This window comes from Meles meles, chromosome 2 (genome assembly GCF_922984935.1).
Source record: "Meles meles chromosome 2, mMelMel3.1 paternal haplotype, whole genome shotgun sequence".
NCBI classification, from domain to species: domain Eukaryota; kingdom Metazoa; phylum Chordata; class Mammalia; order Carnivora; family Mustelidae; genus Meles; species Meles meles.
In genome coordinates, this window is record NC_060067.1 from 191,459,418 (window position 1) to 191,530,628 (window position 71,211).

The 71,211-nt window shown below is 47.8% G+C and overlaps 1 protein-coding gene and 1 long non-coding RNA gene across 5 annotated transcripts; one reads left to right on the forward strand and one right to left on the reverse strand.

Annotated features, from left to right (window-relative positions):
- Positions 1–4,683: 4,683 nt before the first annotated feature.
- PRAG1 (PEAK1 related, kinase-activating pseudokinase 1) lies at positions 4,684–52,091 on the reverse strand. 4 transcript variants are annotated; one of them, XM_045997531.1, is made up of 6 exons: positions 51,805–52,091; positions 46,962–47,378; positions 43,102–44,954; positions 23,936–24,093; positions 12,242–12,999; positions 4,684–6,003 (listed from the first exon to the last, which is right to left on the reverse strand). In XM_045997531.1, exons 2-6 carry the CDS (start codon positions 47,289–47,291, stop codon positions 4,810–4,812), a joined length of 4,293 nt encoding a protein of 1,430 aa, XP_045853487.1. In that variant the 5' UTR covers positions 47,292–47,378; positions 51,805–52,091; the 3' UTR covers positions 4,684–4,809. The 4 variants fall into 4 exon arrangements, with proteins under 4 accessions (XP_045853487.1, XP_045853488.1, XP_045853486.1 ...); XM_045997532.1 differs by having other exon boundaries at positions 46,962–47,414; XM_045997530.1 differs by having other exon boundaries at positions 46,962–47,452.
- A 255-nt stretch (positions 52,092–52,346) lies between these two features.
- LOC123936708 lies at positions 52,347–56,884 on the forward strand. The gene is made up of 3 exons (XR_006817379.1): positions 52,347–53,136; positions 53,370–53,690; positions 55,523–56,884. It is a non-coding gene; the product is annotated as an uncharacterized LOC123936708 (long non-coding RNA).
- The last annotated feature ends 14,327 nt before the right edge of the window (positions 56,885–71,211 follow it).

The following is a 71,211-nucleotide window of genomic DNA, read 5'->3' on the forward strand; positions in this document are numbered from 1 at the left end:
GATTCCAGGAAAGGCCTGCTAAGAGTGCTACCCTAGACTGAATGTTCATTCCCCCAAAATTCATACATTGAAATCTAATTCTCAAGGGGATGGATTAGGTGGTGGGGCCTTTAGGGGGTGCTTAGGTCATGAGGGGGAAAACCTCACCAGTGGGATTAGAGCCCTTAAAAAAGAGACCGCTGAGAGCTCCTTTGCTCTTTCCACCAAGCCAGGACACAGCAAGAATATGGCCACCTATGACTGGGAAGTGGATCCTCACCAGACCCAGATCTATTGGCACCTTGATCTTGGTCTTCCCAGCTTCCAGAAGCATGACAAATAAATTTCTGTTGTTCAAAAGCCACCCAGTCTATGCTTTTTGTTTTGTTTTGATTTTTTGGTTTTTTTGTAGCAGTTTGAACAGACTAAGACTCATGAATCCCCTTCTGGGGTCGTGGGAAGTTATCTGGGCTGGTTCCGGGCAAATAGTAAAGCAGGTGGTTTGTCTCTGAATCTTGATTTCTCATTTCCTGTCTTCTCTTCCCTCCTTACACCTCCACGCTGCGTTCCGTCCATCTGTCTCCATGCCCGACTATCCCTGATGAGACAGTCAGAAGTCCGAAGAATAACCTTCAAGAAGTCCTAATACGGAAAATCTAAGTTTTCATGGTGTAAGAGCAGCCAGGTTCAGGAAAGTGGTTTTTATTGTTGCTTTTTGTTTGTTTGTTTGTTTGTTTTTGAAATAGCTATACTCATTTCTAGGAAAGGATCTACAAATATGTGAACCCAGCGTTTTATAACGTATGCTAACACTGTATGTTCAAATTCCCACTGGTATAATTCAATACCAAGCTGGTTTGTTGCCCTGCAGAAAGCTTCCAAGTAAACTCGACTTTGCCTTCCCGACTCCAGAAAGCTGGAACAGGTGTCGTCGAGCTCTGGGAGGAAAAGATATGGATCAGAGTAGACTGAGCAACCAGTTCTCAGGAAGGTTCCAAATGGATCATGGACGTTCTGGCCAGATCCCGGTTCTCTCTAAATAAATGATACCATTTTTAGGTTAATTTGGACTCCTTTCCTGAGGCCCCAGAACCCATCTGGCTACCTTCTAAGTAAACTTCCAGAGCGCAAGTCCTTCCAGAACATCTTTAGTCTGCAGTAGGTCTCCTTGGCTGTCCCTTAACCCGCATTAATCAGCACTGGAGAAGAGAAGAGTCATTGTTCTTAACAAATATTTGCCCCATGGAACTTTCCCCAGTCATTTTATTCTTGTCTTCTATTTTTAGCAATGACATCAGCCGGGTTAAATTTTGGTTTCTAATGAATCAATTCCATTCACATCGCCCTCTATTAAGTATGCCAAGCAGGTTTTATATGACAAATCTACTACTTTTAATGAGATTAATAAGCTTATCCTGAGATCTTCAAAGATTTATAGATAGTCAGCAGAGTGGGAAAGGCCTGTCTCATTTATTAGCCGTATATTTAAAGAAGGGATTTCAGAGAAGTCATTAAAGTAACATATGTCTTCCCTCTTCGAGATCATTTTAATTGTTTGTGTGCAAGTGCATATTGCAAAAGAGATCTCTCCAGCCCCGAGCTCTTGAAAACCAGGAAGTATCACACAGACTGGTAACGGCAGCTCCCCAGAGCCCTGCCTTATTAGATCTGAGCCACGTGTTATGATAAATAAGTAATCACCTGAAGTGCGTATCTTGCTTCTGGCAAAGATAGAATAATTCAGATGTACGGCTTCATGACGCCTACAGGAAAGAAGGGAGGAGAAGAAAAAAGATTCCACATCTTGGCATGAAAACGGGAAAGGCCCCATTAACAACCAAGATTACAAATGAGAACAGGATATGGGGGCGACCTGACTCAGAGCTGCAGAGAAAAAAAACAAAAATCTGGAGGTTTAAATACCAGTAGCTGGGTCTCAAGCCAAGCAAAAAGGAGGCGATGAATGTACAGATGCCAGGAGCGTGGAGGAGCCAAGGGTTAGGAGCCCGGCCTCATTCCGAAGTCCCTGTTTGTTTCTGAACCTCAGCCCTAGGGAACAAAATATTGTTTCTGGAATTCATCTACTTAACGCTCGAGCTTTCTGGGAGATAAAGTTGTGCATTGCAGGTGTATTTTGAGGCAAAAAATAAAAACAAAAAAGCAAAACTCCAAAACCCAATTGTGTTGAGCCCTGAATTTAGAGTGGCTAACGCTATTCGCCCAACTGAAAATATGTAGTCTCTATGGAAAGCCAACAACCCATGGAGATGAAGGGTGGCAAGTATCCCGTATAGTCCCCCCGATGGAAACAGGGGGGGACTATATTACCCAGTTGGATTTTGCCAATAGTGAATATAAGAAATTGCCCTGTCTAGGAAAATGTCTTTTAAAAAAACCAAAAAACAAAAAACAAACCCTGCCATCGGGGATATTATCCAATGTCTTTAAACAAGGAAATCCTTGACAAATTCCCTTCAGGACCACACACTGGGAAAAGGCCTGTTCCTCATGACGAACTAAACCGCCTCCTACCATCCCACAAAGAATTCTGCAAGCAGCTGTTTTCTGCTTTTTCTGCGTTGGCTGACAGCTCAGAAGTAGGTTTGATCTTTGTTACCATTCTTCTCAATCGGACTTTATCGCGATAATTACTTCTCACCTTTCTCTTTGGATTCACTTTGGTTTTAAAACCTTTCCCACAATGTCAGATTTTTTTCCTGAAGTGGGTGGCATATCCAAAAATGTATCATTCATTCAGAGATTCAAAATGTGCCTCCCGAGACATGCGTTTCCAAGAGGCACTGTCTTCCCTTGGCAGAATGTTTGCTTCTTCCCTCCCCATTGTTTATTTCCTTGAAGTGAGAAAAGACGAGAAAGCAAAGACAGCAAATCAAGGGTGGAGGGCGTGCCTGGAAAATTCCCAAGAATAAACCACTGACAAAATATTGCTCCCGAAACAGATAGGTCCTATGAATAATGATTTCCACATCCGAAGGCTCTTTTCTCTTGTCTAAATAGAGATGGGGGGCGCCTGGGTGGCTCAGTGGATTAAGCTGCTGCCTTCGGCTCAGGTCATGATCTCAGGGTCCTGGGATTGAGCCCCGCTTCGGGCTCTCTGCTCCGCAGGGAGCCTGCTTCCTCCTCTCTCTCTGCCTGCCTCTCTGCCTACTTGTGATTTCTCTCTCTGGCAAATAAATAAATAAAACCTTTAAAAAATAATAAAAATAAATAGAGTTGGAAGCTGGCCTATTCAGTTCTTTCCTCAATGTTCAGGCAACAGTTGACAAGTGTGCCCCACACAGGTCCTGTCTTCATGGCTGTCACAGGGAAATGGGGGCATATTTACCTGCAGTCCGAAAGGAGTGAAATTAACAGGCAGAAGAGGACCTGTGAGATTTCCCTGTCCTGGTTGCTAACCACATCCCCAGATTTCTAGGACATCCATTAAGATCTTTGCATTTGTTTTACAATTGTCCATAGTTATTAACAAGGTTTTAAGAAATTAATTAGCTCGCAAGGTGGAAGATTACCCTTTAGGTAGAAATCCGAGGGTCTTGGGGCTTTCTCCCTTCAAATGAGTAATTAGTAACATTTTGTGTGTCTAGTTTGTGGAGGAAAGATCCGGGGCTTCCTAATTTTCTCCATGTGCTTTAAAGGCACAGTGACAAATATTGACTATGGTAGGGAGTAGGGGCCAGTAAGCGTGTTGAATACAGGAGTTTTACAGATGGAAACTGAATGGAGCTTAGGACAGCAGGGAGACTACTGGTCTGGGAGCAGGGACACCTGTTTTATTCTGGCACCTCTGTTCTCTATCATAATTGAAGGAAAAGGCAGCATGTTGCCTATCCCGTCTCCCCCAGCCCATCCTTCCCCATTCCCTTCCTGGCGGAGGCCATTCCCACCAACTCCATCCCTGAGCCCCCCTTGGGCTTGACCTGGGGATGACAGGTCGGAAAGGGAGGGTGAATAGCTGGTTCTCCCACCTCAGCCCCTGCTTCTGCCTCATCTTTTTCTTTTTGCTCTTAACCATGCCCATGCCTCTCTAAGTGGCCCCGTTAGAGTTTCTTCACTTGAACCATGTGGGGTGGATTCCAATCCAGCCAGGACTCAGACCGATACAAAGGGCAACCCCTTTAGCACACTGGAAACGGACCTGGAGCAGTGGGGTTGAGTTCTGGATCTCTGCTGGGCTCATAGTTGAGTCCGGATTCTTTCCAAGAGACTGCTGGGTGAGGAGGGGAGCAGGGAAGGTTAAGTGGTGCTCACACGCCTGGGGGCATGTGGCCTGCCACAGCGGAGTGGCCTGCCTCTGTATCTCAGGAGAAGTGTGAGATATCTTGAAGTCACTGCTCAGAGGCTTAGATGCAATGTAACCCACCAAGATATTAACGCACCAGTGCACTTGGCAATAAAAGAGCTTTGCTAATGACTCCATCCCCCATTTTTTTTCAAAATGTTTTTTTGTTATATTTTTAAAATAGCCATTTGATCAGAGTGAATGGATCCCATGATGAAGCAGCCAAGCCAGAGTACAGGCTCTGCTCTGTTGGCAGAACGGTCCCCAGGCCCTGGTGCTGAGCCAGAAGTGGACATAATTGTAGGAGGAAACTTGGGGGAAATGGAGGAGAGGCCAGAGTTGGCAATGAATGACAGCCGCCGTCTTTCAGATTTAGATATTTTATATATATATTACATCCAAGTCTGACAGTCGTCTGTACCATTTCCCAGGGGGCAGGCAGGTGTGTCCAAGGCAAGGTGGGGCGTTGGGGGGCGGGGTTGGGTCAGGCAGGGAAGCGGGCAGCCCAAGGGCGGGGCCGGGGGCTGCGCTCACAGAAGCTGCAGGAGCTTCAGCGACTGTAGGAGGGCCCCGGGCTCGGCGGACGCCAGATACTGGCAGCACAGCCAGTCCTCCAGCTCCACGCCGCGCCTGCGGTCCACCGCCCTCTCGGCGAACTTCATCATCATCAGCGCGCGCTTCATGTCGATCCAGTTGTGCAGCGTGGCGCACAGCAGCTCCTCCGACACGCCGGGCGGCTCCACCAGCTCCCGCCGCGGCCCCCACAGCAGGCACTGCAGCACCCGCTTGGCCTCGCCGATGCGGATGCGCTTGATGGGGTCGGCCTCCAGCAGCAGGTGCGCGAGCTGCTGCAGGCCTGGAGAGTAGAGGGACAGGGAGGGCAGCGGGGGCAGGTCTTCCTGCCGGTAGTCCTGCTCCCGCAGCTGCGCACGCACCTCGAAGGGGTTGGGCTGGTGCAGCAGCTCATAAATGAGGATGCCCGTCTGGAACTCATCGAACTTGCGGTACTGGGAGGCAGACACGATCTCGGGCGCCAGCCGGGCCTGGCTCTTTTTCTGCTGCAGGTTGGCGCTGCCACCTGGCTTCTGCTTGGCCTTCAGGAAGTTGCTGATGATGAGGCGGGGCAGGCACTTCTCACGGGGCCCGTCCTGGCAGGCGGGGGCCGCTGAGAGGCTGGGAGTGCCACCGACTGGGGGAGCGGCAGCCGGGCAAGGGGAGGGAGCGGCAGCAGGGGAAGGGGTTGCGGCGGGGGTGGGGGCATTGGAGGTGGCCGTGGAGACAGGGGGCGTCGGGGTGGCCGCGGCGGGGCCAGGGGAGGCCTGCGGGGAGCAATGCACCAGCAGCAGGTTCTCTAGGCACAGGTCCCGGTGGATGATGCCGTGCTCCTTCAGATGCTCCAGCCCGTTGCAGAGCTGCAGAAGCAGGAAGCACACTCGCCGCTCGTAAGCCTCGGGTTCCGACTGATGGCTGGTGGCCGAGTCCCGCACAAAGTCAGAGGCGGTCTGGTGGGGCACCTCTGGGGTGATGACCACCACGCAGTCCTGCTCCTGGGCAGGGGGGTGTGAGGGCGGTGCAGGCAGAGGGTCCTTGGGTGCATCTGGACTGGTGAGCATGCTGGAGGGCACCGAGGCGACAAAGTGGCCACAGTCCTGCTGGATGTTGAAATGGACGGGCACAGAAGGGCTGCAGTAGGAGGCTGTCTTGGGCTCAGGGGTTTTGCAGATCTGCAGGGAAAAGGCAAAGTCAGGTCAGGAGGGGACTCCATCATCCTGTTCAACAAATGGTGTTGGGACATTTGGGGATCCATCTACAAAAAGGTGAACTGAAACCCTTATCTGTACATGCAATGGATCACGATGACTTAGGCATATGAGCTCAAAATGTGCATTTTCAAAGAAAACACAGGGATCTTTGAGACTCTGGGCTGGTCAAGGAGTCGTCAGATACCACACCAAAGGCATGGTCCACCAAAGAAAAAAAGTAGATAATGATAAAAATTCTGCTTTTGTGCTTCTAGAGATCCCATTAAGGAAAGGAAAAGAAGTCACAGGCTGGAGAAAACACTTACAAAATATATAGCTGATAAATGATTTCCTTGGTAAAACTGAACAAAAAACTCTGACAACTCAACAATTAGTTGATACGGTACCCAATCAAAAGGGAGCAAAAGATATTAATAGGCATTTTACCAAAGACATATATAAGTGGCCACGGGCATTTAGAAGATGCTCAGTATCAGGAGTCATTAGGGAGATGCAAATCAAAACCACAGTGAGCTTCTAGGTGACGCCCACTAGAACGTCTATAATAAGAACGACAGACAGTAACAAGTGTCTATAAGGATGTAGAAAAATGGGAGCCCTCATGGACTGCTCGTGGAGTGGAAAATGGTGCCATCACTTTGGAACACCGTTTGGCAATCTCTTTAGAAGTTAAACATAGGGGTGCCTGGGTGGCGCAATCCGTTAAGTAGATGACTCTTAATTTCAGCTCAGGACGTGATCTCAGGGTCCTGGGATCTAGCCCAAGTTGGGCTCCGTGCTCAGCAGGAAGTCTACTTGCAATGCTTTCTCTCCCCTCTGCCCCCCCCCCACACACCACAACCACTTTCCCCTCTTGTTCATTCTCTCTCTAAACTAAATAAATCTTTTGAAAAAAAAGTTAAACATGAAATTCATATACAACCCAGCAGGAGTGGGGTTCCTCAGTAGGAAGTCATCTGTCTGCTCATGGTGTGGCCTGGACAAGTTTTCAGGAAGCCAGACAGGATCATACGAGGCTGTCAGCCTGACTGCCCATCCCTCGCACCCGATGGCAGCTACCTGACATCGAGTATGTCTGACCATGGTGGTGCTCCCTTCTTAGGGAATCTCAGAGACAGAAGCAGTCCCCCCGAGGATGTGGCCCAGGTCCCTCGGGCTGCCCCGGTTTCTCTAGCCAGGTAAATATGCCAGGCCTGAGAGCTGCCACGGCCTGCGGGGCCAGCCGATTTTATTGGCACTGCTATACGGAAGCCGCACGCTATAGCCTCTGAGGCTGAGTCCCAGAGCCCAAAGAAAACAGAAAGCTCTCCAAGGTTAGGGATGCCAACGTGCCCAAGGCACCCTCGAAACTGAAGGTAGGAATAAACAAGCAGGTGATCTTGAGCTCCTCTGGGGAACCCCACGACCGCCTCTCCCCTGCCCCTCAAACATCGTCCAATACTAATGACAGCGCCAGCCACCAGAGCATCTTGAGCAACGCTCATTCTCCTCCGGCTGCCACAACCGGAGGGTCTCGAGCCAGACATCATGGCCCTCGGTCAGGCCCCAATTTCCCTGTAATGACAGGAAAGGGGCAGAAGATGGTCTGCGGTCCACTCTCTCCAAAGGATATGGTGCAGCCTCGGCCACGCTTTATGGCAAGGTGGCGATCGGTGTGCAGGCTTGCAGAGAGAGGCCCCTCGCCTCTACCTGTAACTTATCATCCTGCAGATGACCCAGGATAACCCCTTGGGCTGCTGTGTTGCCGCACACGAGGGATCACAGGTGTGTCTGTGAAGTGCCATCTGCTAAAGGGGGGAGGGACATCTTCAGGAGTCCTGCAGCCAGCGTCTTCTCCCAGAGACTTACTGGGACTGCGGCTGTACAAACCTCAGCGTAACAGAGTCCAGCCTCTGAGGAAACTTTTAAAAACGGTAATGGGCAGAGGGGAAGAAGGGAGGGGACACCCTCGTGTAGTCCTCTCTCTCTTACAGAAGTAAAACGGAAACCAAATGGCAGCACGTTTTTCTCCCAGACACTGCTCCCTGTTACACTAACAGAAATGATTCTGGAACACATACCTGAGGGGCTCTGTTGCAGACTCTTCATTCCAGCCCACCCAACTGTATTTGGTTTCTAAGTGGAAGTCTTCTGAAACATTATTAAGGGAAGGGAGGGGGCACCTGGGTGGCCCAGTTGCTGGAACATCATTTGTCGGCTCAGGTCATGATACCGGGATCCCGGGATCAAGCCCCTTGTCCCTCTCCCGCTGCCCCTCCCCACTGCTTGCTCTCTCTCAATCTCTTCCTCTCAAATAAATAAACTTTAAAAACTCTTCCCAAAAAAAGAAAAAAAAGAAAAGAAAGAAAGAAAGGGAATTTACAGTCCTTGAAAAGTGGTCTCACATCTCGATCCCAACTATGGTACACGGACCTGTCGAGGTCACTCTCCTGTGAGTGCTTCTCGGCCACCAGATAGCAGCCTCCTGCTAGCACGTGTGAGACCCTGTGCCCACCAAGCATTTTTCACACAGTGTCTCATTATATCTCAGACAACCCGAAGAGGAAAGATGAGGCAGATGCTGCTTCGGAAGAGGAAACAGAGGCTCCGAGGGGTTAAATGATTTGCCTAAGACTGTACAAGTGAGATGTGTTCCCGCGGCGGGAGTGGAAAAGACCTGGTCTCACCTCCGAGCTCTGCAAACACTAGCAGTGATTTGAGTAGCCACAAACACCATACAAATGAACACTGACCCAGTGCTCTGAAGCGAAACAGAAGGCAAAGTTCTGACAAGCGTCCGGTCATGGGATATTTGCCAACTCGCCAGTACAGAACCTCATTTTGTGGGTGTTTCTGTTTAAAGACTGTTTAGCAGCTGGTAGTGCTGATTCGTTAACCAAGAACTCAGGGTAGACAGCACCTAACTCAGGCCCAAACGAAGCTTATCGAACACTCTCCCAGGGCCACACCACAGCCCTCTAGCACCCGGGAACCCCACACAGGACTGCAGTGCCTAGCTTGGTCATTTTCAACAGTGAAATCATCAACACAAAACACAGACGTGGGAAGAACGAGGCCATCGAGAGACCACAGCAATGACCCTAGTTAACAGGTGAGCACTGAGACAGGAAGCCAGGGCCTTGCCTTGTCGAACCCCGGCGGGGAATTCGTCCATCGGGTGACTCAAATCTCCCCGAACTCTGTGCGTGCAGCGACCACAGAAAAGGGTTTGGGGTTACAAATAAATTATAGAGAGTGGATTCAAAAATACAGAATCCACAAGTAATGAGGACTGACCTGGTGTGTCTCAGTCTGGTTTCTCCTCTGCAGTCAGGACTGTGATAGGTCCCTTCTCCCCAGAGGCCCATGACACAAGGCAGGTGTGGCTCCTAGCACAGTGCCTGGCCCAGGGTGAGCAATCACTGGAAAAGGTTGCCATGGTGATTGCTCTACAGGTCTGGCTGGAGCCACGTGGTGACGCAACCTAGAGCTGACTGGGGGGTTACTGTACAAACCTGGAGGGTGCAGCTGGCCAGGGCCTGGGAACTGTTTCCAAGGAGCCCTTTTCTCAAGGCTATCAAAGGCCGGGGCCCAGCAAACACGCGGACAGCTTGCACAGACATGTAAATGAAGGAGCAGAGTAAATGGCAACAGGGCTGGATGCATTTCAAATTCAGCGAGCTAGTCCTCTGCTAGGACCCTCGGCTTCCTCGCTGCCCCCGCATGGGCGAGTCAGCACAGTGCGAAGGTCGGGCGGCTTGGACAGGCGCCCCCGAGATGGATTTCATAGCACTGCACGGTGGGGGTGGGTAGAGGAAGGGGTGCGGGGCAGGGAGGCTTCCTCTCCACCCCCCACCCCTCCACCTCATCTTCAGAGAGTTTGCGCTTGGGTTTTGGTGCAAGACCACACAAACCTTTGGTTCAGCTCCAATTTCAAACGTTCTGCTAAGCCAAGTCTCGCTTTTAACTTCGGAGCCACAGCCTCATTCGCAGTTAAAAATCTGGGCGAAGTCACGTTTGTTAAGTAAAGAAGGCCCAGCTGGCTTAACATGGGTCCCTAATTACCAAACTGGAGTCGGAGCTGACTGAGGAATAAAGCAGCTCCAGAAACTTGCACACAGCTGATGATTTTTTTTTTCTTTTTCCCCTACTGCCGCATACTCCCAGAGCAGGGCTCCGAGAGCTGGCTTTAATCTCCCGGCTGCTGCAGGGCACTGAGCCCATAAACAGGGGGCCCGGCATCTCGTGGGAGCAGGTGCGAGCCTGCTTTTGCTCTTGGGGACTCGGCACCAGGCTCCTGCTTCCCAGCCACAGATGAAGTGAGCTGCGGATGGGGAGGCAGCGGCACGGGAGGGGGCCCGCTCCGGCCCATGGTGTCCAGATGACTGAATTCCGTCTAGACTGCGGCGTTAATGAAGTGGAACAGCTGCACGTGGGAAAGGATGTTCCAAAAGCCCCCACCCCACAATTACCCGGCCCGGCGCGCTTGCAAATTGATGCCGTTGTTCCCTAGACTCTGAATATTTGAATCTGTTCTCCGAATTTCCTTCTCATACATGACTGAGATAGTCCTTGAGCTGCCAAGTCTCTGGCAAAGTCAAATCGGACACCCGGGGACTGCCTTCCTTAGAGGGCGGGAGCCTAGCTTCTGTCTCCTTATGGTTTACATTTCTAATGAAATAAGGAGGAAAGCTGGATGTTCTGCATTGTCCTTCAGAGAACGGGGCTAACTCTGCATTACCATAGGAGGGCCTAGATATCCAAGTACACATGACAAGCTCTCAGAAATATAAAAACCGGGCACCTGGGTTTTTAACACAGGTCCCTAATTAGTGGGTTAAGCCTCTGCCTTCAGCTCAGGTCATGATCTCAGGATCCTGGGATTGAGTCCCGCATCGGGCTCTCTGCTTGGCAGGGAGCCTGCTTCCCCTTCTCTCTCTCTGCCTGCCTCTCTGTCTGCTTGTGATCCCTGTCAAATAAATAAATACAATCTTAAAAGAAAGAAAGAATGAATGAATGAAAGAAAGAAAGAAATTTAAAAACCATGGGGCACCTGAATGGCACAGTCAGTGAAGCATCTGCCTTCGGCTAGGGTTGAACCCAGGATCCTGGGATCAAGTCCCACATTAGGCTTTCTGCTCAGCCGGGAGCCTGCTTTGCCCTCCCCCTTTCCTTGCTGCTCCCCCTGCTTGTGCTCTCTTTCTCCTTCGCAATAGCCCTGATCCGGTGGCAAAGATTCAAGAGCTGTGTTACCTTGGGCTAGTCTCTTAACTTCTCAGAACTTCCTTTTCTTAACTGACAGGATGGTAGCAGAGGTGTTGGAGGCAAAAACAAAGTACCGTTCGCAGCCATCTCAGCTGCTGGCTAGCTGTGGGCAGATTACTTAATCATTTTGTGCCTCCCATCCCCCATCTGTAAAGCCCATTTGCATTGTGACAGTGTGCGGTCATGGAGTGAATACACCCAAGAGGCTTGTTGCTGAGCAAATGCTTAATCGATACAATTACTCTTATTGCTCAAGTTGATGCTTAGGCCTGGCTCTCTCCAGCTCTAACACGTGCAGAACAGTATCTTCAGTGGCTGTCTCCCTTCCTAGATTACAAGCTCCAGAGGAACCTTATGTTCACCTCTGTCTACTCAGACCTTTACAAAACACCTGGCACACTACTGGCACTCTGTAAAAACCTGATGAATAAGTGAATGCAATGAACTCTCTGCTGCCTTAAAAAGACAACTTGTCGGGGTGCCTGGGTGGCTCAGTGGGTTAAAACCTCTGCCTTCGGCTCAGGTCATGATCCCAGGGTCCTGGGATCGAGCCCCGCGTCGGGCTCTCTGCTCAGCAGGGAGCCTGCTTCCTCCCCTCTCTCTGCCTGCCTCTCTGCCTACTTGTGATCTCTTTCTCTCTGTCAAATAAATAAATAAAATATTAAAAAAAAAAAAAGACAACTTGTCTCCCTAATCCAACTAGAACACATGGGCAGAGGAGGATACTCCCAAACGCAGAGGAGGAATGTCACGTTCACACTACAGATCTTCCCACACAGTGTCCTGGGCTGGGCTGAGCAAGAAATCGGTGAGCACTAAGTGTTAGCAAGAACTCTGGCTTTGAGCCTGCTCTGGCAGCCTGGGCTGTGAGAGAACTCGCTCGAGCTGCAGCCCTGTCGCAGCCGGGGCCAGATGGCTGTGCAGAATGGAAGGAGGGGGGTGGGTTGGTACCTACTTTCACAGCATAGGTGCTGCCGGGGTCCTCAGAGCAGGTGGCACAGTAGTAGATGGCATCCCCCGAGTCACAACAGGGCTTGTTACAGGTCAGTTTGAAGAGCGACCAGTTATTCTCGTTGAAGTGCAGCTCCTTTTTCTGGCCGCCCATGAAGAGGTCCTCACACTTGGCCGCGAGGCGGACCAGGGACTGCGCGTAGAGCCCCCCGAGCTTGGCATAGGTGCCCTCCTTGCTGCTGATGCTGCTCAGCAGGCTGTGGAACTGGAGCTGGGTGCTGCTGGCAGACGCCTGGCTGGACACGCTCAGCTGGGAGGATGAGGCCGAGGGCACCCCTCTGCACCGGAGGCTGGGGCTCCCGCAGCTGCTCTTGCTACCCGCCAGCCCTGGCGCTGGCACCCAGTGGCCGTTGCTTCTGAATGTTTTCTCCAGGGGCTCAGAAGAGGAGAAGATCGGATGATGGCGGCTCCCAGGGCTTGAGGAGTAGCTGAAGTGGGGATCTTCGTGGGTGCAGACATTGGTTTCTGAGTGGCTGAGGTTCAGCTTGGGACTTGCCGTTCTTGGCTTGGGGGACCCTTGGGTCCAGAAGAAGCCATCAGGGGAAGAGGCTGCCCGGCTCACTAACTTCTTCTGGGGGAGAGGCGGGGGCTGGAGCGGGCTGCTGGGGGACACATCCTCAGTGGAGCCTGAAGGGAAGGGAACAGGAGCAAAGAGCTTCTTCCCACTGCTGGTGGGTGAGTGCGCTGGCTCAGACGAAGGGCCTGAAACAGAGAAACAGCAACAATCAGGCTAGAGGCCAATGACACTCAGTTAGGGGACCCTGCAGTCAAAGCAATTTATTTTATTTGTATCTATTTCTTACAGACAACAGATGCACAATGAACAAAATTTACAATGCAAGAAAGGTATACAGTGCCAGTGAAGTCTTCCTCCTCCTCCTTCCTTCCGTCCCTTAGCACCCAGGCTCCCTCATCAGAGGAAACCACTGCTGGCAATTTCCAGGGATCCTTCCAGAGATTTGCCAAATGACCCAAACAAATGCACAGCACACGTTTACTCAAAGAAGGTATTTCACACCAGAGGTACAGATCTATTCTAATTCTTTTTAACAGTGATCCCATAATATATCATTCTATGCAAGTATCATAATTTAGCTAACTGATCCCCTCATGATGGACACTTAGGTTGTTTCCAATGTTTTGCAAGCAATGCCCAAATGACAACAGCAAACCTTAATGTTTGCTTTGAATGGATTTTTTTTTAAAAAGTCAGGTTAATAGAGGGCAAATTTACCTACAGCAGAATTCTCCCTTTTTGGTGTGTACTTCTATGAGTTTTGACAAATACCCTGGTGCCTTGGGGGGCAGGATGGACCCAGAAATCTCTTAGAAGGTGGAGGTATGTGACTTTTTAAATGAAGAAACAGATCTTAAGGAAAAGCGAGTCTTTCCTAGACACCCAGTTCCCAGAGTGGGGCACACAGGATGCCGACCCTGATGGGGGGCAGGGTGGTGGACTCCATCACAGCCTCAGCCCCCTCACCCACCCCAGAGCATGGGGATGTTCAGAAGCATCACAGACGGGGAGCTGGAGGGCAGTCTAGGCAGGACGAAAACTGGACTTCACTCTTCGTGTCAGTGTAGAAAATGGAGTTTTCCCAATGAAACAAGAGTTCAGGTAAAAACAGGCAGGAAAAAAGGCAGCAGCACTGGGCCCAGAAAGGGGCAAACGGAAATAGTCCTCATTTCCTTCACTCTCAGAGCCGACTGGAGGGTGTCCCCACTCTTGCGATAGCAGCTTTGAGGGCAGTAACATTAGCACTCACCGTATTCACAGGTCATAAAATGCCTCCTGGGATCCCGAAGGTTAAAATGTGGGAGCAATACGGGTCTTCCATTCAAGGACACAGCATGGGGACATGAGCCCCTGCTGGAGTTCCCCCAACCGTGTCATCCTAAGGGCAGGGCACGCAGTGTCCCTCTGCACCTCTCCCCACCTCAGCAGCATGACCGGATCGCAAGAGCTGTGACAAACACGTGGGGCCCGGGCGTGCAGGGAAAGGCCCCCAAGGAAGCAAACTAGGAGCTCTGCGTCGACGCGCACAATCCCTCCAGGGCTGCTCCCGCAGCGTCAACAACTTTCTGTGCCCACACTGAGTCCCCCTCTGCTTTCCCCATCCAAAGTGGGGCCAGAAGGGGCCCCCGAGGGACAAGCACGGGCGCCAGGCCCTTCCGATCAACACAGGGTCTCCTTACTCGGGACACTCCATAGGGAGAAGGGTCCCTCTCGGAAGCAAGGGGCACACACACATCCTCAGGGCTCCCCCGGCCCTGGGCAGCACAGGCACTGACATCGATTCCGCAGCTTCGCCAATGACAGCGGTCAGGGAGCCAGCAGTGGGGGCCTCCTGTCCAGGACAACCCCCGATGCAAAGCTCACTGCAGGGTAAGGGAGATGCAGGCAGCTTGATGAACACAGGAGCTGGGAACCAACAGGCTCGTGCGGAGAGAAGCCCACACAGCACAGTGAGGCCATCGGGCTCCACATCAGAACCTTCCCGGGCTCTGCTGTCTCTCCTCGCAGACCCCAGGGAAAGCACAGTGCTTCTCACGCTCCCGCGTCTGCACGAAGCAAGCACTCCTGCTGCCCAGTTGCTTATCAAGATCACCGTCAGTTTTCCTTCCCACATCACCCTGCGTTGCTAATGACAGGTGGGGCCCCGGCCAGCAAGCCTGCGTGACTGATTTATACCCTTGCAGGAGGCCAGGTTGGTGATAAACCAAGCAGCAGCGGCACACGGTCAGGCCAGTCAATTCTACACACCATGTACCTCCCCCCACAGTCAGAAGCAGAGCAAGCGAGAGCCAGGCAGCCAGAGGACCGGAGACCGTGAGCGCAGTTGATCTCAGCAGGTTCTGAATCCCTGGGTTCTATGTGTCCCCTACCCCACGCTCTCCAGGAAGGAACATTTCTCCTCTCAAGGGTGCAGCCAGCAGTGGGGGCAGCAGAAGGCCAGGGTGGTCCACTCACTTCCTCCCTCTAGCAGAGGCTGAGAGAGCCGGGGGAGGATCCCTCGCTAGCTCCTGGGCTGAAAAATGGAAAAGCGAGACCCCTTACATATGTGGCTCTCAAAGGACACTAAGCCTTAGCCATCAGGTTCCCAGGTGATGAGCAGGAGGGCAGCCAGGAGGAAAACGGTCCATCTTCTGGCCTTTCTGCTTTCTGGACAGCAGAATGGGTCTAAGTGCCAGGTTCTCCGTTTGTTATCAACAGACGCGGGGTAGGGGGATATGGGGAGGCAGGGAGCGTGTGATCAGAGTCTCTGGTCAATGCTTGAATCAGTGTCTCCAGGGACAGGGACAGCCTGCCTATGGAGAGGACTCCTTCTGGTCCCCAGCCCTGCTGGCTGGGATGTGTCTGACAAATCAATTTCTGGGCTCACTGCCGCATTAAGCCCTGTACTATTTCCCCATCCTTGCCTCCTTGCCTCCCTGTATAGCTCTCCGTGACGCCCTCTTCACCGCCTTTTCTGCCTCAACTGTGGTCTGAGGGTGGACAGCAGGACCAGCCCCGGACTTGCTGTTGCCCTCACCCGACTGAGTTCCCTCATTTAAAAACTGACCGAATGGTATCACGGTGGAGGTCCCTTCCAGCAGGGAATAGTCTATAATTTTGACCACTTCCTCCATTTTCAACCCCTCCCAACAAGCGTTTTGTCTCAAAGCTGCCCTGGAAATAAAATACCACTAGACAGAGGGCTCTCTCCCTTCCACGGTTTCTTTGATCTCTACCTCCCTCAGCTGCCTCAATCTGTGGGGATAGCAGGAATCTTAAAAAAAATAAAATAAAATAAAATCTGTAACACTTTATTCCCTAGATTACCAAAGAGAATCGAGAGGTTCTGCTTCTGCACCGAAAATAACTTGAGTGTTCAGGCAGGGGGAAGGAAGCGATTTTCTCCCTTACCCCCAGGGTGTTCCCTTGCTTTCCTGTGTGGCTTTGATCAGATCTATAGGTAAATCTGGAAGGAGGACCGGGTATTAGGTGGAGAACGGTTCATTTTTCTTTGTTTCTTAGATGCTATATGTCTGTCACCGAACAAAGTGCGTACTAGCAGATGGCACTGACTGCAAGTGACCCCCGGCCACACACGTCCCCAGCAGGGCAGGGTGCCGTCACCCAAACCTCATCCAGGGAAGTGAGGCTTACCCGAAATGTGCACCTCACCCATATAATTGGGGATTTTGTACACATACGGTGATTTTGAGGTTAAAAAAAAAAAATTGCCTAATTCTATAACAGGCACAACCACCTTCCAACAAGAGGCATCCTTAAGGTCTTTTCTTTTTTCTTTTCTTTTCTTTCTTTCTCTTTCTTCTTTCTTTTCCTTCTTTCTTTCTTCTTTTCTTTTCCTCCCTCCTCCCTCTCTTTCTTCCTTCCTTCCTTCCTTCCTTCCTTTCTTCTTCTTTCCCTTTCCTTCCTTCCGGTTTCTTGAAGTTCTCCTGCAGATTTGGAACCACAACTACTGAGAAGCCCATCCTTCACTCTGAGAGCCCCGGGCACCCAGGTCCACATAATAGCTCAGCTGGTAGCATTCCTAGGGCTCCTCCGAAAGAGATGTCAACGTGCGGCCCTTCTCGACGAAACTGCAATTCCTCCATCATGAAACAAGCAGCACCTATTTGCTACGGGACCAGAGGGCACCCCATAGACCCACTCTGATTCCATCGGTTTCCTCAGTGTCTCACGGGGGACCCTCCTCATGAACGTGGCTCTAGGCAACATAGCAGCTACATTCTTACTGCAGCTGACCCTTGAGCAACATGGGGTCAGAATGAATGGGTCCACTTATAAGTGTTTTCTTTTTTAAAATAAATACAGTACTGTACTGTACATGTATTTTCTTTTCCTTATGATTTTCCTTTCTCCAGCTTCCTGTACTGTAAGAATGCCGTATATAATACCTACAACATACAACATATGTGTGAGTTGATTCTTCACATTATCAGGCTTCTGGTCAACAGCAGGCTATTCGTAGTTAACATTTCTGGGGAGGCAGAAGTTATATGTGGATTTTTGACTGTGCGGGTGTTGGTGTTATAACCCCTATGTTTTGCCAGGATCCATCCACTCTATTTGCAACAGCTGCCACACTCTGCATTCAGGAGAGCCAGAAAAAAGAGGGGACAGTTATGCCTTGACACCTAAAATAGCTACAGAAATCACAGGCAAAACATTGGTTCAGGAAAATGTGACTAAAAAAACAAAACAAAACAAAACAAAAAAACCCTAAACTCCTGAAAAAACTTTGGCCAAAGCCCATATTCTCAGGACTCAGCTTCAACGGCAATGAGAAGAATTCAAATATATCCTGGTTTTATGCTGGTGCTAGATCACCCCGTTTCCAAATTCTGGCTTACAGCGAAGAGTGTAAAAAAAGGTGAAAATGGAAAATACTTTTCTGGGAAGTTTGCCTTCATCATAGTTACATCACCGGTAGGTTTTAAAGTGACTTTTCATACTAATTGGGCCAGAGAGCTCCAAAAGTTCTTGTTCCCATTTCCAACTCTGCGTATAAAGCCAGTAGCCAACTATAGAGTAGAACACGTCCGTATTTCTATAGGGTGCGCATTTCAGGGAAGAAAAAGTGTTTCTGGTGGAAAAGCTACGTATCATATACAGGACACTGGGTGGGATCCTAAAAAGACCAAGGGGAAGGAATACGAGTTTGGTGCCACTCTATTTAGAAAGCAGAGAAGAAATCAGGATTTCAGTAGTTGGGATAAACAGCTTAAAGCCAAGGCAGAAAGGCAGGCCAGAAGTTCAAACGTAGTACTGGGATGTTTTCTTTTATTATAGAGTCCTCTCTTCTTGCTGGGTTTTAATAGGTACCCTCATTGTTCTCTACAGCCAAAATGAGAGGCAGGCTTAAGGAGGAAGTGGTCAGTCCAGTTTCGAGCCGTGTGAATGAGCCCGTCTGTCTCCCTCGGTGCACAGCTCTGCCTTCTGACAGCAGCTGCCCAGGACAAATGTGGAAGCCGAGGACAGAGTCAGGGCCAGGAGCACCCAAGCTCCAAATTCTTAGCTTTTGGGTCTGGCTCTCCTTCAACTGCAGGTAAGGTAAAGCAAACGGAATTTTCTTTTATTTGAAAAACTTGGGAGTGTTCCATGGATCATTTTTTTTTTTTTTTTAATGAGGATATGGACTGTTCAGCTGGAAATGGCTGTAGAGATTTACCCATTCATTCAGTGTTTCCTGAGCACCTACTAAATGCAAGGCACAGGGCAAAAAGCAGATGGATCCAATCTCTCCTTCGGCCTGTGGCCTCATTCAGAGAAAGCCATCTATGCGGGCCCCTTGCCCATGGCACACAGAAATGGCCCTCTTGATGGTTTCTACCAAACCCTCTCTTCCCAGCCCTTGATACATGAAGTGGGTGGCAGAGGGCATGGTCTAGCCTCACATGTAGCTTTTCCTCCAGGGAAAAATTGTGCAAACTCTTCAGTCACACAATCAGAAAGGCTCAACTCTAAATGTTTAAAAAAAAAAAAAGCAGCCAAGTATCCCTTCAAAAAGAACGCTTGCTTTCTCAAGAAGGTAAACGTGGTCTGAAAATGGAAGCATGTTATTAACATTTTACAACTGGCAGGGAGATGTGGCATTTGTGAGGAGTCTTTCCAGAACACTTAATCATCCCAAGAAACAATAATCAAGATGGGAATGCAATTTACATGCAAAAGAGGAGGTCTCAGTTTTGGAAACTGGCTCATGGCAAACATTCCATGCCCACCGTCCCAGGGTGGCCCTGGACTCCTGCGCTCCCCATCTCCTGTGAGAACACAGTATCATTCAGGGGTCTTCTTCCAAATTAACAGTAAAATGAACAATTAGTTCGAAGCACTTTCCCATGCTGTAGATGGAAGTGTAAATTGACATTTTACAGGATAATTTGGGAACGTCTATTTAAAATGCGTCTGTTTTGACATATCGATTCCACTTTTTCTAAGAATTTATCTTACAGATCTGCTCACCAAATGATCTTAAGGTGTGTCATAGGATCTTACCGGAGACTAGTAATGAAGATCACCTAACCATGCATTGTTTAAGAGAGGGGGTTAACTACTTTGTCCAATGACAAAATACCCAGCATTAACAAAAATGAGATTCTGATTCAAATGAGATTTACATCAGAGGTTCTGATTTGAAAGACTTCAAGATATATTAAGTGTAAGAATGTGTCCCATTGAGGTTTATGACATTTTAAATACGATGAAAGGGGAGACTGCATGGCTCAGTCAGTTAAGCGTCTGCCTTTGGCTCAGCTCGTGATCCCAGGATCCTGGGATGGAGCCCCATATCAGGCTCTGTGCTCGGCAGGCAGCCTGCTTCTCCCTCTGCCTCTGCCTGCCACTCCCCCTGCTTGTGCTCGCTCTCTGTGAATAAATAAAATAAAATAAAATAAATATGGATAAAAATTTCTGAGACGATATAGAAAAACATCCTCAAAATGTCAAAGGTGGGAGCTCATTTAGAGGGTATCTGATGACTCTGACTTTTCCTGTCATATCTTTCCTCATCAAGTGAATTGTTATTCAGAGACACATACTGACTTTACTGAAGTGATAAAATATATTTTAAAATTCAGTTTAAAGGGAATGTTTAAGCTAAGGTAAAGCTTCACTTTGGTGATATTGTCAGGGCTCAGGCCACAGACATTCTTAAAAATGGCTATCTTTTCCTTTGGGATAGCTTCTTCCTCCTTCACTAATCAATCTCCCAGAACAGATCCCATGACTCAGTGTGTCTCCACAGTGGTGGGGGATGAAGTGGGCCTCACCATGTTAGAGCAAAACACCAAATGGAATCTATTAGACCGAACCCGCCAATTTAGGATCAAGCGCTCTGAGAGCCTGTTTGACAGTCAGAACACACTACTTTCAGCTAGGGAGTTTGAGAGGCCTTTTTCAGGGCCGCCTTTTCTTCTTACGGACTCTCAGGTAACAGCTCGAGCAGAGGAGCAAATGCTCAGTGAAGGTCAGGCTGTCACTCCCGACTGATGTCTGATCTGTGTGGACTGACTGTCACTCCTCTTGACAGATCGGCCCACCTCTTCCCGCCCTCTTCCTGGCTTGATTCTCCCCCACAGCATTCACTGCCATCTGACACACGGGCTATTTTACTTTAGCCCTTTATCTTTCTCCTTGTCCACCTCTCCCCACTGGAATCAGAGAGAAGGAACTGGGCCTTTTTCGTCACTGCTCTACGTTCAACATCTAAAATCGTACCCAGCACGAGGTCTGGGTTTGACAAATATCTACCGAGTCAATGACTGAACTAATGCATATATTTAAAAAATCCTCTTGGAGGGAGGGTGCCTGGGTGGCTCAGTAGGTTCAACGGCTGCCTTCAGTTCAGGTCATGATCCCAGGGTCCTGGGATCGAGCCCTGCGTTGGGCTCCCTGCTCAGCGGGGAGCGGGCTTGTCCCTTTCCCTCTGCCCCTCCACCCTGCTCATGTGCGCTCTCTCTCTTAAATAAATAAATAAAATCTTAAAAAACAAAAACCAAAAAACCCTTGGCGATTACTGAGGAAAACAAGCTGACTACCATGAGGATATTTCATTAACCTGGCTGTATTTCTGGTCTGCTAGCTATAAAAATACGAACACTGACCTTCATGTGAATTCACACCTAAATTCACCGTGTGGCCAGACCTCTTACCCATTGCTGGTGCCAACAGCTTCAGTTCGACAGAGCTCTTTCTAATCTGCCAGACTGTGGGAACCTGGCGTCGGGGATGTGTGTTAAACTATGGCACCGAATTTTAACGTTACCCTAAATCGAAGAGGAAAATGATCTCCCTGGGGTATTAGGTTCACCTATTGAAAAGGAACCATTTACCGCATGAGAGTCTTCTGATGACCATTTGTGGTGATCATTTAATCACCATTTAATAGCGGGGGTGACTCCCCGCTATTCCCCACAGGTCACCTCTTGGCGGCATGCACAGATCTGTCCTGACACGTGCGGTCTGTCCCTCTAAGCCAAGCACCAACCAAACAACTGCTTTCATGGATTTTTTTTCCTTCCACTGAGTAGACTCACTATTCAGCTGAATTGCCCGCATGGACAGATGGGATAACAGATGTGCTCTGAGGGGTGTGACATGGGGTACAAGCCTGAAGAAGTGAAGTGAACACTTCACTTAGATGACATTTTGTAAACCTAAAATTTAGACACACCAGTTTTTAAAATTCAACAAAGTAATATATTTCAATTATGTTTGTTTTTCTTATAAAATTTTTTAGAAAGATGTATTTATTTAAGAAAGAAGGAGAGGGGCGCCTGGATGGCTCAGTGGATTGGGCCGCTGCCTTCGGCTCAGGTCATGATCTCAGGGTCCTGGGATCGAGCCCCGCATCGGGCTCTCTGCTCCGCGGGGAGCCTGCTTCCTCCTCTCTCTCTCTGCCTGCCTCTCTGCCTACTTGTGATCTCTCTCTCTGTCAAATAAATAAATAAAATCTTTAAAAAAAAAAAAAAAGAAAGAAGGAGAGCATGCACTCAGGCATGTGAAAAGTGGGGGAGGGGCAGAGGGAAGGGGAAAGAGAGAACCTCAAGCAGACTCCCCGCTGAGCACAGAGCCCAACGCGGGGCTCCGTCTCATGACCCTGAGGTTAGGACCTGAGCCGAAACCAAGAGTTGGACACTTAACCGACTACACCACCCAGGTGCCCCCCTCCCCTTTTAAATAAAATTTAAAACTTTTTTTTTTTGGCCACAAAACCCAAATAGTAGAAAACTATTTTTAACCACTAACCCTGACAAGCTTCCAAGAAATTTACACAATCTATTATAATACACTCTGGAGTGACTTTGTCCTCAACTCACTCAGGTCCATCTTTACTGCAGATACAAAAATTTTGGAAAATGTGCCTTTTTTCACTAGTGAATTCTTACTGACGAAACAAATAGTCTAATGATATCTTTTGATTTAATATTAAAGAAGACACTACATTCTGGTCTCTAGGAACTTTAGCTTGAACTGACTCTACCTCCCTTCAGATCCACTCTCTCAGCTTCAGGGCTAGATATAGTCACAAAAGGTGTGATGGATAAATGCTTCAATATGCTTTCTATAAGGTAAAAGCGAGTAAGAATTCATGGGATTGAGGGGTGCCTGGGTGGCTCAGTGGGTTAAAGCCTCTGCCTTCGGCTCAGGTCATGATCTCAGGGTCCTGGGATCGAGCCCCGCATCGGGCTCTCTGCTCGCAGCCGGGAGCCTGCTTCCTCCTCTTTCTCTCTGCCTGCCTCTCTGTCTACTTGTGACCTCTGTCTGTCAAATAAATAAATAAAATCTTTAAAAAAAAAAAGAATTCAAGGGATTGAAAGATAACTGTTTAGGAACAGACCGGAAGCAAGCCACCTTGATTAACGATGAGAAGCAGACTGAAGGCTTCTTCACATTTCATGACCAGTGTGGTTCTAGACGGTCTCTAGACTGATGTTTATGACAAAGGGAGGGTGGGGAAATGAAGCATGGTATGGGGAATAGAGCCATAAGCAGGAGAAAGCATAAGCATTCATAAGCAGAATAAAATCGTTCATTCTAAGGACCCAAAGTCCAGTAACGAGGTATACGCTTTTTGTTGATCTATGAATCCCAATTTTGAAGTGCATTCCCATTGAATAACTGGCACGTGATAAAGACAGAACCATGAAAAGCGGAAAATCTGCAGAGAAAGAAAGCCCTCTTTCGCTACATCCCACCCCAATCACGACTAAGCGATTTCCCGTTTTAAAGTCTGAGCCATCAGAAGTTTCCCATAAGAACACACCACGGACTGACACAACATATGCTCTAGACTTTGCAGTACTCATCTGTCCAACAGAAATATGTTGGTGACTGCGACTTTACGATGGAAGTCTCGACTCCAAATTTGCCTACTGGGAAGAAATATTTCCACTGGAGTGAGAGAGGTCGTCATGTTAGCACATGTTGAAAACTAACATGCTAAAGCGAGTTTAAGAGAAAAGCTGAAGAAACACACACACACACACACACACACACGCAAAGAATGTTGAAATGGTGAGAGGTTTTAACACTACCCATTACGACTACAGAAACACAAAAGTTCCTTCTCAGGAATGTGCCCAATCAGGACATACCCACATAGTACAGCTTAGAGCTTTCTCCACAGAGTGGGATGGCTGGTAGTCTCATGAAGCCTCCATGCTTTAATTCAACAAACATATACGTAAGCACCTGCCGTTTCCAAGTGAGTGTGTGCACGTGTGCACGGGGGTGTACCCTCATGCACATGAAGGAGTGAACAAGATGGCGGAGAGGGAGAGAGAGAGAAACGTGGAGGGTAAAACTTGTGGTTGGTGGTACTAATCCCCCGAGAACACATCCTGAGGACAGAAATGGAAGACAGATCTATACATAGATGGCTCATCACCCCAGGAGCCAGTGGACGCACTGTGTGTCGGTGGAAAAGGCAGGGTGGCATGAGGTGCCTCATCATGTATCCGACAGGGAATTAATGGCAACTGCCCCTCGGTGGAGTCTACGTCAGGGGCAAAGCAGGACCAAGACGGCAGGTCTAGCTCAGCTATTCCAAATCCTACCAGTGAGCCCAAGGCCAGCCTTCCAGACTCGGGAGAATCTAAGCCTCCCTGTCAAGGTCAAGTCTGTTACCTCCATCGCTGCAGGTCCTGGAGTCTGAGGCCAGGCTGTCCGTGGAGCCCGTGTTGAAGCTGACGTGGACGCCCCTGCAGGGAGGACTGAGGCTCTCTGCAGAGCCCTGGCTCACTTTTTCCAAATCAGAGCTGCTCTTGTTCATTTTTAAAAGGTGCCTGGAAAATGCAAGAACAAACAAGAAAAGCGATTAATTTGGGTTCAGTTCAAAAGCCAGGCAATGGGTCATGAACCTACTATGCTCTGGAAACCTGAAGCACCAGCAAGTTTCAAAAATAAATGATCCTGGGAAGAGAAAACAGGCACACTTTTGGAACCTTATGCAAGTGAATGGTAGGAGATTTGTCAAGCATGGTTAGGACGGGTGACTCTGTGAAATTTAGACAACAGCCAAAATCATGATTTGGGAGGAACTGCCTTCATTTCTAACCCTATTGGCCAAAACATTTATGTCCCCTATTGTAGACTGTATAACATCTCTATGAAGAAAAACGCGAACGTTATCATACGAGTCAATTACAGAGATATACGGAGATTGGGTAGCTTCTGCAAGATCACAGGGCAAATGAATTGCAAATTAGGGCTAAAAAGGTGGGATTTCCTTTTGTCTGTACTCTCTTTTTTTTTTTTTTTTTTTTTTTTTTAAAGATTTTATTTATTTATTTGACAGCGAGAGAGAGAGATCACAAGCAGGCAGAGACGCAGGCAGAGAGAGAGAGAGAGGGAAGCAGGTTCCCCGCCGAGCAGAGAGCCGGATGCGGGGCTCGATCCCAGGACCCTGAGACCATGACCCGAGCCGAAGGCAGCGGCTTAACCCACTGAGCCACCCAGGCGCCCCTGTCTGTACTCTCTTAACAGAGCTTCAAAGGGTCTAGGTTATTCCTTGGAATTAACGAAAACTTTCTATCAATTTAACCAGACTTCTAGTACAATGCTCAGAAACACGCTAACATAACCCTTCTTCCTGAAGCACAGAATCTGCCCTTAGGCTTTCTATGAAATCTTTTGTTGCATCTCTAAGACACCATTACCAACATATCACAGGCTGGAATACCAAGTTCAAGAGAAAAATAACTTGCCTTGGAGAAAACACGGCCCGTTATCAGGCAAAGCGTTAGCTTATTGATTTCTCCTTCCCTTTTTCCAAGGACTACATGAATATTCACTCTGACCTGACATTTTTGCCAGCAAGTGAGGCAGACCACAATCAATCTAGCTCTCTCCCTGTTGGTGGTAACCCAGATTTGTCCGAACTGATATTTCCTGATGACAGTCCTGTTCCCACTACAGCAGATCTATATCTCAATATCGGCTGTAGGAAATATACAATGCAGTATTGATCTGGCATCAGAGCTGCCTTATTTAATGCACATGACCTTACAGTCAAGAATGTATCGATTGTTCTTTGTGTTCAACATTGCCAGGCCCTCCATTGGTCTTTGAGATCCCGGGGACGCTGTACTGATCACCAGAAAAGTTTAGAGAAAGTGTGTTAGCTCCCATGAAAATACTCTTCAGGGACACGTCCTTCTCCTCACCCCCAATTCTTAGAACCACATTGAGAAACAGCTTACAGCGGTCAAGTGTAAGCTGTGACAATGACGGCCAGGTCACGACCAATACTATGCCTTACGTTTTAATGCCGCTGTAGGGCTCTGGGAAATATCAGATCCTCAGGAAGTGCTCTGGCAGTAGATTATCTTTATTTTACCCTCTGGCAAAATAAAATCATGGAAAGTTTTGTAAAATATTTTTATTCTCATCTGATCTATCAATCATGGCTTTTGCAGATAAAGCCTAGATATGCAGCTGTGAGTAATGACAACTCCTGGGTCTAGGAGAGCAGCCAGCTCTGTGGCAATGTGACAACCCAGCCCCCTCCAGAGTGGCCTTTGGAGTCTCTTGCTCCTCAGGCCGAGAAAATTGCCAAGGGAGAAATTCCGGCGCCAGAGCTGCTGAGCTGGCAAAGCTCCCCATTCCATAAACCTAGAAAAACACTGAATGAAATGTATACAAACAGAAAAAACTAAAAAAATATGTAAATGTGTGTGTGTGTGTGAGAAGACACACACACACACACACACACACACACACACCACCCCCCTTGGATAGATGTCCTTGAGAAATGTTATTCAAATCACTAGTAGTGAACGTGCGGCCCAGTCAATTTAGTGAGTCATGGCAATTTACCAGCAGTTTAACAAAATACGCTGCTATGGGACCAGAAAACACGAAAATATTTTAGTAAGGATTTTTGAAACATTGTTTTGTGAAACTTTTGTTTCAGGTGTGTGCCTACTGGGTCATGATAGTCAATAAATTTCTTATTGTGGGTCATTGTTAAAAAATGGCTAAAAATCACTGCTCTAGAATAGGGGTCAACAAGCATTCCTTAAAAGGCCAGATGGGTGATATTTTAGGATTATGGATCCTATGGTCTCTATTACAACTACTCAACTCTGCTATGGCAACAGGAAAGCAGTCATCAACTCTATGATATCTTTTATTTAAACAAAATATGTAAAAATACTGTCAACTTAATAGGCAATGAGTATAAAAATCAATGAGATATTTTACTTTTTTTTTTTCATTCTAAGTCTTCAAAGTCTGGTGTGTATTTTATACATACAGCACAATGCAATTTAGAGTAGCCGCATTTTAAACTACTGACTATTGTACCAATCAGTGCAGACCTGAAGAAAATCTCATACATGGACAAGGTTCTTCATGGTGTTACTAATAGCAAAAACAATCATAAACAATCCAGTGTCTATCAATAAAATAATGGATACATGCAGTATAATCTTATAATGCAATATGACATATAACTAAAAAATAAATGAACTTGATTTCATGTACTAATACTGAAATGATTCTTAAATGTTGAATGTTAAAAGCAGCTTGGGGAAAATCAAAACTGCAATGAGATAATTACCTCACACCAGTCTGAATAGCTAGTATGAAAAACATAAAAACCAATGTTCGCGAGCATGTGGAGAAAAGGGAACCTCATGCATTGTTGGGGGGAATGCCAACTGGTACAGCCTCTATGGAAAACAGTGTGGAGGTTCCTCAAAATATTAAAAATAGAAATACCACATGATCCAGTAACTTTACATCTGGGTATTTATTTACCTGAAAAAAAAAAAAGAAAACCCACTAATTTGAAAAGATCGATGCACCCCTATGTTTACTGCAGTGTGATTTACAATGGCCAAGATACGGAAGCAACCAAAGTGTCCACTGATGGATGAACAGATAAAGAAGTCGTAGCTATATACAATGGAATATCGCTCAGTCATAAAAAAGAACGCTTGCCATTTCTAACAACATGGATGCATCTAGAAGGCATCAGGCTAAGTGAAATCAGAAAAAGACAAAAATACCCTATGACCCCACATACATGTGGAATCTAAAAAACAAAATGAGCAAATGAACAAAAAAACAGAAAAAGAGACTCATAAAAAAAAAGAACAAACTAGCGGTGGCCAGAGGGGAAGAAATTGGGGAACGGTTGAAATAGGGGAACGGGATTAAGAGGTACAAACTTCCAGTTATAAAATGAGTAAGTCACAAGGATGAAAAGTACAGCACAGGGATTATAGTCAACCATATTATAATAACTGCATAGGCTGACAATGGTAACTAGGTGTCATGGTGAACATTTCATAATGTACGGAACTGTCGCATCACCATGTATACCCGAAACTCATACGATATTGTATGCCAACTATATAGTTCAATTAAAAAAAAAAGTAACTTGCAAAAGGTCTCAAGTACAGTGTGATGCCATTTAAATATATTTTAAAAATACATAATGACGCTACGATTTTTTTTGTTTATCATATATATGCAGTCAAATGGAAATAATACTCATCAACTTCAAGATAGCAAACACTCTGGGTAACAGTGGGAAATGGAAACAGAAGCTAGATACAAAGTCCTTTCCCCCTGAACCTGTAATGTTTTAGTTTTCAAAATCTAAATTGGCTAAGGGTTAATAACACTTGAAAAATCTTTGGAGGACACATGACAGCTAAATTATTCTTTGAACTTCCCTGTATGCTTGACATCTTTGATAAATGGAAAATGAACATTTCTAGGAGGACAGAAAGTCAGTAGGGCCTGCATGAACCTAGGGGTGGCCATTCTCATTGACCTGCTGCTGAGCCTCAGAAAGGCGAGGGACAGAAAGGAGGACCCAGCAGGGTTTCCACCAGACCCCATGGTGGGACGGGCAGATTCAGTGGAAGTTAGTAATACCACAGAAGAGCGTTATAGATAGAAAAAGTTATTTTTCGGACCGAACCACTCTTCTGAGACTTCAGAAATCAGTTCTTCTGCATCTAGTCACTAGAAGGGAGAAGTCACGGTTTTGAACTCACCAAGTGAATGCGGACAAAGTTATTCTCAGGGTTGCAGGATACATCTTTGGCAGCATGTGTATATGTGTAGGGTCATGGGGAACGTCAAAAGTAGACTTGGTAAATCTCAGTATCTAAGTACAGGGGGAGTTTTCATAGCTTCTGGGAAGACTATCATTTCTCTACTAAAAAGGCTTGAGAAGCCCATGCACCCACCAGGTAACAAAAGCCCAGTCGGCATCCAGAATGCTCTGGTGTATATGGGGGAAGCAAGGGATAACCCTTTCTCACAACACCGAGATCTTGGGAGTGATGACTCTTTTATATGAATTGCATCAAAAACCTTCTTTCTTGGAAGCCCGTGGAATCTGTGCTCTTAATGCATTGCCATTTTAAGTAGGGAAAGAGCCAAACTAGCTCAGATTTCAGAGAGAAAGGGGAAGCTGACCGTCAGAGCGCACACCTACAATCAAGTTGCTTCTGTGTACTCCATCCGTGTAAGTAAGAGATTGCTTAAGAATCCCCGGAAAAGGCTCACTATTCCAAAGGTGACTTTTCTGAGCCCTGTTGGGGTGTTCTGTTGGACCCAAGGCCAGATGACCATCCAAGTGCGCACACGAGGCACAGCCAAGAGTCTACCAATTGTTTCTAAAGGCGCTTTCCCCTCATGAACGATAATTTGATCTGCTCCTCATAAAACTGGTGCCAACCATCTAGAAGTTGCAATCTGATGTCATGCCATTTAAGGAAGTGGCTTCAACCAGCCGAAACCACAGACTCTGGTCTTTCCTCTCTGGGTGGTGAATAACATTCTTATCAGCGGCAGGGAGAGCAGGCCTGCACAGATGTCTTTGCTCACGCAGGGTGATAAACGACTTGTTCTTACTCAGACTTCCTTCCCCACCTCCCATTGATGAGCTAGAGTCACAGGAGAGGAGGAAGAAATAAACGGCCTGCGGCCTGGTGTCCTTAGAGACTGAACCCTGCAGCTGCCACCCGGTGTTTTCAGAATGGCTTTTCCCACCATTGTCCTTCAAGAAAGAAGCCCTGCCAGTGTTTTCTCTGAACTGTATTGGTAGAAAGCTGGGGCGGGGAGGGGGGGGGGGGGAATCCAGGCACAAGAGCCATCTGCCGGACTTCCTCATTCATAGGAACAAGGCTCATCTAAAAATACCCACCGAGCTTCCAGAATGTCCAAAATTCTTAGCAGATGCCCAGCCCCAGCTTGCGGCGGGGACCGCAGCTCAAGCTGCGCATGGCCACCAGGCTCTCATCGGACAGCACGGTTTGTAAAGTGTGACGGAGGCCAAGTTTCCTTCTCACTGTCCTGAACTGTGTTCAGTTCACATACACTCGGTTGAGAACTTTTTGCCTCCAGAGCAGAAGCTTATGAAACCCCAAAGGACGCTAGCACATGATTTCAGACCCGGGACTCCAGACCCGGCTGCACCTGCACACCAAGCCTTTGGGCTGGTCAAATTCGCTGCTAAGTTTGGTGATGACTCAGAGAAACCCTCTGAACTAGATCTGAAAGCACACACGGGTTAGAAGACGCTACACCCATTTTTTAAATTGCCCAGAAGAAGTGAAAACAGGCTAGTTTCAAATGTAAATAAGTCATGCCTAAATCAAAGAAGGAGAACCTCTTACCATCCTAAACTCGGGCGCATCGTGTCATCCTCATCGGCAAGGCCCCCCAGAGCCCAGGGACGGGCTGGGCCAGGGGCTACAGGGTCCCATGGAGCAGCCCCGAAGAGGAGGGCCAGCTTCGGTGGCAGAGCCGGGAGTGTGGTCAGCTGGCTGGGAACTCACCGCTCAGAGCTCTCCTTTCCCCTTAGTTCCTCTCTGACTTTTCTATAAAATGCACTTCCTGCAAAAGCACAGGAAAACAGGGACGGCACTGCCTCTGACCTGCAGCTCTCAATCTCCAATTGTCTTGTTGGGCTCCAATGTTAGCGGCAATTCAAATACGCTCTGAAACACAGTCAGCCTCACCCCACTCACTCTCTACTATGTAGCCACATCCGAAGGTCAAGATCATTAAATGATTCAAGCTGAGCTTGCTCGGTGAATAAATGCACCTCTTTTTTTTACTTATCTTATGCCTCTATTAACTGCAGCATGTCCCCTGTCCTGTCTGTCCTGAAAAGCATTCCCAGGTCTTTCAAGAAATAAATTTTGACTGTCTACTCTGTGCCGAGCACTGTGTTAAGTACTGGGGATACAACAGTGAGTAGAGACAATGCCATCCTTGCTTCAACAGACCTATGACCTGGGAGATAAATACTTATCCAGCTCCCCTAAAAAAGTATATAGAGGGTTCAGTCTATACCTTCAGAATACATTTGCAGTCTTGGGAGTTGAGCATCCTGACACCAAATCTTTCTAAAACACTGCTCTCATAATGATGGCTGACGCTGATGAGCCCTATACAGAGCTCTTGCTAAGTATGCTTAACCTCAGCCATCATTTTGGATCTTGGGTGCTCTGTGGTGACTGAAATGCATACTCCAGATATTCTTCACTAATCTCAATTTAAAACATTTTCCCCCACTGTTTATATATTGGAATATATAGCTAGACTTCTTGTTTGGGAAAAAAAAAATTATTACCATCTTGTTTATATACTACTACTTCTCCTCCTTAATTTAATCCTTTACTCCAACTAGGCTAATCGCTCATTGTCCCCAAAGCACTCTGCATTACTGTCCCCTGCCTATCCTAGCTCTGAAGAAACAACTGTCTCTCCCTTTCAAAGCCTTTTATACCCTCAAAACCCAGGGTCAATATCACTTACCTACAAATCCCTCCCAACCACTGCAGTCTTTTCTGACTGGCCCATCTCCTCTGGAAGGCACTCCGAGATGAGTCTGATTCACATCACTGGGCATTAGGTTATAATTCTGGTTAGATTATTCTAATTGTTTCATGTGAAATAGGCTTGTTACCACGACCAGATTATAAATTGTTCGAGGAGCTGTGTCATACTCAGAATATACTGGAACACACAGTAATTACTAAATACTTCTTGACTAAGTTTATCTGTCTCTGTTTCAATAACTCAGTGGCATCTGGGAGCATAAATGTTTCCTTTTGGTGAAGAATTACACTTGCCCGGCAAAACTTGCAAAAGGCAGGAACACGGAGCAAACACCCCCAGTAAGGCTGGATTCAATAGCTGGACCTTTCTCATATTTACAAAATACAACAGTCCCAAAATATCCTGAACTTCTACAAATCTTCTAGTTAAAAAAAAATTAAAAAAAAAAATTTTTTAGGAGATGGGTTGAAAAAGGCAGGTAACTACACTGAAAGGTTTTTATTGTTTTTATTTTTGGCTCTCTTTGATGAAAATGCTAGGGGAATTATTTTCCAAGTATCTCAGTGTCACAGGAAAGGGCTAATAAAGTCCAGTCTACTCTGGGGGCATGCTTCCCCCTGATTTATTAGCATGTATAAAGATAGGAGATCAGTTTCATTTTCGGTCAGATGACCTCAATGTTCCCCACAGTGCAAATTAATAAATTTGCATTTGTAGTTAATGCACTAGTGACTTCCATAGCTCTGCAAGCTGAAAAGCCCTTTGGTTCAACCTGATGATGAAAGCAGTTTGCATTCAATGCAAACCACTTAAAAACAGGAATAAACCCATACTTATTTTTAAAGATAGGGATGCGCACATGCATACATTTAGGTCAGTCATTAGTTTTAGAGAAGAATAAAAATGCTTGTATTGGTCAAATGGAAATTTGCCCTGATGATATACAGATCTACTTTGGCACTGAGAGATATGTAGGTTTTTAAAAGATCACCTTTCAGGTCCCAAAAAATTAAAATTCCTTAAGCCGTGGCCCCAGGTGGCGGTGTTCTTTTGTGTACTTTCCTAGAGAAGGTCCGGGCTGCCTGATGCTGGAGGAAGGCAGGCAGAGGTTTGGCGTTACCTGGTCTGGGGAGCTTTGAGCTGAGGCTGAGGACAGGCCAGGAGCTGTCAGGGAGCAGGTAAGAGAGACCCTCCCCAGTGTACCACCCTTTATCTCCAATAGAGGTAAAGAGGCCCCGAGTCCTGGCCTGGAAAGTCAAGGAGGATGCTCTTACAGGTGTTCATTCACACGCAAGCAGAGAGGAAGAGAAGAGAAAAGGAGACGGGGAACAAATGGACCACCAAGCAGCTGCAATCCCGAGGGTTACCCTGACTGCTGGGCTGCCTATGGGACAGCGCGGTGTGCAAGCACCTGCGGGAGCCTTTGGGAGGAACAGCCGTGCAGGCATTTGCGAAACTTCCCAGAAGGATTTCAGAGTCATCTAGGAAGGCTTCTTATGGGGAGGTTATGTGAACCCCGGGGGGCTCTGCTGCCTGGCTTGGATGCTGGCTCTACCGCTTACTGGCTGGGCACCTGAGAAAAGGCACTTCAGCTCTCTGTGCCTTAGCTGCCTGTCCAGCCCATTTCTCCTAATGCGGTAACAATCATACTTATCTCACCGGACTGTTACGCAAGAGGCAATGACTTAATATTTGCTACGTGCCAAAAAACAGTACCAGGTGCACAGAAAGATGGATGGTTGGATGGAGACAGACAGAGACAGAGGGAGGACTTCAGCAGCCTCCAGCAAACCGAGTAATTCTGCTACCTGGATAGAAACAGAAAAGAGCACATGGGTCACAGATTTCACTCTGACATCTCTACTTTTTTATGGTCCTTGAAGAGACTCAAAGGGGGCACCTGAAGGTTCAGTTGGTTGGGTGTCTGACTTCGGCTCCGGTTATGATCTTGGGGTCCTGGGAGGAAGCCCCAGGTCTTGGGCTTTGTGCTCAGCGGGGAGTCCCTTCTCCCTTCCCCTCTCCATATGCCCCTCCCCCCACTTGTGTGCTCTCCCACGTACACAAATACACACACTCTCTCTCTCTAATTAATAAATAAAATCTTAAAAAAAGAGAGAGAGAGCAAAGAAGAAAATTCATCAGGATGATGCTTTGAAGATAGGCATTATTCTAAAGCAATGAGGAAGAACCAATCTGTCCATCAACCAGACCTCAGTATGAATCTATGATTCGAGATGTCACTAAATTGTAGTATGGCCCCAGGCTCAGGGCTAAGGTACTGCACAGATGACCAGGTTGCTAAGCTCCATTACACACAAATTAAGAAACAGAAGAACCTCTTTTCTTGTATTAGCCTGTCTCTACTCTGCAAAAAAGAACCTCGCATGATTCCTTCCCTGTTCACACCACCTCTCCACCCTCTCACCAGGACTCTGGTGATTGAGTAAACCAAAGCAGCAGCAAATTCTTACTCATCAACTTGGGAATTACTGTTCTTCCACTCTGACCTATCCCTCTTGGAACCCATCCACCAATACAATCTGTGGCTGACCAGAATCTTTCTGTTTCTAGACTACTGGTTTTAGCAACGACACTTTCAGAATTATCCTTCCCTCTTTCTCTTGATTCAGCAAATGCTCCAAGTCCACTCTGTTGACCCAATTTCTGAGCCCAACTATTGGCTTAAGAAATCCATGCGTATTTATGTTAGACTTTGTTCTTATCCTCCTGGCTTAGGAGAGTGAGGCTATTTGTAACAAAGCCACTAGATGATCTTTTCCACTCCCTACTCTGACCCAGTCTGTTGCCCAAAAAGGATGAGGTTTCTTTCCCACTCTCGGGTCACCCCCTCAGCCCTCTGTTCGCTGCTCTCTCCCATCTCCCATCTCCTGCAGCCCTGGCTGAAACCTTCCCCAACCCAGGTAAGGGCTCTGGTCACCCAATTCCAATATAGCGGTGGTGGGAGGAGGGGTTCCCTACACCACCAATTCTCACCAGCTGGGTATCCTACCATTGAACTCAGTTCTGACACTGACCATCCAGAGACAGCATCAGATTCTACAGGGTAAGGGCTCAGTCCCCACTAAACTGCTCTCTGTGGCAGATGACAATCCCAGGTCCACGTCATCACCTGTGCTCTGACCGACCAGCTACAGATCGGAGGTTCCAATGACCTCTTCCCTGGGTCCAATTCATTTGCTCGAGCAGCTCACGGAACTCACAGAAGCACTTGGCTAACAGAATATAATCCATGAGCAGCCAAACCTACACACAGGGCAAGGTGTAGGGAAAGGGCATGGAACCACCCATGACCCTGGCAGGTCCACACCACTCCACCCGCATCTCCGAGGGTGCACCAACCTTGTAGCTCTCCAAACGCCATCCTTTGGGTGGTTTTATGGATGCTTCGTTCCAGAGGCACAGCTGATTAAAGCACTGGCCACAGAAGACGGATTCAACCTCCAGCCCCTCACTGCTCCCCAGAGGCTTGGGGGCGGGGCTGAAAGTTCCAACCCTCTAATCGCAGGGCTGATTTCCTGGCAACCAGCCCCCTTACTTAGGCGGGTTCAAAAGTCACCTCATTAACATAATAAAACACACCTTTATGGCTCCTAGGAAATTCATCACCTAGCAAACTCCAGGGGTTTTAGAAGCTCTGTGCCAGAAACAGGGATGGAGACCAAATGTTTACTCCTTACAAATCACAATATTGCACCAGGTAAGTTCAAACACTTTCCATCTTCACTCCTGCACCAGGCAGCCCACTGCTGCTCTAGGAAAGTGCATAACCAAACAGCTGGGGACCTCAATTAATACATGCTTCCTGCCTTCATCGAGCTTTTGGGGCTCCCTGGCAATCCTTGCACTTGACCTTTCACGCAACAAAGCAGCTCTTTCAAACATTCAACAGTTTTCTTGATAATCTCAGTTGCCATCCTTATTTCTTGCAAGTAAGTCCTCGTTCTCCATGACTCAGTCTTTCTTTATGTTCTTATTCACTTCCAGGGCAGAGAGGTGAGATCTGGATTATGCCATACACCTTCACACGGATCTGCCTTGTTTTAGCTTTTCCCTCCTCCCCATCTCTACATTAACCCTCCACTTCAATTTCCCACTTGCACGTACTCACTGTGTTTCCTTGGATGTATACCCTTGGACTGATCTTTTAAAAAGACACATTGTTACTTTATGTGTTTTCAATTTATAGAATTACATTGTGTTACAGATCCTGTTCTGTTTCTTAGTTACTTCTCTCAAGGCTAGTTTAAATTTCTTCCATGTTTCTGCATATATATCCAGCCCATAATGTCTGACTGCCATTAAGTATTTCATTTCATACTCATGATGTTTTACTTTTCTGTTTTCCTAGATCCTTTACTTTTCTCTTTTCCTAGATAGGAACACCTGGGCTTGCCCCGCCTACCCTCTACCGGGAACAATGTGATGATCTCCGTCGTGTGTGTTCCCCTATGGACCCAAGTGTTTCTCTGAGCAATACACGGAAGAATGGATTTTTTTTTTGTATTTTTTATTACTTTCTTTTTAAAAATTTTTAAATTTTTTAATAAACCTATAATGTATTTTTATCCCCAAGGGTACAAGTCTGTGAATCGCCAGGTTTACACATTTCACAGCACTCACCATAGCACATACCCTCCCCAATAGGACGTAATGTATTCTTATACTGAATTTTACTCAATAACTCATATAAGCTCTACGTACTCTGAGGCCTCAATATTAGTGACTGATCAACTGTTCAGACCAAGAAAACTTCAGACTCTGAACTGTAAGAAGAGCCTCTTTCATTATGGTTCTCTGCTTTTATAAGAGGCACCGGCAAGCATCGGAAGTAGGATAAGAAGTAGGACCAAGGGGCTGGATTTAGGATTCACTGGTAGAGACAATTTCTGCTTCAAGTTTTGGAGAGGACATGAATATAGAGAAGGCATTTTGAGAGACTAGAAGGGAGGTCACAAAGTAAATATAACAGATCAGTGAATGTTCTTGTCCTGGCTTTCTTGTACTTGCTCCTCGGGAGACACGCTCCGTCCCCAAGTTGAACATCTCTGAAACAGACAACCTAGCTCATCACCAGCCCGGAAGATGCAGAAAAATTATATCTACTATGCATTATGAAAACATGTATTTATATTATAATATTTATGTTACATTTATATGATAAATCTATAATATTTACATTTATAACATGGGATTTTCATTTTCAAACTATCTGGACTTTGGGGTTATAATCAAAGAAAGAACCATAGTCCGCCAAAGTCTGCTTAGGACGGCCTGAGCGGGACAGAACATAGATCCTTTCCCAGGTGTAAAACCCTTGAATTAGTGTAGGGAATAGTTATTAGACCTAAATTAACAAATGCCTGGCACACATGTCTACACCCTGCGCTGGCATAACATGCTGAGAGTACTGACTGACCATGGGGAACTTTCCTGCAGGGAGGGCCCAGGGTCTCCGTCTTGTCCACGTGGGGCTCAGGCTATCACTCCCATTGATGGGGACTGGTGTGGAGAGTGCAACCGCACTGCCCTCACGGTTCAAGAATATGCCGTCACAGAATCTTCCTTTTGAGCTACACATATTAATAAGCTTTAAGTGATATCCCCACTGTGACCAGTTCTAAAATTCCAAAGACTTCCTCCCTTTTCCCCTGATCTTCAAGGTCTTATTACTTACTAATATGTCAAGTTATCCCAACTATTCTTGGGTTTATCCAATGTCATTGTATTTTTTCATTCATTTTGACTACCACCCAGAGCTCCCCAAAGAGCGGAAGCCACTCTGAAGGGCGTTCTACAACCCGGGAACATACATAGTAACACTGCCCATTATTTGCCTAGGTTTCCAACTTCACACAAGTTTTTATAGCACAAGCATACATGAGCGCGAAGTGGCCAAAAACCAAACTACTGGGAAGTCAGGGGATCATCTGACAGTCATAGGTACTGGACAGTAAGATGAGTAAAAAGGGAAGGATTTCTTACAGCCGTCTTCAGTCTGGAAGTTCCCTCCCCGCCCCGCCCCGCGCCCCCCCCCCCCCCCCCCCCCCCCCCCCCCCCCCCCCGGCAAAGAACAGTTGTTTCCGGGAGTCAGCCCATTAGAGAAGCACAGAGAGTCAAGCCATCCAAGCCATCAGACAAAAGTTCATGGAAGCGGGGAGTTTTACAAACTTGTATGGCTAGAGCATGAACACCCTTAACGACCGACAGCTTTAGGGATGTGCCCAAGAGTCATTATAAAAAAACAGTGAGCAATTCTAGTGCAGGGGATGAAGACGGGTCTCAAACTCTGAAGGTTATCAGCTTCAGAAAGGGCCACTGAGTATCCTCTGCAGCTGGTCTATCAACGCTGATAAGAGGAAATCCTTTCCTGAGCACGCCCACGATCCTAAGGCAGTGTAACAAACGACTCACACCACAAATAGATAATTTCTCACCAACTGGTGAGACCTACACCCAAAAAGTAGGCTGGCTATTTCAGGAAAAAGTCCCTCGGATCACTTAATGGACAACGGGGGCTTGAGCATACGGCCCACCCATGTGTTTTCCAACCCACCTCAGGAAGCATGAAGAATCTCTTCCCAAGAGCAGTGAAACCACACCCAGACTTCCTTGCAACTCACTGGTGGGGAGAAAGGTGCTTAGGTGATGACTACCTGAAAGGAACATTCTTATGGCAAGAGAGAGGGCTGGATCCACACACCTGCTCAGCTTGAAAAAAAAAAAAAAAAAGAAAAAGAGCAGAGTGAGCCCAGTTGCAAAACCGAAATGTATAAGCATTGGAGAGAAATTAATCCATGAAAGGATGCATTGTGCCTAAAGGGTGTTTGCCCACCCTGAAGCATTAATAATTATTAACTTCAGCTTCTTTCACTCAAGGAGACAATGTTCTGTTGAGCAAGGCTAGGCACAGAATTATAAAAGGATATCTAGTGAAGAATCAGGCCAAGTTTTGTAGTTCTCTCTGGCCTTTTACCCCCCAGAAAACATTCAGAACATGGTTCCTGCACTTCCAGGAATTTACAATTTCTTGACAAGATACAAATAGGGATCCAACTGAACATGGCGTAAGATATTCTGTGTTAACCGCCTAAACAGAGTACTGGGGCAATCCAGAAACCTGGGTTTCAGAAAAATACTTAGATATAAGAATTCAAGGCTACTTCTTCCTTTCTCAACATTTCCTGATGTCAAAGCATAGTGCGTTTGCAGAAAGTGAGATAAGCCGAGCATGTTTCTCTGCCTACAATTCAACAAGTATTTCTTGAGCATCTATTATGTACCAGGCACCAAACAGGTTACTGTGCTTTTACAGATGGCTAAGCATGCACTTGACCTTCAAGGAGCATCTGCCTCCCCACCCCTTCTTGCCTTTTAAAAAATAAATGGTTATCTATAAACCTGTACTAACCTTGATCTTGAATGGGGTCAAAAGGCACTGAAAGGAAGGACTATTCTTTTGCTCCTCTGGGACACTGAGCTGCGCTTACCTCTGTGTTACCCAACAGAACGAGGAAAACATAATGGGAAGTAGACACCTGATGAATTACAGAAAGAATCTAATCCCTACCTAGCCTTAGCCATGGATGTATGCTCCATAATGGAGAGAAGTTCCAAAACTCTTGATATAGACTACTGTTCAACCCGGTGATTTTTCTAAATTTCAGAATAGAAATAAAGGATCAGTTTGAATCCTCCCTGGTCCAGACAGCATCATTAGATGTCCAGTGTTTTCAGTTTCTATCCATAAACTCCGGGGAAGAAGCCAACTATTAATTTGCCCCTGGCAGGGAGCAGAATATAAACGTGCCTGGCTGGTGTGCTTTGTTCTGTTTGCCAAACTCCGAGTGTATGCGCGGGAGCAGTCTCTCTCCCTGAACTATCCCCAGTATTCACTCTTCCCCGGATCGATTCGACCTCCAGCCAACTTATTTCAGCTTTGTCAAAAAGGCTAAACACAGCCAGAGAAGATTCTCAGAGCACACATAGTGCTTTCTAATACAAACTGTGATTCTTAAAATGCCACACAGAAAAGCCCATTACACATCAAGACTATGAGATTTCCTAGTAAATTGTTGCCATTCTACGGTAATCCACTGTAGCAGAAAATGCCTCAGGAATAAAGCATCTGGAGCTAACTCAGATTGGATATGGAGTCTGGAGATAAATACCGATCTCCATCATTCCATTTCCATCCTTGGGGCTCATGCTGAGAGACCATGTTACTAGGAGACCACATAATGAAGTCACTTTGATTTTTATTCCAATGGCCCCGTGGCCACTTCTGGGGACAGAAAAGTGCCCCATCTGTGACACTGTCACCACCTGTCTGCTGAGCAGTGACAGGCGAGGGAGAGCAGGGATTCAAAAATGAGCAGAAGCCCAAAGATAGACTAGGTCTCTGCTCCCCAGAATCCCCGCAGGGGGCAGAGAATGTAGTTAAGCAGTGGGTTAAAATTACAATGAGCATGAGTGACAACATCAAAAGTAAATGCCTGTCACTTTCTTGGGGGAAACTCTTTTCTTTTGATTAGTCTTATCTGGGGCCAGACCTTTGGCCACTAAAACCATGTAAGCCTGTCTTCGTTCTTATTCACCTGCTGTGCTCTCACTCCTCCTCGGAGTTCAGGCCTCTCATCCTAATTTGGGGTTTCTCTATGAAATTTCTGTCTGTGCTAATCAGCGGACTCTCCCTCAACTGCCCTTGTCACTCAAAAGCCATGAGTCTTTTAAAACCAGGTTTGCATCTGCAAAGAAATAAAAGGCAGAAATAAATTTGATTCTTCTGCATCTTAATTATTTCCCCAGGCGCTGCAGCTCTTATGAAACTGCCTTAAGTCTTGAACGTGACATTGAAACTAAGAAGTCCATGCTTGTTTCCCTCGGTGAGGTCCATTGGTCTAAGTCAGTGAGCCAGAACATGTAGGTGGCCACCTTGGTGGACCCAGACCGTGCCTCATCTGCTGGGAGGAACACTGGGTGTGCTTAAAGACCTCTAAAGGGTATGAAATGGGCATCGAGAGCTTCTACCCAACAAGGCATGGCAGGAGTCTTCTCCAGAACCCTAATGGGAGCTTACAGAGGACAGCATCTCAGACAAACAGAAAAGCTACTGCCAAACATCCAAAACAAGATCCCAGGAAAGCTAGGTCAAACCCCCCCCACTTTTTTTGAACTCCAAGCCATAAAATAATTCTTCATTCTTCCATAATAGTCCAAGAAAGCAGAAGGATCCAAGTGAAGGTTAAGTGAAAAGTAACACTGTCTTACATGAAACAACCCCTTTCTCGAGAGTGTTGAGTCCTATGAGATGGGCTATTTTTGTTCATGGGTGAGACCCATTAATAGATGGGCCGTGAGAAGAAACTGAGTTAACCTTCAATGTCATTCACAGACCTTCCGACATTTTCCATCTTGGAAAATTGACATCAGCCTGCCGTAGTTACCAGTGTAGTACTGCTATTGGTCCTGGACCCGCCATGGGCTCTGTTCTCGTAGAACCTTCACCCTGACCTGCTAGATTCAAAGACTGTGGGTTTCTGGCACCTTTCTCAGAGGGATTCAGTAAGCATTGAGTTCCAGAATTAAAAGTCAGCTGATGGTCCCAAGACCACCCTCTTATCTCCTCACGAGGGAGATGTGATAATTCAAGAGATATCAGTAATGCTTAAAACATCTTCCCTAAATGAAAAAATATATATGTATATGAATTTGTTTTAAATAGTACCAGGCACTCTTTGCTCTTTTCTAAGTTCCCTTAAGCTATATATATTTTTTTGGTTCCCTTAAGCTATTTTTATTTCCTAGATTTTTTTCCCCAAAAGTCCTGAAAATAACTTTTTTGGTTTACTTGCTTTTTGTTTGCCTGTTTGTTCTTGTTTTTAAGAGCTGGAACCCAGAACCTCTGAGATTCCCATCTGGTTTGAGCTGTATATAACCCAGTGGTTTTATCATAACAAACTGGGCCAAAAAAGTCTCATCTCAACCCAGACGCTAACACAAACCCTACCCGAGTCACGTTGCTGTGGCGACTGGGTTTCACCAAGTCCCTAATTCTTCCATGAGAAAGGTTTAGTTTCTTCTCCAAGGAACCAGGTGGTGTTCAGGCAATATGCCTAGGAGTGGGTCAGGAGGTTCCCATACGGTATGGGTGTTTCTGCACCGCCAGTAGCCCTATGTGGCTCTTGCCTACATAATAACTAACCTCTTGGGATGCCTGGGTGGCTCAGTTGGTTAAGTATCTCCGTTTGGCTCAGGTCAGGATCCCAGGGTCCTGAGATCGTCAGGATCCTTGCTCAGCAGGGAGTCTGCTTCTCCCTCTGCCTGCTGCTCTCCCTGCTTATGCTCTCTCTGACAAATGAATAAATAAATCTTTAAAAAAGTAATAATAATAGTAACTAACCTCTCTACTGGAATCTGTTCATCACATAGTCTTTCAGCAATAGGGTGTTATAAAAGCATTGTTATTCCCATCCAATTTTAGGGAGGCTCAGTCACCCCCAGGTGGCTTGCTCAAGATCATTCAGCCCATAGATAAGACAGATGCCGTCTAAACTCGACTTTCTGATCAAGTTCAAAGCACGCGCATCCCACTAACCTAACGAGGCCTGAGGCAGACAGATCCAATGCCCATGTTTTACTCTCATGCCTCGTTCGCTTCCTACACCTGCTGAAGTGCCCTATGTGTTAGGAGCAGAACTGGCCAGGGACAGCTGTGTAACCTTGGCAGGTGACTTCAGCTCCTTTTATGTCTGCCTTGTCGTCTATAAATTGGGGGTGGTAATTCCTACTTCCTGGGGCTGTTCTGAGGATCAGATGAGTTAATAGGTCTAATTCCTTTAGCTCTACGCCGGGTCCATAGTGAGCACCATATAAACGGGAGCTATTCTTAGCAGCTGGCTCCCTCATTCACTCAGGAAGTTAAAACTGTGGCCAAAAGGAGTCTGCAACCACCTGAGGACCTGGAGGACGTCTACGCCGCACGGCAGGTGGCCAGTGTATACCAGAACAAAGCAGTGGTCACGGAAAAAGCCCATGTTAGAGAGCATCACAGCCTGAGATGCCTTGATGTTCAAAGTCAAGTGTCCCAGCTGCATCTCTCTGTGGACAGCTCCCTGCTTCCGACAGCTGCCCAGAGGCACATGGGCTGAAACAGGATCACTGGAAAGGACACAACTAGTAAAGGTCTGTTTGGAAAGGCTGTCATTTTAAAAACAAAACAAAACAATAAAAACAACAATGAAAAAACACAGCAAGCTTTCTCCTTTCCCTGGTAGAAATCCATTTTGCTGGAATAAGAGGGAAATTATGTTTGTTCCATGCACAACTCAATATCTTTAAAAAGGCACTTATTTTTTCTTAGGCCTTTGAAAGGTACTTTAAACTGGCAGGAGACTGCAGAGAAGCGGTAGAAAAGCTGTAAGTTTCAGCGTGCTCAAATGAACTCCTTTTTTTTCCTCCCCGTAAAAACCCACATCTGAAGGTTTACTAACCACATGCAGAGCCTCCTAGGATTCTGCTCTTGGCTCCAAGGCCTGTTTCTGGAACACATTTGGGAGCACCCATGGGCCTCCCCATCTCTTTGCCTCTCCAAATGCTGCCTCGTCGTCTCCCCTGGCCTTCTGCATGTCTAAAGAAATGGGGAATCTGGGCGTTTCCCCAGAAAAGCCTGCTAGAGAGACTTCAGAGCACCAGCTTCCACAGCTCTGAGCACGGGGAGTGAGGAGGACCAGCTTGGCAGTGCTTCTTGGAAAGAGTCGTTTCAAAAACACCGGGCAGGGCCCTCCTGGTAGGCTTGTTTGCTGAGCACAAACATGAACAACTCAGAAGCTTATATAAAGGCACAAGGGTCTTTGGGCACCCAGAGCGTGGGACTCAGAGCTTGGGCCTGAGGGCTTCCGGTCTAGGACAAGAGCAGAGGTTTCTGGAAGGGCCCCGAGGGACACACAGACCATGGTACTCACCTTGACTTTGGGGGCGGTGGCGGCGGTGAGAATACCTCAATCCCACTTCTGTCCTTGGGGAACTCGAAGGCAAAAGAGGCCGATTTGCTCATCCCAGTCCCAACTTTGCTGCTCTGCCCAGAGGAGCTGTCCGTGGGGCGGAGACGGTGCCAGGTGGAGGAGCTCGAGGGCTCCGCAGTGCCATTTTCCATCTCTCTGCCCCAGCTTTGACTCAACAGCTCGTGCTCTACCTCCTCCTCTTCCTCTATCCGGCACTGGCGGCTCCAGGCTCCCGTCTGGAACCGGGGCCTCCTCTGGTCCAAGGTGGAGGCAGCGGGGGCGGCAGGCAGGTGGCACCGGGCAGAGTCACCGGTGGCGGCGACGCTGTTGGCCCGGCAAGAAGCAGCAGAGTCTGTGGGGGCCCTGGAGGAAGTCTGGGGCCCGGGACCACCGGTGGAGCTCCCCTCGCTGAGGTCCGAGAATGGGGAGGTAGACGGCGACACCGGGGACCCTCCAGGGCTACTCTTGGACAGCTTGGGGGGAATGGCGGGCTTCCCCTTGGGCGTGTTCTCACTGGCGTCGGGACGGGCGCCTTCCCTGGAGCTCGTCCCCTGTCCAGCTGAAGCCTCCTCTTCCCCTGCCTCAGAGTCCTGGCTCATGGGCCTGCGTGGCCACTGTACCCCCACGGCGGAGTCAGGGCTGCTCAGGTAGATTGTCCGGTGGTCCTCTTCTGGGTGGGCTGCCATGACTGTGATGGTGGCTGCCACGTGGGGAGCCATGTCTGGGCCTTCCCGGTCCCGACCCCAGCCAGATGCTGCTTTTTGAGCCCAGGCATTACCTGTCCGTACCTGGCCCTGGCCTTGGCCCTGGCCCTGGCCCCGAGCAGCTGCTGCCTGTTCTGCTGCGGCCTGTGGCTTGGAAGGTGCTGGAACCACCTTCTTCCTCTTGGTGCTCTCGGCATAGATGGGTTCAGGCTGTACTGCCTCTCGGGGGTGGGCTGGAGGCTGGGGTTCTCCCATTAGTCCAAGGCCTCTGTTAGAGGTTGCCAAGTGGCCGCCTGAGTCCTGCGGCTTCCCTGGCACGGGCTCCTTGGTGAGGGAGCAGTAGTCACTGTCCAGATGAGGTGCCAAGGGGCTGCTGGCCCCGCTGCTGGCGCTCCCACAGGAGAGGCCGTCAGAAGAGGTGGCAGCCTCGGAGGTCAGAGACAGCTTCTTGGGGGCCAGGCGGGGCGGGTTCTCTGTGGGGCCCTGGCTGCTGCACTCCCTCTGGAAGCCGGGATCCCGCTTCTCCTCCTCGGGGGGCCCCACACACACTCCCTGCTCCCAGCACGGCGGGGAGCGGTCCCCTCTGCCAGGTCTGCACCGAGAACTCTCGGCCTGTGACGTGTCCGTGGCAATGGGGCTCCCGGGGCAACAGTCCAGGATGGAGCAATACTCGCCCCCTTCGCTGTCCCCCGAAGGTGAGCACCTCTGCTCGCTGTCATCCTCCAAGGGCAGGGACTCCCGCACGGGCTGCGGGGAGGGGCAGGGCCCAGGGCCCTTGTGACAACCAGACGTCATCCCAGCAAAGGCAGCCACCTTCTGGCGGAAGCTCTCCTGGGCGGTCAGCTCTTGGTAGGGAAATATGGGTTTCTCTTCTCGCCCCACCTTGTCAGGGGAGAAACTCACGGGGTGGAAGGCGGTGGGCCGCTCCCCCCGGGCCTCTAGGCTGTGCAGCCCCACCATGGCATAGGCGGGGGGGCAGCGAGCGTGCCCATCTGTGGAGGCAGAGGGCCCGGCGGCCTTCTGGACGCCTCGGAAGCTGCCCAGGTAAACTATCGGCACGTCGTCCTGCTGCGGGAGGGGGAGCTTGCCGGGGGCTCGTCTCCAGATGACCTACACAGCCCCAAGGTTAAAAGACTTACATTAGACCTTGTCAGAGAAAAAAGGAAGAGAGAAAAAGTGAGAGGGAAGTGCCATGACATTGTGAATGGTCTTCCGTGCTGCAGAGCTCCCTCCCGGCCGAGCACGCCTACCTTCTGATCTCCCCACAGACTCTCTTCATGGCTGGGGCTCCCCCGGAGCCAGTGGTCCTCCCAGACATTGATCTGTGCTTCCCACCCGGGGTCTGTAATTCTTTTGGCTTAAGTCTGTGAGGTAGGGGGGGAAAAAATCTAAAAAAGGACATCCTGCCTTCTCCCTCAAAATGGCCCGATGAGAGAAATTCTCCTCAGAGCTTTGAAAACGGAGTTTTGAGTTTGGTTGCATTTTTGTTTTATGTCTGTTAGTTTTTGATAACCGTGTCACAGTACAATCCTGAAGAAACCAAAGTCTTAGAGCTTTTTGAAACAGCCTGGGTGGGTGGTGGGGCAGGAAAGTGAGGGCTGGTTTCTGAACTGGGTCCCCCGCTCCCTTACTGCTCTCTGGGCCATGCCGAAGAGTCACTCCCACTCCAAGTTACAGGCAGTGACTCAGCCCAAGCTTGCATCAGGGGCTGGACTAGTTGAGCTCTGAGACAAAGATATGGGTTAACCATGGGACACCTGGGTGGCCCAGTCGGTTAAGAGTCCAACTCTTGATTTCAGCTCAGGTCATGATCTTGGGGTCATGAGATCAAGCCTCATGTGGGGCTCCATGCTAAGTATGGAATCTACTTGAGATTCTCTCTCTTCCGCCACCCCTCCCCCCACTCGTATACACACACACACTCTCTCTCTCTCTCTCTAAAAAAAAAAAAAGAGATGTAGACTGGTCATTCCCATCACTGAAGTCACGGTCTCCTTGCCCTCCCCTTCTAAAGTCTCCCCGTACCCCAAAACTTTTAGAAGCAGCCTCAAAGTTGGGCTGCCATTCGCCTCCTTTCCAAGATGATTCTGAACTGAAAGAGTCCCTGGCTTATGTCTGCGAAGACCAAAGGTCCTGAGTGCAGCCTGGTGAATGAGTGTAACCAGCTTCCGACTGATGGAGTGGTTCTGGAAGGACATGGAACTAAGTGCAACCACAGGAAATGCGGCTCCTCAGCTAAGCCTCCTCCAATTTAAAACTGACCTCTGATTTCACATAGGCTCAAACGCCCTTCCTGATCCACTCAGCATGATGGTTTAGGAAAAGCAGAATAGGCAAAAAGGTCAAACAAGTCCCCAGAGGTTCTTAGATGTTCTAGATAAATAAATATATATACTTCTAAATAAATATACTTCTGTAAGGGGGACCTGGGGGATGAGCAGACCAGACTAATCTCTGGGGATATAACGGTCTCTAGTGGTCCCAGGTCAAAACTGCTGAAATCCAAGCTTCACAACGGGAAACATGAACACGGGCTGGGAAGTGGATATGAAGGGATGACCACTCACAGGTCAAGTGTGATCATGGCCTTGTGGTTCTCTTTTTTAGGAAGACTTTATTTTTTAAAGACATGGGCAGAAATGGTGCAATGCCTGGGGTGTGCTTTAAAATCCCAGGGAGGAGAGGGTGGGGCTGGGGGCAGAGAGGAAGCAAGACAGGGTCATGAGTTCATCTGCGGACACTCATGGCCGTGGACGTGGGGCATTCCTTATGCCATCACTGCTACCCATGTATGCACTGTAAACTACTGATGAAATAACTTCAAAACCTTTTTCTTTTTAAAGCTGCATTTTTGTGTGCCTCCAGTTACATAATTAAGACACTCTCCAATGCCACTTGCGGGACCGGACTGATGTTCTCAGCCTGAAGGGACAGACGGAAGGGAGTGCAGCTAGAAACGGAGGGCAGGAGTTGGGAAGGAGCAGTCGTGGGGGTGGGCTGACCGGAGGCCACCCCGCGGGAGTCGTGCTCTAACAGCCCTCCCTGGCTGCCGGCCAGCCATCCCGTTACAGCAAGAGCAGCCCCTGTAAAAATACCACGGACGTTAGTCAGCCTCACCTGCGAGACGTCAGCGCTCAGGTTTGCCTCTGTCCACACATCGGAGGCGTCGGCGCTCATCATGGTGGGCTTCACGGCGATGGTGGGCTTGGAGTAGGGTGAGCCGTTCACAGCTTCATCTTCCAGGCGGCAGGTGTCAGGCCTGGGGGGCAGGCGAGGCGGAGGGGGCAGGTGGCTGGCTCTGGGCTGGGGCTGGCCGGGCGCCAGCTGGTGGTCGCTCCTCAGGCAGAAGCAGTTCTTGCAGGACCCGGGCTTCCAGATGTGCTCCACAAAGTCACTGCACGCAGACATCTTCGGGCTCTCGGCGCTCAGGCGGACGGTCTGGTGCATCTTGAGCCCACGGCGTGCTGGTTCATCTTGCGCTCGGCTCTCTGGTGTGTGCTTCTCGGGGGCAGAGGTGGGTCGCAGGGCGGCCTCCTGGAACAGTAGCAGAACACTGGGCCGATCAGAGAGCTGCCCGGCCCAAGAACAGCTGCATTACCACTCGGAGTCTGATTATTTCGAGGGGGAGTAGAAGGGGGAGGAAGGAGGAAAGAAGGAGAAAAAAAGGTAAAGATTAGCAATTCCACGTTTTCGGAGGCCCTCACCTATTTGACATAAGGCCCTTAGTCACTCTCCGGTGGGGCGGCCTTATCAGCAGCTATAAAAACCAAACACAGCTCTGGGACGGGAGTACAGAGCCCAGTGGGCATTTCAGTCCCCAGGGCGGAAGGGGTCTGGCGCTGGGGACAAGAACTACAAAGTTGTACAGCAAATAAACATGGTGGCTTCCAGAGGACAAGCCACGACTTCACACCAAGGACTGTGTGAGTGGGAAAGAAGGCCTGGGCCCTGAGTCTGGCTTGGGAAGCCGTACCTCTGGCCCGGTGGACTCTGGATGGATGAGGAAGGGGAAAGGTGTGGGGCCGGCCTGCCCCTCAGGGGAACTGCATTAGGAGGTCCAGCATCTTGGGAATTGGCCCTCCCCCTCTTACTTCAACCCAGTGCTCAGGGAGGTCAGCAGAGCTGGGGCTGCAGGCCAACAACAGAAAGAGAAATGCCCAATTACCACAGCCCTCTGGTCTAAGGGAGGCCAGGTAAAACATAACAGAGGGAAGAGCTTATCACACAATTATTTTTCCCTACGATAGCCCTGGGGTAAGGCAGCCTGCTTGTGGCAAGAGTTGTCTCTGACAGAGAAACAGGGAGCAGAGGGTTCTCCCAGAGAACCCAGTAAATTCACCTGTTGTAGATGAGCTCAAAGGGGTTGCAGATATTGGCCAATTAGCCTGAATAACAGCCCGGCAGGCAGCTTTTATCCCCATTTTACAGATGGGGAAACAACGGCAGTAACATAAACTAAGACTTGTCCAGGGGCACCTGGGTGGCTCAGTGGGTTAAAGCCTCTGCCTTCGACTCAGGTCATGATCCCAGGGTCCTGGGATCATGCCCCGCGTCGGGCTCTCTGCTCCGCAGGGACCTTGCTTCCTCCTCTCTCTCTTCCTGCCTCTCTGGCTAGTTGTGATTTCTGTTAAATAAATAAAATATTTTTTTTAAAAAAAAAGACTTGTCCAAAAGACACAGGGAGTTTGGTGGTTCTAGAAGGCAAAAGGCCAACTGTGCTGGAAGCCCTTCAACTTTCATCGCATCATTCATGACACAAGGTGGCTGCCCATCACCTGTTTGCCGCTCCTCACTCTCCTTCCCTCATTTAAATGAACTGGCCTCCTCAGAAGGAAAACATTCATGAGAAAATCATCTCTATAAACCTCGGGCGATCAGATTCTCATCAAAAAGGGAGTTCTGCCCTGGGGTTTGCTCTCCACTCTCCTCCAGTGAGAATTTGCTTTGGGGCTGATGCTGGACAAATTATCAACAGGACTAACCGGGTGGAATGAGCCAGAAGCCCATTCCAGCATGTGTGGGGAGAGTGCTCTCTTTCCAGTGCTCCACACTCACAGACAGGAGTGTTAGTCACCAAGTACCAGAGCTAAATTTGCCTCCTTTCCCTCCAAGGATCACCATGAAGCCACTGCCTCGTGAAGCTAAATGAACACTCTGAAATAAAGGCAAGTGTTTGTCTTCCAGCAACTGCAGGTGGGGGCTTAGGCATCCCTCTCTTTAAGACAATTGTGGGTTAGGTTCCTCTCCTCCCCTAAAACACCCGAGTGGCAGGTTCATGCCTCACCAAGTTCCCCAGAAGAGGTCACTAAGCTTCAACAAGCAGAGGAGGAGAGCAAGGATTTTTCTTTCCTCCCATAGTCTTTATAGCTTTAGGCTCTGCTGCTGAATTTGGGGGAAGTGGAGGAAGCACACTGGTATTCAGACAGCAAGCGCCCATATCCCTGCCCCAAGGCGGGGAGTTCGTCCTCTCCTGGAGAGCGGTTGGCTTCCTGACCACAGGGAAAGAGAGGCTCCCCTTTACTGCAGGCAAAGGCTCCGGAGCCCCCTTGGTGGGATGGGGAAAGAACACTTAGAAGCCCGTTCTGTGGGAGCCTTTCACGTTCCTGCAGCTCCTTATAAGGCTGAGCTATCTGTGGAAGTGGGCGTCCAACCACTTCCTCAGGGCTACCACAGACTCACAGAGAGGCAGTCTGGGGTGGCCGCCCCTCATTTCCTCCCCCGGCAGGCAACCCAGAGCACAAACTTGTCGCATCTGCCTGGTGCCAGAGCTCTGCATTCTCTGCCCCCCATGGCCCACAACAACCCTGGGACTTTGGATTAGCTCTGGATGACTGAGGTATGGGCAGCTTCCTTCAGAACATTTGCCAGCTTACGCACACTGTCTGGGCTCCCATGCCCAGCTCTGAGATTCTCTGATGGGGGCACAGCTCTCCACACCACTGCTCAGAGATGCAAAGGTTTTTAGGTGAAGTCTTTGACTACGAGAACAAAATGAAGAGATAGACTTCCACCCTGGTTTCACAGTCACAGCAAACAGAATTTACCATCACGTCAAGCCAGAAAAGATCCTTTTCCAGTTCTGTCTAGAGAGCTCTTTGCCTGGAATCATCACCTATTTGTTTTCAGCAAAAGATGGTGAAAAACTCAAGTGGTGTTCTCCGAGTGGTAACAGTGCTGGGCCTCCCAGTGCCGACTCTCCACAGCCTGGGAATGGCACCTTCCTGCCCACATTCCTTACCTCAGAGGGGAGGCAGCCCCCAGAATTATGCAAATTCCCACATTTCAGTGGGAGGCAGCAGTGTAAGATTAGAAAAAGATCCCAGCATTCTTTCTGATCCAAGTCATGATAAAATAGCTTTGCCTCTGCAAACTTCTGCACGGGATTTGTGGCTACAGTTTGCAAGACTGAAGTTGTCAGACACACTCCCATCCCATTTCGAAAGAATCTGAGGAATGGTGGCCAGATCCATAAAATTAAATCTTGTGGCTCAAAATGCCCCCTCACACTTGCATCAAAGGCTGTTAATGCCTTACCCTGAAGTGACAGAATTCCAGAAAATATCCATCTAATAAATAAATATATATGTATCATATCTGTATCTATATTCATATATCTATATCTATCTATCTATATATATAGGAAGATTAATGCAACACTGAAAAATAATAGTACATGTGGAAGGTGTCTGGATTTCAATACTCCACTGGCAGGGGTTGCATAGGCAGAAAGAACAAAATGACAATCTTAACACACCTCCCTAACACCCACCCAACACACACACACACACACACACACACACACAGAGGGTATCACGATATTTGCCCAACTTTTAATTTTATTTTTTCCTTCTCCAATGCTATGCAATCTAATCTCAGTGATAGGAATGTGATTTTCATGGGTCCCACTACAGCCTAAACCAGTAAGGAGGATAGCCGAATTCCAGAGGATCCTCTGATAACAAAGTAACTGCAGAATTCCCCAGGGCTTCCTGTCAAATTTCCCTCTCAAAAAGGGAAAAGGTTGCTACCATAGCTCAGGTCAGTGATCAATAAGGTCCCTGGAACCTGCTCTGCCCTGATCTCATTGCAAAACTCCTGGCCGGTAGACCTTTGGGCTTTCCAGCTCTGCAAAGCCATGCCCTCGCAGGCTGAGCTCTACCTGAGAAAAATAAACACATTTAGCGGGCCCTGCCTCCATTCCCTTTTACAGGACCTGAAAGCAGAGAGGTGGAGAGGTTCTGTTTTCTCAGTGTGTGTGTGTGTTTGTGTGTGTGTGTGTGTGTGTGTGTGTGTGTGTGTGTGTGTGTCCCGCTGGGGACACAAGCAGCAGGAGCAAAGGTTAGGAACGTGCCCACAGTACGCCTTTCGGGGGCTCAGCCAGCGCTCGGGAGAAGGCATCATCTCCTTCCCTCTGGGGGCTCGGAGGCTGACATCTAAGCCGGGGCAGCGCACGAGGCGGCTACCCTGGAGCCCCAAACCATCTCGCCCCCGGGGTCCCCGTCCTAGCAGCCCCGGCGGCCTCTCCCTCTCCGCTCCTTTGACAATACTCCTGCCGCAGAAATGAAGTCTTCCCAATTAGCAACTCGCAAAGCGCTTCGGTCTCTTGCCCCAGACAGAAGAGCAAGCCCAACAAGACCGGCTGAACAGGCGGCTTCCCCTCCCCGAACTCGAAGGAAAGTTTCCCCGTTTTAAAAAAGCGCGATTCTCGAATGAATCGAAAACACCCTCCGGCTCCCGTGTGCTCCGGGCTCAGCGCCTCCAACCTCGAGCACAACCCCCGGGCGCACGCGGTCCGGACGCTCCACCCTCCGCCAGCGGCCGCCTGTCACCCCTGGGGAAGCCGACAGGGGAGTCGCCCTCTCGGGCACCAAGGCGCTCCCCGCCGCCCCGGAGCTCCCCTCTGCGGCCGCGTTCGCCAGACAAAAAGAGACGGGATTTGGAGAAAGCGTCGCGGGCTCACCTCGGGGCCGCGCTCCCCCGGCCTCGCCGCCGGTCGCCCAGCCGCCAGCCGCCCCGCCGGGCGCCTCGGAGCATTGTTTGGAGAGTGAGTGCGCGCGGTGCGTGCCCGGCCGCGGGCGGGTGTCCTCTGCCTGGGCCCGGAGGCCGGGTGGCAGCTGCGAGCGCGGCTCCGCCCCCTCCGCCTCCGGTTCCGCCGCGCGCCGGGGCTCCCGCCGCACCTCCGCAGTCCCCGCCGCCGCCCCGCGCGCCCCCCGCCCCCGGCAGGCCCGCGCGCCTCCGGCTCCCTGTGGCCCGGCTGCGGCTCCCCGGCCCCGAGCGCTCCCAACTCTCCCCGCCCCGACCCTCCCTCCCGCCCGCCCGGGAGGCCCCGCCCCTGGCCCGGCGCTGGGTGCCTTCCGACCCGCGAGCCGAGCCCCCACCTGCCCCCGCCCCAGAGGCGGCTGTGAGCGCGCGGCGATCCGGGTTTGCCGCCTTCCTCTGAGCGCAATGTGTGTGTAGGTATCCGAGGAGTCCGGCATCCCTTCATCCGGCCGGCTCCGCTAGACCCCGGGGCGGTAAAGCCCGACCGCTGGGCGGGGGAACGAGAAAGCGAGGGGTCGGGAGCCCCCCGGGTCGCGAAAGCTGCGTGGGCACCGATGTTGGCCGTGACTGTGGCGGGGGAGGAGGCGGGTGGGGGGACGCGAGGGAGCCCGGCTGGGACTCCCGACCGCGGATTCCTGGTCCCGCTCAGTCCCAGGACTGAGCGTCAGGCACGTCGCTTCACCCCCAGGAACTTCGGTTTTCTGGACATGGAAGGAAGGGTTGGGCTGGGGAGAGCTGGTCTAACACCTCGCCTGGACCAAGAGCCAGGGCTTCCGCGGGCCCATATTACACCTGTGTTTACAGTTTTCCCTGAGTGACTCACTCACTGAGATAGACTGAGTTCGAGAGAGTCCCCGGGCTAAAAACTCTCGTAACAGAGTGTGACCGCCTACCACCTAGTCAGTCTCCTCCCTTCCTCCAGTGGCCTGTGACAGGCCGGGACCTTGACCTGGGTGTTTCCTCAGGGAATTAGCGAGCGCCAGGGTCACCACCTTAAGCCTGTCTGGGTGAGGGCAATGTGGTGGAATGGAATAGAAAGAAGACCCTGGAAAAGCACCTGTGGCCTCCTCTCTGGCCCTCTGGCTCCCCAGAGAGGTAATGCATGGTAACTCCAATTAGGTGCCCTGCCTTTCAGTCCCCAGGGATGAGCCCGTGAGCCTCCAGCCAGCTGAGAGGCACAAGACTGGTTTCCCTTGAGGTTCCTGGGCTTTCGGTGAGATCTGGCAGAGACAGCAGGACTGCGGGTGAGGAGGTAGGTGGAGGGGAGACCTGTTCTTGAGGTTTGGCCTGGGTGCGAGAAAAGGGGAAAGGTAGAGGGATATAAGGCATACTTCCTCATGCTCCATTGTCTGGATTTCTCCTTAGTGTGAATAGAACTTGGGGGAGGGGAGATGGCATAGACGGGCGGAAGGGGAACTAACATTGTTCAAGTACCCACCCTGTGCCAAGCCACCCTATGAGAGGGATGTCATCCCCATTTTACAGGGAAGAAACCTGACGTGCAGAGGACCACAGAATTTGCCAGGGCCTGTCCGCTGAACAGTGGTAATACTGGGATCGGAAGCAACAGCCATCTGGTTCCACTGGTGGACAATTCCGGTCTTGCCGCACTGCCCTCTCCAAGTCCTGGCAGTCCAGCCCGATTTTTCCTTCTTCTCGAAGTGAGAGGAAACCATGTGAACAAATAGGGAAGGAAGCTCTGGCTAGCCTCTGTCAGCATCCAACAAAACGGACCGGGCCAGGCCTCTCTTTACCAAGACCTGTTGGTGGAGGGAGGGCGCGAGGGGAGGGGTGGATGATAAGCAGGTAGGTACAAAGTGGTCTGTTCCAGAGAAATTAAAAAATGGCGTAAGGACATGCATGCGATTCAGTTATAGTGGGAGATGGCGCAGCCCTGGGACTCGAGAAGTTCCTGGTTCCCATGATTCAGGCTAGATGCGCCTCTAGTTCTCCCTCTGTAAGGCCTGGCTGGGGACACCCACCTCACAGGATTGAGCATAGAGAAGGCATTCCTGTTCCCCCTTGATCTTCCTCTCTTTACTTAACGTGTCCCCAACACACAAACAGGAGGAAGAACATAAGGATCAGAACCAAAGGCAACGGTGTGACAAGATTGGCAGTTCTGTGGCGTGGGATGGCAATGGAAAGGTTAATTCTGCCTTTCTGCCAAATAATCCGTGTCCCCAAGTGTTTTGCTGCGCTCACACAAAATAAATGCAGTATTCCGTAGTTGCTGACATTTCACATGACTCTTTTCATGCCAGCGACATGGCCTTAAAGATGGCTTCATCTTGCCTAATGAAAAGAATCAAAAAATACTTCAAAAGACCCACTTAGAGCCACATAAAATACCCGTGCTCTCATGCAGGGTTCCACCAGTGACTGTTGAGTATGTTATCTCCTCAGTAAAGCCGCGGTAAGCTCATGCATTTTAATAAACAATTCTTGCTCGAACTTCCAAAATGCATCCTGCCGTGCAATGTCATTGGTGTGTACGCAGCGTTCTGCTTCTAGTCACTTATCGGTCCATTTCATGACACTTCTAACTGCAGGGCTCAGGTTCCCAGATACAGATCAGACCTCGAAGAAGAAGAGCGATTACCTTTAGGGTTTTAGTCCATGAGCACCAGTCTGTATAAGACAGCCGTGAGATGGGGGAAATTAGGACAAAGACCAGGACAGGTAGTGCTTTGGTGGTCGGTAAGCTAGAGTCGTTTGAAATTAGAATGACAAAAAGGCAGAATGAGGAAGTGTACACATGAAAATATACTGAGAAGAGGCTAGCTGGGATACTGGAGGGGTTGGACCATGGAACGTTTGAACCAAAGTGATCCCATGTCTGATTTCTCCCCAGCCGGAAAGTAGAGCTCCAAACAGCAGAGAGGTGTCTCTCCCCTTAAAAGGAGAAAGGGGTTCAGTGTTAGTAAACAAACATTTATTGAGCACTTCTACTTATAAAGCCCAGGATGAGGTCCTACAGGGAAGACAGGTCTGTGAGCGGGAGGTAATGCAGGGACAGTGGGGGCTCAGAGAAGGAAAAGACAGAAACCCAAAAAGTGGTTTCACAGAGGCAGGGGGCTTAGGAGGACGAGAAGGATTTCAATTTGTGGACAATGGGAATTTTCCAGATTGAGAGAATGGTATCCACAAACGAGTGGTCAGAGGAGAGGCAAGAGACTTTGCAGAGATTCCCCATGCGGTATGGCTGGAGCGTGGTTATAGGAGATGAGGCTGAAACCACAGCACGGGACTGGCAGGAAGGAGGGAACTTACCAATGGGGCAGGGGAGCACTGACTTTTCTGAGCGAGCGAATGACGTCATCCAAGCCAGTTTTTCATTGGCTCTAGCTGGAACTTCTATCCCAGATAGATTAGGAAGGGGGAGAAGAGGTCAGAGACAAGGAGACTGGCTTGGAGTTTCTATCTTTGGTCCAGATAGGAGGTGAGGGGCAGTGGGAATGGAAAGCAGGGATGTGGGATGGATGGTTTGGAAAGATGTGAAGAGGAAGATCTGGGGACTGACTGCTTAGTAATTCACTGAGGGCAATAAGATATTTACAAATAACAGTTTGCACGGCGGTGCATTCGCTCTGTGTCAGGCCCTGTGTGCTAACGAATTTGTACGCCTTTTCTCATAGGAAGCTCACAGAAATTCCCGGGTTGGTGCTGCTCTGGGGGAGAGGAAGGAATCAAAGATAACCAGCAGAATTTTAACCTCCAGAGACTGGTAGACTAATGGTTGTACTGGTACAAGTAGCGAAGTCAAGGCACTTATGCTGTGGGCTCTCGTGTCTGATGTGCATGGCAGCCAACCAGGGAAGGACAGTATCCTGCCAGCTGTGGTGTTTGGAACCATAGAAAAAAATGAAGGACATTGGAGAAGAGATGATATGAAGTGGCAAAGCGTTGGCAAACATATAATCTAGAATACGCCATGGAGAAAAGGAGCATGGGCCCTCTCTCTGAGACCTTCTGAAACCCAGAGCCATGTGCGGAGGGAGACTAGCCAGGAAGGTTCAGGTTGCAATGAATTGTGTCAGATGGAGAGTGTCTGAGACCAGCTTAAACTCTTAGTTACTCTGCTTGTAACAGCAGGAAGTTCCAGTGGACCCCATAGAAGAAGGAAATCAGGGACGGAGGAACATGGGATGGAAAAGGTGGGCTCTTCCAGTGGGCTGTCAGTCCAGAAAAGGGTGTTTAACGGGGAGGAGGATGGGCCACCGATGAGATAGGATGGCATCTCTGAAAGCCATAGGCAGGTGCCCAAAGCCACCCCAGAGGGGACTGGGCAGGGAAGAAGTGAAGGAAAAAGTTCTTCTGAAAATCGCTGGGAGGGACTCATCTGAGCTGGAGGCTGGTCATCTCAGCTAGCCAGCCAAAGGTTGGTCTAGCAAGTGAGCACAGCCCCGCTCTCCTCCTTCTTTCTCCCCAGGTGATAATCAGCTCTTTTGGTTGCCAGCCCAACTTATCTTTGTCTTCTCTGAGCTGTGGAAATTCAAGGAATCTTATCAGCCAACCCCTGTCCTGTGATTATGGCATTACATCCTTGTGTCCCAGTGTTTTAAAAAACCTTTTCCAACATCCCATTCTCCCCTCACCCCCCGACTCTAGTCCTAGGCAATTCTCCACAGGATAAAATATTCTAAATAATTTACAGTATCATATTCCAAGCACTGAATAGATTTTTTCCACCAAAACTGAAAGCTATTATTTAAATAACTGCTGGATGTCAGAATCTCAAACCACATGGGACTGAGAGCCAAGGGTTCAAGATTGTTATGATCTTCCTTTGTGCCCAAGTGCCACAGAGCTCAGACGTCAAGGGCTGAAGAAGGAAAACACTTTCTTTTTTTCCTTTTATAGCATAAACATGGTTAGATGTGTATTCAGTGACAGATACCTTATAGCAAACCTCATTTTTAAAAAAAATGTTACTGTTGGGGCACCTGGGTGGCTCAGTGGGTTAAGCCACTGCCTTCGGCTCAGGTCATGATCTCGGGGTCCTGGGATCGAGTCTCGCATCAGGGGTCTCTGCTCAGCAGGGAGCCTGCTTCCCTCTCTCTCTCTCTGCCTGCCTCTCTATCTACTTTGGATCTCTCTCTATCAAATAAATAAAATAAAATCTTTAAAAAAAAAAGTTACTGTTATAGGTTGAATTGTGTTCTCCCACTCCCCCCAAAAAGATAAATTGACATTCTAACCCCAGTTTCTCAGAATGTGACCTTTTTTGGAAGTAGGGCCTATAAAAGAGGTAACCAAGTTAAAACAAGGTCATCAGGTTGGTCCCTAACCCAATGTGACTGGTGTCCTCATAAAAAGGAGGGAAGAGACAGACACCCAAAAAAGGAAGACTGTGTGAGAACACAATGGGAGAAGAGGCCATGTAACTAAATCGATGCTTCTAGAAGCCCCGGAAGGCCAAGAATTGTCTGCGTACAACAGAAGCTAGAAGAGGCAAGAGAAGGTTTTACCCCAGAGCTGTTAGGGAGAGCCTGCCTCTTGCCTCCACCTTGATCTCAGATTTCTAGCTTCCAGAACCTCGAGGCAATACCTTTCTGCTGTTTTAAGCTGCCTGGTTCTTGGTACTTTGTTAGAGCAGCCCTAGGAAAATAATATAGTTACTAAGATGAAAATGTGCCAATGAGTGATATACACTCCTGCTTCTAGACAGAAGATAAAGATTTTTCAAAAAGCAGCGCCACAGAGCATGACACACAGGAGACAGGTTAATTAATGTCCCCTAAGGATTTAAGGCCAAACAGCTTTCTGTAATAAGGTCAGCATGTCCCTTTGTTCAGCCTGCCCTAGGAAGAGAATGGCCATTCTTTCACTGAAAGCTCCCCCTTTCTCTGGTTTCAGGGCCCATGGTTAGGAGAAAGTCCTGGTTCCATACTTGTGTTGGCATTTGCATGGTTGAGAAACTCCTTATCTCCACGCCCAGGCAGTATGAATTAAGATGAACCTCAAAGCCCATCAAAGGATTGTTCTGGGTCCACATTCGTTCCAGAGATATCATTAATGGACAGGAGAGATCATCCAGGTCTAATCCTTCAGGGACAAATGGAGACGTTGAGGTCCTCAATGACTGACATGACTTGCCCAAGGTCTCCTGAGACATTCCATAACCTTGTTCTTCTGAGATGTCAAGGTTGTTTGGTTTTAATGTGGACTCACTGTGAGTTAAGGGCGTGAAAATGAGAACTATTTGAGGAATTAATTCATGACCCCTGCTGCTTGGCTTTCTGACTGGGCTGGGGCTAGGGTTGGAAAGAAGCAGAATATTTGATGTCAGGAAGAGTCACAAAGAAAAAACAAGCCCATTTGAAAGATCTGCTTTGTTACTCTAATGCTACAGCCACTTCGGGAAATATAGTTTAATGGTTTCCTAAAAAGTCAACTATAACTTTGTCTTCTGGCCCAGCAATTCCACTCCTAGACATCTACCCAAGAGAAATGAAACTAAGGACACACAAAAACTCCCACACAAATGTTCACACAGCATTATACGTAAGAGCTAAAGAGTAAAAAAAACCCAAATGTCCATCAACTGGTGAATGAATAAGTACATGGTCTGTCGATACACTGAAATACTGTTCAGTAATAAAATGATAAATCCCTGATACCGGTGACAACACAGATGAACTTCCAGCAGGTTACGCTACCTGAAAGAAGACAGGCACAAAAGGTTATTTAACGTGAGATTCCATTTATAGGAAATATTGAGGAGAAATAACTTGATGGAGACAGAAAGTAGAGGAGAAGCTGCCTTGGGCTGGGAGTGGGAATGGGGTCTGGAAGCGGGGACTAACTATCAATGGGCACGGGGGTTCTTACTCCAATGACGGAAGTATTCTACCAATGGACCGTGAACCATGATCACACAACTTGAAAAACTGACTAAAAATTGTTGAATCGTACACTTAAAGAGTCAAACTTCATAGGATGTGAACTATATTTAATGAAGTTGTTTGTGAAAGGAGAAAGAACAGAATATGATTCAGCCTTAAAAACGAGGGAAACGGACACCTGTTACACCACGGTGAAACTTGAGGACATTACGCCAGGTGGGATATGCCAGTCACAAAAGGAAAATTGCTGTATGATTCTGCTTTATGTGAGGTCCCCAGAGTAGTCAAGTTCACGGAGAGAGCAAGCAGAATGGTGGTTGCTGGGAGGTGGGGGAGGAGCGTGAGTGGGGAATTATTGCTTAATGGGTTTCCGTATAGGAAGATGAAAAGTTCTGGAGACGGGTGGTGGTGAGAGTTGGGCAACAATGTCCATGTGCCTGGTGCCACAGAGCAGTACATTTAAAAAGTTGAAGTGGTGTATTTTATGCTACATATACCTCATATAATTGAGAGAGCGATTGAGAGAAGCACTTACGTTTCTGTAAGTGAACTACCTATTGCTGAATGAAACAGGTCTGGGAACGCTGATGTTTTCTTTCTTTTTTTTTTAATTTTATTTTTATTTTATTTTATTTTTTAAGTAGGCTCCACACCCAGCGTAGAGCCCAACACGGGGCTCGAACTCACAACCCCGAGATCAAGACCTGAACGAAAATTAATAGTCGGATGTCCAACCGACTGAATCATCCAGGTGCCCCAAATGTCATGTTACCTTTAAGTCAGTGAGCCTTAGCGGTTCAAAAGACCATCAGTTTTTAAGCTCCTGTAGGAAACAGATCGATCCATAATTCTATAAAGTCACAGAAACTCCAGGCCTATTTGCCGCCGGATAAATCATGGATGAGAAAACATCACACGCTTTACCGTTCAACCATCCCACCGCTGAACATCCTTCTCCTCTTCCCTCCCCCAAGGCAGTTTTGGTTTTGCATTTTACTAGGTCAGTAGGCTTCTGAGTGTCCTGACCCCTGCGTTGTTTTTGTTGACGTCCGCAACCTAGTCATCATTCGTCAAAACCCACCGTGAGACTGTCATTATACGGACTATATCTAGGGGTTTTTACTTATAAAGGTAAGTCAGTACTCTGAATCATGTTTTCCCAAGGAATGTTTAATGGTAGAAGAAAAGAAAGTTTTTTATTTTATTTCCCTAAAAAAGATACATCGTTCGCCATCTATTGCAAAGTTTTATAAGCCTGTTGAAAAGCAAACTGTTTCCTTTACTTATTCACCCTTAAAGTGAGTTGGTCTTTCCTCTTTCCCTTCTTTTTTCCTTAGGGTTCTCATAGGAAATCTACTACAAAAGGATTGAAAGACCATCTTTTGGACACTTACAGCATTTTACTAATAACCAGCATCGGCCCTTTCTAGGAGTAAAATCCCATTTTGGTACAGCACAAGTGACTCTGAGGACATCTTCTCTCTATGGTCCACCACATGAGGAAACCAAAAGTACTTTTACCTGCTTCCTCCTTTCATGCTTCTGAGAGCATGAACTGAGTGAAGGGACAGATGGTGCCTGGTTTCTGTGCTGGGTGGGGTATGGTGACATGGGGGGAAGCAAATAAATCTTCCTCTCTAGGGCATGCAGATACATGCAACCTTCCTTCAATTTCAGGCCCACACTATGTAATTGACATAGATTATCTAGAACCTTCTATCCAACCCCAGAGCCTTCTCCAAACACGGGCACTTACCAGTAAATGACTTCTCCCCAAGTCAGAATCTCCTAGAATTAGCATTCTCATTTGGGGTGGACTTACATGGTCAGAACAGTCAATAATCAAGTATAGAAGACTGGAAGGGGGGAGGGGAAGTGGTTTATTTATTTGCTAGAACCCCTGTTTAAACTCCCAGCCAGCATTGCCCACAATATTCCCCTTGCTGTACTTTGTGTAGGTCAGGCTAATCTGCTTGTGGATTTACAGCCCTGACTGGTTCTACCTATCAAGAGAGTGGCCGAGAGGCTCTGGGAGGAATGCTTGGTAGAATGTCCAGTGTTCACAGAAGGTAGCAGAGTCACCAAGCTTTGCAAGTGACCAATGAATGGGGGGAGGGGACCACCATATCTAGAAAGGGGGAGGAGAGCAAAACCTTCAACTAATTTACTGGAAAGCCCCAGGCTTTGTTAAGGAGGCTTTAGGATAATGGTCCTTTTGACCGACTGTTCAGTTTTTTTTTCCTCCTTTTAGAAGTGGCAGTGGTCTCCGGCAGGGAGAGACATGTAGTGAGCAGGGCAGGAAAAGGGTCAAAAGACACGTGATGGGGTTGATTAACAAGTAGGCTTTTTAAGCAGTGGCCAGGGGGACACCTGCAGCTCTTCCAGACTCGCTGGCCCAGTAGGGGTTGTTTGAATGAGAAAACAGCTTCCAAAAAGATGTAACACAAGAGCATAAAAGGGAAAAAGAAAAACGTGCATTTGTGAGATGAGGGAATTGTAGAGTTTTACCTCTGATTCTTCTCAAAAGAAACCTTTTATTATCTAATATTCTCATCCGTGGGTCAAGGCTCACAAGATGAGGAGAGAGGGCTCATCACCAGGGCACGTTGCTGGTGTTTTGCTCCAAAAGGAATTTGCTTTCAAACAGACATGCATTCACTAATCTCTTTTCTTAAAAAAAAAAAAAAAGAAAAGAAAAGAAAGAAAGAAAAAGAAAACCACAAACACAAAATCTCTTCCAACTCAGCTGACTGAGTCCAAGTGGGAATGACAGCACCATTCACTTGCATGATCCCACAGAGCCAGTGTCCAGAATGAAAATAAATGTGACTTTTCAAATCAGGGCATAGTGTTGCTTTGTTGTAATTCAATTAAAAGACAAGCATCACAATGTTATTGTATGAGAGGGAAGATAATACAGAGATTCACATCTTTTGGGCTGTAATACACCAAACTTGGGCTTGACAGATTGGCATCAGTATCTTGAGAAAGCCAGAAGGGTTCCTGATCTCCAAGGGGCTATACTGAGTGTGGTGGCAGGTGGTGGGGGCAGGGGGAGCAAAAAGACAAAACCCCCCTACTTTCCATAGTTAACCAGCTTAGCCCGAATCTATACCAGATGGTTATGTCTCATATTTATTAATATTTCCTATAGTTGATACAACCTTCCTTGATAAATATCAATTATGTGATCATATACATGAGATACTTATCTGTCTGTCTATCTTTCTCTCCCTATTAAGATGCTAACCTGCCAGAGAAATTCAGCCACTTAAATTTGGTTTGAGCGGGACTTGGAAGGGATTAAATTATCATAAATCTTATCGTTGTCACCTTTGGAAAGCCTTTGCCAACTCTGGAAGCAGACTTGGATGTTCCCTCTTGGTGCTTTTCCTGTCCTCAATTTCCTTGTCAGTAAAACACCGGAAGTGATACCTTCCTCAAGAGATTGTTTTGAAAATTAAGCAAGCTTTGTAAACCACCTAGTTCAGAACCCGGTGTCTTAGCACCCTTGAGCTATTACCACAAAGTACCATAAACAACAAACATCTATTTCTTTTTTTTTTTTTTTAAAGATTTTACTTATTTATTTGACAGAGAGAGATCACAAGTAGGCAGAGAGGCAGGCAGAGAGAGAGGAGGAAGCAGGCTCCCTGTGGAGCAGAAAGCCCAATGCGGGGCTCGATCCCAGGACCCTGAGATCATGACCTGAGCCGAAGGCAGCGGCTTAATCCACTGAGCCACCCAGGCGCCCCACAAACATCTATTTCTCACAGTTCTGGAGGATGGGAAGTCCAAGATCAAGGTAGCTTCAATGTCTGGTGAGAACCCCCTTCCTGGTTCACAGAAGGCTGTTTTTTTGCTGTGTCCTTATATGGTGGAGGGGGTGAGGGAACCCCCTGGGGTCTACTTTATAAAGGCACTAATCCCATTCAGGAGTGTTCCCCTCTCATGACCTAATCAGCTCCCAAAGACCTCCACCTCCTAATACCATCCCCTTGCAGGATAGGTTTCAATATATGAATTTTGGGGTGAACCAAACGATTAATCTACAGTTCCCAGAATATACTACACTCCGTGAGTGATGGGTATTGTTAGAGCAGGCATCATCACTCATTCAGCACTTTGTTACTGAGGACACACCCTGTACTAGGCTCTAGGCAAGGCCCTGATGATACAGTGATGAGCTAAACAGATAGACTTCCGGACTTTCTGAGCTGGACAATAGAGCAGAGAGTGGGGGAGTGGGGGGATGGGGGACGACACAGCCAAACAGGACCATGCGTTCTTTTTTTTTTTTTTTTTTTTTTTAATATTTATTTGACAGAGAGAAATCACAACTAGGCAGAGAGGCAGGCAGAGAGAGAGGAGGAAGCAGGCTCCCTGTGGAGCAGAGAGCCCTATGTGGGGCTCGATCCCAGGACCCCGGGATCATGACCTGAGCCGAAGGCAGAGGCTTTAACCCACTGAGCCACCCAGGCGCCCCCATGCGTTCTTTTTAATTGTATTCCTTCCTTCAAACTTTTCTTATTGGGGCACCTGGGTGGCTCAGTAGGTTAAGCTTCTGCCTTTGGCTCAGGTCATGATCTCACGGTCTTGGGATCGAGCCCCACATCTGGCTCTCTGCTCAGCAGGGAGCCTGCTTCCTCCCCCTTTTCTCTGCTTGCATCTCTGCCTACTCATGATCTCTGTCAAATAAATAAATAAAAAATCTTTAAAAAATAAAATTTTTCTTACTGAGGTGTAATTAACAGATAGTAGTATGTTAGTGTCAGGTGTTGGACGGTGCATTTTTGATGGCAAATTGTGACATCCTTCCATGTTGGAAGGAACAGTACTCTAAGGTCACAGAGCAAGGGACCCGCACTCCCAGGGAGTTAACGAGGTCTTCCCTATGATGGATATTGTGGCTGGGGTTGCAAGGACGATGGGTGACCACTTGGAAAGTGAAGTGGGACGCGGAAGCAGGATGTGGCTAAGGGCATCTGTTCTGTTGTGGTTTGTGTTGTGGTTCGCTATCAGTCTTGCAGGATCAGGGTATTTATTGGGATGGATTTGGAAGAACCAAGTACTAGCCCTTTTCCTGGCGTGTGAGTTGTTCCTTCTGGCATCACAGGGAGTGCAGACAGAGCAAAGGATGGAGGCTAAGGGGTCTGCAGGGAAGACACCCGGGGGAGAATTATGGAGGCAAATACGAAGGTACCAGTAAGATCCTGGGGTAAACCCATAGAGCACTGGGCAGAGTCAGGTGAGCTAAATCCCGTTTCTGGCTAGGAGTTCTAGCTTACAGATGAGAAAACTGGGATTCACAAAACTGTATTCACCCAGAATGTACACCCAGTAGGTAGTGGAACTTAGACTATAATCTAGGCCTTTTTATTCCAGGTCTTTCTTTCTTTCTTTTTTTTTTTTTTTTTAAGATCTTATTTACGTATTTGACAGACAGAGATCACTAGTAGGCAAAGAGGCAGGCAGAGAGAGAAGAGGAAGAATGCTCCCTGCTGAGCAGAAAGCCCAATGTGGGGCTCGATCCCAGGACCCTGGGATCATGACCTGAGCCAAAGGCGGAGGTTTTAACCCACTGAGCCACCCAGGTGCCCCACCAGGTCTTTCTTTAATAAAGCTCAAAATTATGAGAGATCCCCATGGTGTTTCCTTAACAGTGTAACAAAAAAGAAGGAGGAGGAGGAGGAAGGGTAAGGTAAGGTAAGGAAGGAGAGGAAAGTGGGGGTGGGGGGGAAGAAAAGAAAGGGAAAAAAATCTTAAATTTTATTTACGAATTTCCACTTTGGAAGATGTCCAATTTAATCATTTATGGAACCATGAAAATCCACATCAGAGCAATCACCAATTGAAGGTTCTGTCTGCATCTCATTGTGAGGGCAATCCTGGGGAAAGACACGGGACTCTCCACCGTATTATCAGAATGGCTGTTCCAGCCAAGGCTCGGTTATCTGTGCCAAATGCAGGGCAAGCCGTGAAGACATGAACCCCGCCGAGAGTTCAGAACCGTTCTGAGTCATTAGCTCCAATAAACTCGCAGCTCCCAAAGCAGCCAAGCTGGAGGTCTCCGTGGAGCCTCATTCACTTAACCTCTTCCCTGCTCTCCTTCTGAGTCCAGGGGTTAAGAAATTGAAGACAGCACACAGCAAAGGAAAGGTTTCCTTTGCCCTCAGGGTAGACAGCTAGTTCAACCACCCAGCTGACATTGGCATCTGGAGTCTGGGCATTCCTCATCCTTTCATTGCTTGCCCCAGACCCTCTTTTGGCTGCTCAGAGTGTAAGGCAAATACGCTTCTCCCGAAGGCCTTTTTGGCATTTCCTCACTGCCCTTAGCCACAGTGACTGAAGACGCTGTTCGTGGTGCCAGTGCCTGTCTGCTTCAGCCGCCCTCCCTTGCCAGGCACACTGGTTTTCTGTTTACACTTTTGTGAAAAACGCAAATGTGTTGTCCTTTAAACATCATATCGGGGCGCCTGGGTGACTCAGTGGGTTAAGCCTCTGCCTTCAGCTCAGGTCATGATCTCGGGGTCCTGGAATCAAGCCCAGCATCAGGCTCTCTGCTCAGCAGGGAGCCTGCTTCCCCCTCTCTCCCTGTCTGCCTCTGTGTCTACTTGTGATCTCTGTCAAATGAAAAAATAAAATCTTAAAAAAAAATAACTAAACATCATATCAAAGCCTCCAAGGTGTCTATTTTCTGTTTATTAGAAGAAAAGAATCATGATAAAAAATTGTGCTTTGTGCCTCTCACGGCATTTAAATATTTTAAAAATAAAATATTAGTGAGAGACATGTATCTCCTGCTCACCAAAACCAACCAAACAAACAAACAAACAACCCCAAACCTTCATTTGATAAAATGAATGTTTAAAAAAGTAGAATCTGACGCACCATTGGCTTGGTCGGTAGAGGATATGACTCTTGATCTCAGGGTTATATGTTTGAGCCCCACATTGGGTATAAAGATTACTTATGTAAATAAATAAATAAACAAACAGACAGACAAACAGATAAATAAATAAACTTTAAAGATTAAAAAGCAGAATTTGCTTTTTGTGTGTGTGTGTGTGTGGAATAGGTACTCAGGAGTGACCAGGAACTTGTTATTAGTGTTATGTAGCAACAGCTCCTGGACTCTCTGCAGTGTAGAAGCAGAAAGTACGTAAAATTGAGGTACTCTCAGGTGACACTCCAGACAAAAAATTAATCATCTATAAAAACAGCTTCTTAATAGTACACTTATTTTTAACCAATGTTACAGTGCAACAGAAAGATCTCAACATTTATCCCAAATTCCGTCATCTGAGACCTTTCAAGAGGGATAGCTAGAAAGGTACAGACCAGAAAGTTCAATGGCTTTCCAAGACCACTGAGAAAGAAAATAAGGCCAGCCCCTGTTAGCACACAAACTATTTCAAAGAAAACCAGACACTTTTAAGCAGCGAACGACTCTCTTTTGGGGATGAGGCTATTAGAAAACATTCGTGTTCAGAAACGTCATCTGTGTCTCATGGGATCCCAGGTCTAAGATCTAAGTCAAGACCGCTTACGTTGGGTTTTATCGTTAGAGATTAATCTCACGGACTTCAGAAAAGAAAAGATATTGTTGCCTTTTGTGATGCTAACGTCAGATCAGGATATAGACACATCCCTAGTTTCTACTAGCAACCTATCGATTGTGTATAAACGGCAGGGTTGCAGTCACGCTTTTGAAATATGTTTATTTAGTCTGTCTCCTTTAAGGTTAACAAGTTCTATAAGGTTTCCAACTACTCTGCAAAGTAATACTTATTTTGTTTTGTCCAAATGCTGTCATTTTCTACCTCCAAAGGGTAATTTGACTTCCCCTTTGGGCTCCAGAAAAGCAGTTCAGACTCCCCTCCCCCTCTGATTCCCTCAATTCTCTCTGGGTCTTCCCCTCAGCTTCCATACCTGGTTCGCATCGATGTGCCTCCTTAAATCTGTCTTCTGTGACTGATGCATTCACCCTACTGATGAGGGTTTCCTTCCATATTTTTTATTTTAATCAGTTCTACCTATAAAGCTCTTTTCTCATCCCCGCGACCAGCCCATCTAAATTCTATTCATCTTGCAAAGTTCATTTTGGGGTCATTGCCCCACCACCACCTGCACAATGTCCTTTTGCTCTTACCACCATCTACTGTGACCTCCAATACCATTTATATTGGTCCCCTTTCGTCACTTCCATGCCTCCTTCCATTGTTCTTAACATTTTACAAGTTTCTTTCAAAGGTCAGAAACTTTGATTCACACTCATTTCACATCTTTCTTCACCTGAAGGAGAGAACTTCCCATAGAAGAAGAGTCATATGTGTGTCTCAGAGTCTTTGATGGTTTCCCTAGCGGTCCTTGTCAAGAAACTATTTAGTGGAAGTCTGTCCTCTTTTCAGGTTTGTTCTCCACCAGGATCTTGTTGTCTTGCTGTCTATGCACACAGGATACCGGAGGGAAAAGCAGAAACTCATTATTTCAATATAAAGAAGTATAAAGAAGCAGAAAAGAAATTCAGTGGACCATCGGGCTGATAGATGAAGACCATGCAGTCTATGGTGCACCTACAGACTCCACGGAGGCATTTGATGAAGAATTCCATGACATCTTTGTGTGAAAGAGAGAAAAATAAATTGTGTTGAGTCCAAGTCATATCTGCATCCTGAAGCAGTTATCGCTCACTCTAAATTAACCCACTGGCCTCCTGGATTTTATACAGTGTGTCAGTTTCATTGGCTTGTCCTGCCACACACTGAAGGGCCGACGTTCAGTGTGCTGAGAAGAATCTGGGTTCTCTGACTTGGTCAAGTCCACGACACCTGGTTCTCATCACCACTTTTTTGAGCCAGGGGCCTCACCTTTTCCTTTGCAGTCTCTCACATTATAGGCTTGATGTTAAGCCAACCACAAAGTGATGAGTTGCCAAAAAGTCAAGACAATGTTAGCCCCAATGTAATGGCCGGCGATGGGGTACTGGGCAGAGCTAAGCTAAGGCCTAGCAGAGTCAAGAGTCTGGAAACTGTTGAAAAGAAACAGTGAGAGCCTGGAAGCTGTACCCCCCGCCCCCCCCCCCCCCCCGAAAAGAGGATTTGATAGAAAGAGGAGGCAGCAGGGTTATATTTCACTGATACATGATAGAAGGATAATATGGAACTGGGCCTTTGCTTATACGAAAGCTAGGACTAGTGAAGGTAGATCATAGGGAGGGGCAATAAGTTTATAGACCCTGACAGCAAGCTCCCCACCTTGGTAAGATGTAAGGACTCGAGTTCAGATAATTCATCAAGATATTATGGAAGAGATTCCTGCATTACATGGAACTAAAAAGAAGGTGTTCCCTAATGCTATATACAAATTACTCTAACTTTTTCTTTCAGTCTATTATGGTTTTCAGTTCACTTATGTCCTTCTAGGGGTGGAGCACCTATAAACAAATAAGATTGCAATTCCAGATGTACAGATAAATCAAGATTTCATGCAAGGGCAGGATTTGGAAAGGCGGGTGTATGGGAAGGTTTGTCCAGCTTCCCAAGAGTAGGTCTTTCTTGAGAACACGGTGGTTATGCAAAAGGCAATACTATTTCTGTTTCTGCCTTCACATCCAGCATACCACTCAATACATTGTCCAGGTTTTAGGCATCCTAAAACCTCCAAAAGTTTGAAAAACACAGATCAGTCGCTTTAAATGTGTCCAGTCTTCTTTCCATGTCCATTTGCCATGGGTAAAAATAGCAAATAATTAAACTTTGGGGGGATTATTCTTTGGAGGAAAAAATATGATTTGTAGTGTTATTTTCATACATACGATCCCATTTATTTTCCAAGATGATTCTGTAAGATAAGCGTCATCATTCCAATTTTACAGTTAACAGAATTGGGGAAAGCACGCAACTCACATGAGTCCCCACAACCATGAGGTTGTGGAGCTTGTATTTGAGTCTTGGACAGCCCTAGTCACATATCCTGCATATTTTTAAAAGATAGAAGGCGATGTTTAGCGATGCCCATTTCTTCTGAAGGGAATGGCTTGGCTTTGCAACGATAGAGCAGTCTTTGCTTAGTAGGTAGGAACTCTGGCTTTGGCATTGGTGTGGGTTTGACTGTCAACCTTACCCTCTAAATAGCTGAGTGCCCTTCAGCAAGTTCATTAATTTCTCTAGGTCGCTGTGTCCTGTTTGAAAAATGGGAGAGCTCGCAGTACCTTCCTCATAGGGCTGATTTTGATAGTCCGTGAAATAATACACGGAAAGCACCGAGCACAGTGTGAACACAGAAAGTAAGTTCCAGACATTGTGAAGAATGTATATTCTTCACCTTCTATCTCTTGGATAGAAGGGCCTTGGAAGGGGGCTGATACGGGTCAATAGAGATCAGTGAAGGACTAAGTTACAGGAAATCACCATAGGAGAGAGAGACAGGATAGCAAATTGCTCCTTAGAAGTGAGACTTACTGATAACAGTAACGCTCTTATAGGCTCAAGTAATTCCTTTGCTAACTTATTCTAGCAGCGCCCCTCCCCCACTCACCTCACTTTTATTTCCTTTACCTCTTTTCCTTTTTTTTTTTTTTTTGGCTTCCCTGCTATATCTGCCTGAGGTGCAGTCCAGACACGGAAAGAGGGAAACCAGGCTCCCTTGGCTGGTGTCCCTTTAGTGCCCTTATGAAGCCAGAGCGGGAAGAAGACTTCCCATCCTGGGGTGGATCATGACTTCAGTCTCTTGATGCACCGAGAAGGTCAACACCAACTTGATGTTTTCCACCTTCAAGCAGACAGTGAGAGTGTTTGGTAATAAACCAAAGCATGGGCAGATCTTGGCAGAAGCATTTAGAATGGGGTGGAGAATAAGGTTTGCCCTCTGCCTGCTCCCTTTGTCTTCCTTCTTCCTTCACTGTTCCCCTGAGGTCTGGGAGAGCATGAGAGGTTAGCAATGGCCATTCTTTCACTTGCCATTCTGCATTTGCTGGGAATCCTTGTTTTGGCTCTCTCCAGATATTTGCATTATCCTACATCTTTTTCTTTGACGTCACGTTTATTGAGGCATAATTTATATACAGGAAGTTCACCCTTTTGAGGCGTTGCCGGTCTATGAATGTTGACAAACGTACGCAGTCCTGTGACCACCGCTACAATCAAGATATAGAATAGTTTCATCACCCCAAAAAGGTCACTCATGCCCCTTGAGGGTCAGTCCCTTCCTGCCACCTCTGGCCCCTGGAAGTCGCAAATCTGATTTCTATTCCTAGAGTTTTGCCTTTTCCAGAATATCATATTAGGAGAATCATGCATTGTGTATTTTGTATCTGGCTCTTTTCACTTAGTATAAGGCTTCTGAGATTTATCCATGTCGCCCCACATAGTAGCAATTTGCTCTTTTTTCACTTCTCAGCAGTATCCATTCCGTGGCTATACTGCAACTTGTTTATCCCTCCTCTAGTGGATGGATATTTGATTTATATGTACGTTTTTGCAGCTTTGAATAAAAATTGATTTCAAAAGGGATATTTTTGCAAGTTAAGTCAATATATATATTTTTAAGATTTTATTTATTTATTTGACAGAGAGAGAGCAAGAGAGCACACACAGGCAGCGGGAGCAGCAGGCAGAGGGAGAGGGAGAAGCAGGCTCCCTACTGAGCAGGGAGCCTGATGTGGGGCTCTATCCCAGGACCTTGGGGTCATGACGTGAGCCGAAGGCAAATGCTTAACTGACTGAGCCACCCAGGTGCCCCTCAATATTGTTTTTAATAACTTACCATAACTTACTCATATAGCAATTAGCAATTTGCCTTTTCAACAGAAGCATTTGTCATGAAATAGGATAAGAACCAAGGCCACGGGAATCTGTCACAGACACCACAATGGGCAGCCTTCTTTCTGTACTTGTCATTCCAGGTCCACGACTCCCCACAGGGAGAGCAGAACACGGCTCTCTCTCCATATCTGAGTAGGCAAATGTGCAGCTGGCCGAAGGGTCTGAGAAAGTGATGGCTGCAGCTGCCTGAGATCCCTTGGTCCCTTCTGCAATAAAGCTATGATGTGAATAATCATACGTGAGCAGGTTTGCAACTTCACCCAGAGAAAAGTAGGGACTCAACTTTGATTCTTCAAACTCCGCTACGTGTTGAAAAATGCATACCTGAGAAGTGAGGAGAAAAGCACCCATAAAGACTTCAAAGTACCAAGATATGTTAAGTGCTGACTTACTATATAGTGTAGGCACTTAAAATGGAATTTGTCTTTTAGATACATTTGCCTCAAGCATCACGGTGTTGCGACACGCTGTGGTATTGGATTGCAAAACTATCCCCGTTGAAACTTCTTTCTCTCTTTCTCTCGCTCTCTCTCTCCAACCTCCTTCTTTTCCCAGAAGAAGGGGGGGGGTAGGCAAAAAAAAAAAAAGGGGGGGTAGGGAGTGGAGAAGGAAGTAGAAAACCTGAGTAATTGTACAGCACTTTTTATCTTAGCA

Coding starts and splice junctions, on each gene's coding strand:
- PRAG1 (XM_045997531.1), bottom strand. CDS start 47,291: ATGCACCAGACCGTCCGCCTGAGCGCCGAGAGCCCGAAGATGTCTGCG. Junction 24,094..43,101: donor CCACCGCCCCCAAAGTCAAG/GTGAGTACCATG, acceptor TGCATTTTCCAG/GCACCTTTTAAAAATGAACA. Junction 13,000..23,935: donor CAGGACCTGCAGCGATGGAG/GTAACAGACTTG, acceptor TCTCTGTTTCAG/GCCCTTCGTCTGAGCCAGCG.